Below are 72,089 nucleotides of genomic sequence, written 5' to 3' on the forward strand. Positions count from 1 at the left end.
TCTCATCGCCGCCCTGTTTTGTTCGCGAGCGAGATCGCGAGAGCGTTGTTGTGGTCTAGCTGCTAGATATGCTGTGATATATCGCCTGGCCTGGCCTGCCCATCATCACCGCATGCGATCGCAATCATAGCAGCAGCACTCACACGCTTGTTTGTCCAAGACCCGACTCCCAGTTTACCGGTCAGTCGGCAGCGGTGTCGATATTATAACCACCATTCTATCGTCTCACTGCCCCCGCTGCTTTGATGGGCACATTTTCCAAAATGTTCTGGAGGGATTTTGGTATAGGAGTGCTTGTAGGTGCAAGTACTTCAGTCATTATACAAAGCATATTTGCGCGTTCATCTGCATCAGAACTCAGGCAGCTGAGAGTGGCAGTAGCAGACCTTCAGCGAGAGTGGAAGGCAGTGAGAGGTCTACTTACACCAGATGCAATAGATGGGGACACAGTGCAGACTCTTCGGAATGCCAGGAGGCCTGGCAGTTCAATCAGCAAACGAGAAGGGAATGGTGTAACTGGGTACAATGAGCGTCCCACAGGCAGTTCGTCTGATGAAGAGGATCTTGACTTTGAGGAAGCTAATGAAGGGTAAGTGAATTAGTTTGTGAACTCATCTTGATTTAATAACAAAAACAAGCAGCATTAGCAATAGAATGGAAGATTTTATTTCTTTGCTTGTTTCGATTCCAATCCATCTGAGAAGATCATCTGACATTGAGCTTGATCTTGCTATTGTAAACAAACAGAATGGCATCAGGTGACAGATCAGATAGAAACTAGAACTTGACTTTGCTTGAAAAGGACTTTTGTCTAACTGCTTAATAGAGGTCTATGCAGTATGTGTACATTTTGAATCTGCTCAACATTGATTTGAGGTACAAAAACAGCTACAGATCAGCAGTAATAACCACATTATGAGGGTTTATTCCGTGTTTTATTTATTTGTGTCATGGAATAAGGAAAACAGAAAGATGCAATTAAATTTGATAACAGTTATCTTGTGATCATGCTGCATGATACAGAACTTGTGAGAAATCACATGATCACAGACACTTTAGCTCTTTTTGGTACAGTAAATTAGTAAATTTTATACGTGTAATAATTTCACTGCCTGTTTGATTTGTACCAAACAATGGTACACTACACGTAGTTGTAGTTGTACAACCTGTAGGGTTTTATCTTGATATCTAGACCTCTCTAGAGTAGGCTACTATGGGGGGGGGGGGGGAGGGGAGGAGGAAGGGAGGGAGGATACTGTGATTAGCAGGTTCATGTGACATTCACACCTTTATCTTATGACTTCCTGTTGTCTTTAAAAACTAAACAAGAAGAGCAGACCTGAGGCTGTATCACTACATGAAAGAATGGCTGTAAGCAGCGCCCCTAGTCTCTTGCTTGTATTTCAAACAGATTCACATCACCTTTCCAACAACTGGGGAAAGGTTCTGGGCAGGGGTTTGAGAGCATCTCAGTCAGCCAGGAGGAGTTGATGTCATTTCTGTCGGAGATTGATGAACTGTTCGCTGGCTCCGAGACTCAGCAGGAAGAAGCACTCAGAAGACTACTTGCCAAAGAATCACAGGTAAGATTGGTATTGATAGGTATTGCTATGTTCTTTTCGATTCATGCCAGCAGGATTCGCATTTAAAACATTTACAGAGTAATTATCCCTGTTTGCGACAGGGCTGTGAAGAGAAAAAGGGAATGTGCTCTTTTTCGAATGAGATACGTATGAGCCTTTTTTATGTTCCTCAATTAAAATGCTCTATATGGTTTTTTTTTTGTTTTGTTTTTTTGTTTTTTTTTTTTGTTTTTTTTTTTGTTTTTTATAGAATTCTCTCATGAGATGGTGAAGTTGATGATGGACTGGTGTTGATCTTAACCACAATCATAATAATCATTACAGTCAATTTTGCCACAATTTGTATTGCTTTTGTATGTGCTTTACAAGTGTCAGAAATGCAGAATTTTATTTCTGCTTCTGTAATTGTGATTAGTATTTTCTTAGCACCCATGGTGATCATTATAGACTTCTGAAATAATTTTGTTTTAAAAGAAAAATAATGAACATGTATACAATTCTTTCTTTACACAACAGTTTTCATCAAAAACAGATTTCCTTTGGCGGCTGGCCAGAGCTAAAGTGCTCGTTTCAGAGTTTTGCAGAGTACAAGGGAATGATGAAGAAAGAAGGAGACTTGTATTTGAAGGTAAGGCATATTTGGTAATTTTAGTAAAGATCTATGAGATGTTGTATAAGAGATTCAAGGAGACATCTATACCAATCTCTGTGACTTCTTGTCATAAATTGCAATCATCTAGGTCACATCACAAAATTTTCCTCTTTTTCAGGTGTGATATTGTTCCGGTAGTTTTGAAGCACCAAAAAAAAAAAAAAAAAAAGTAAGATGACATACAGTGACAAATGCTGTAAAATTATTGGATATCTACAGATATCGAGCTTACTTCATTAAAGTGATCTTATTTACTCTAAATCAAAGGATGCATAATAATACAGAAGAAGGTTTTGTGAAATTACCCTCTTAGCTTAAAAGTGATGAATGAATCATCTGATTTATTGTACTTATTTAGAGTTTGGTGTTATTTGTGCCAACACACACACACACACACATATGCAATCAGAACTGACAGAGTGCCATTGCAAAAATATATTTGTCCATCCTTCTTGGAAATTTTGACTCCAAAGGGGTTATTGATGTTCTTCTTTGATGAAGTTTTAAAAAGTCAACAATTCCATGTACTACTCCATGTCTTGTGTCGTGTAAACAAGGGCATTTTCTAACAGAGGTTTTTTTTTTTTTTTTTTTTCAAGAATGAATGGAGAATTGAAATACTGTGATATGTTATATGAATGTATGGCGAATTGGTACTTGAATACAGTCAGTCTCTGTTTCTGTGCAGCCCGAGATGATGCGAAAACTGTCATTGATCTGAACGAGGAGGTAGCCGAGGGACACAAATACTATGCAATCACCCAGGGCATCATCACTGACTGGGTCTCCTTTACAGAGGCAGCCGCTCTGGGCAAGGAGTATAAGGTACCAGCCGCCGACAGCTGTGGCTGCCTGGCACTGATGATATCTGTGTCATCGTACCATTTGGTGCTGCAATGCTAGCATCCCGTGCAGTAATGCATCATGTGCAATTGTGAAGTTGTGCTGTATCTATTGCATCGAGAAAGAGACAGGGAGTTTGCTGTCAAACTCTGTCAGTAATTGAAGGCTCCTGCTATATTTTCCAGGTTTTAAACGGGAACCCTGTGTGCGGTTTGGTACCAGTGCATACCTATTATAGGGATAAGGATCACTGTGCATTTCTTATTTAAGTAAAGGCAAAACTTACTATAGTTTATCCTTAGAAATTCCTGAATGGTACTTCATGAGGAAAAAAAAATATATATATATATTGTTTTGATATAGGCAATTTCTATGAGATCTGCCGTGTTGACACATAGTTTGGTTTATCTGATATTTGTATAATAATTGCTTTATTCATCAATCTTTCCTTTTTCTGTAAAAAGAACAGTGTTATGTAATTTTGTTACATTTCTGAAGATAATACTATATTGCAAGACCTCAGTGTATTCCTGAAAGAGATATCTTTGCTCTCACTTTTTTTTTTCAGACACACATGGAACGGGCTATTGAGCTGAAGCCAAGAGAACCTTATCTGAATCACCTGTATGGCAGATTCCTCTTCAATGTAAGTAATACATTGTAGATAGTCATCAGGGAGCCTCTTTGGCTCAGTGGATTGGACCATAGACTCTCAGGTGTGAGGTCCCTGGTTCAATTTCGCTGGCAGCAGTGGTTGTAGCACTGGCCAAGCCAGTTCATCCTCATTGCCTAGTCCTTTGGATGACTAAGCTGTGAGTTCTGTATGAGCTTGTTCTGATGCATGTACATGCTGTCATAGTGCAACGCTGCACACTGGCACTGGTCCGACGGTCCCTGACAAGTAAAAATCACTGTCGGACCAGTAACTTTTTCAGGAATGGACCAGTAAAAAAGTGGAAAAACTGGGTACCTACTGGTCCGACAGACAGGTCGGACCAGTAGAAAAAATGGGTTAGTGTGCAACCCTCCATAGTGTCCATGTAAAATAAACCTGAATATATTATACACACACATGCATGCACACACACAGGTACTGACAGGTGCCAAGGCAGCCAAGAGCATCTATCCTCCATAGTTGTAAAATAACAATGGAATGAAAATTGCAGAAACTTGAATGTGGCCTACATTGACATCCCTTTAAGGATCCTCAAATGCCTGAGATATACAAGCATGCTTGTGATAGTGTCGACTTTATGACTGCTGTATTTACATGAATGACAGAGTTGGAGTGCCACATTCTACACGATGACTGTCAGCACCATCAATTGTTATATATACATGTATGTCAATTGCGCATGCATGAATCTATTGTTAACTGCAAGCACTTGTGCCTTGCCTGAGCTGATTACCAACTGGGGGAATGTCAGTGCTAGTTGTGAAAGGCTTTCCTCCCAAAATAAGCCTTTCCTCCCAAAATAAGCCTTGCCATCCTGATGATCCTTGTGGCATATTAGTGCATGTATTACTTTATAAGCTGTTATTTTCGCGTACAGATATTTTCACGAACTAGGAGGTCACAGACTTTCTCGCGAGATTTTATTTTCGCGAATTGACACCAACGCTATCTTAAACACATTACCTTAGTGTATGGCGACATTTTCGCGTGTTGTTAGATTCGCGATCCAACTGTGATTCGCAAAAAAATCTGCGAAGATTAAACCCTCTCAAAAATAACAGCCTATACAGTAACATGTCCAACAAATGTCTCACGATCTGTGCAATTCATTTTCATTGCCAAGCTTAAAGACTTTTGATTCAGAATGATTCATGCAATGGAATGTCTTTAAACTGCCTTTGATTGATGACATGTTTACACATTATGAAAGCTTGTCAAGGAGATAACCAAGAATTACAATACTATTGAATACAACCCTGGGAGCTACAGGCACAGTTCTGTTGTCAACATGTGTTGGCACAAATGACACTCTGTATCTCATGTTAAGAGGAACTTTTTTTTTAAATTTTTTTATAAGGAAATGTTGCAGAGCTGCCAAGTGTCACTCTGAGTCTGCAGGAAGTTTACCTCAAAAATAGATAATTTCTTGGCATTTTGACAGAACTTCCCTGTTTTGGGAATCGTTATCGGCTCCTGAGATGCATGATGTGTAGGCTGCCCTGTATGTTAGGAATAGAAACAGTGACAAAATATGATGAGTATTGGACCATTGAAATAAATGTGATGACCATTTGAGAATTTGTGAACCAACTCATATACATTCATGCAAAGGAAGGAAGGCAGAGAAGGAATTCTGTTGGACTTTTACATTATGCCATGCAATGACTTTCCATATGCAGGGAACTGTTGAAGTGTGTAATAATGCATTTGTGAGGTGTTTTTTTTTTTTTGTTTACACTTTCACAGATTCATCTGTTGCTGGTTTAGTTTTTGATGAGAAAGAATATCATTATAGTAAGATGAAATAACAATCAATATCGGTACACTCATAACAGATCAATATTGCTATATTGGATTTTTTTTTTTTTTCATTGGTGTATTCAGATTGCAAACCTGGGATGGATGCAGCGCAAGGCTGCAGTAATGATGTATTCACTGCCACAGAGCCTTAGTGTAGACGATGCCCTCACCTGGTTTAACAAGGCAGAGGAATTACAACCTGGGTTTTCAAACCTGAATCCGTTCTACTCGGCAAAGGTAAATTGATTTCTAGCCATAAGTGATTGTGTGATACCTGTGCGATGCCTGTGTGATACAATGATGCTTGCTTTGTGTAATGTATGTCAGAATCAGTTGTGTGCGTTGTATGCAATACCTGCACCCTTGTTGGTATCAGTAAGTGACACCTGCATGAGAGAAGCGTCATCTGTGAAGTGATGGTGCAATTTTGACCAATTTTGATTCAAGTGTGCCACAAAGGAGACCTGCTTCCATGAATACAGGTGCTGGTAGAACAGTGTCTCGTCAATGTCTCTTCAAATGCTTCCGGGAATGACCACTTCCGATCCTTACGCCGTGTTGATAAGAATGTGAACATCGCTTTCCATTTATTATTCTTATTATATGCTTAACACCTCATCTGCTACATAATATGTAGAATGTTTGGGAATTGTATGCATTATATTCAGACCAATAGTTGGATAGTTTCTACCTTTTTGAAATTTGTGATGAGACTAGAAGTGTGTGATATCCTTGATTTATCTGGGCAGACACAGAAGCGTGCAATCAGAAAATAGCAGGGTTATCAGCATCAGCATCAACTTCAAAATGGATTTTCAGGCACCAGGATGTGCCAGTTCACTTTTCAATATATGGAAAGATATTCTGAGATTTGAAATAGACAATGGGGTGTAGATAAATCCAAATATTACCTTGTAAAGTATTGACATCATTAACATATGTTTTAGTAGTAAAATATTGTCTTCTTGATTATAAACTTATTTCCCAGTGCTGCATTGCAAAAGGAGAGACGGATGCTGCAGTAGAGTATTTGCAACAGACAATTTCCTTTCCGGGCAAGAGCTTTGAGGTAAGAAACCATGTGCATTACGCATACTGCCTATTTACTGCTTGCGTTTTTCTTCTTTAGCAATGATGTATTAAATTGTTTCTCACATAGTGCATTTCTACTGTTGATGTAAGTATTTATAATTTGATCACATGTTTAATTGGGATAGGATTTTTTTTTTTTTTTTTTGTACTAACACAGAACTATTTTACTCAGGTATAGAGCAAGTCTTCATTTTTCTTGTGCATGTTACATTGTGATGTAGTTGTGTTTCCTCATAGTGTGGAGCACTGTATATGAAATTCAGATTCTGCCCAGTGAGAAAACAAACCAAAGATCACAGTCAAACCAACTAGCTGGAATTGTGTGATGGCAAAAAGTATTCTCCATCAGACTCTAAAGTGTGTTATTGCTACCGTAACTCTGGTCATAAATCATGTTTCATGACTGATAGTCATAAAATGAATGCAATGTTGATAAAACATACTCTGATGTGTTGTATAGTAATCTTGCATCTTTAATATCATCATAATCACTTTTTTTGTTGTTACCCTCCCCCCCCCCCCAAACTGGGATATTTATTATACTGTATCAAAGGTATATTCATCAAAACACATAATGCATCAGAACATGTAAGACAACACTTTGAAAAACAGGCAATGAACTTTTGTGACTCAGAACATAATAGCAACATTGTTTGATTTATGGGATGTAATTTGCAACACAGGTTTCAAAAAGAAGTTGCAGCTGATTAATAATGCTGATATTTTGTTCCCCTGAACAGTTAATAATAAAAAAAAAAAATGATTTTCCTTTCCACAAATTGTTATCTTCTTTGCAGGAGAAAGAAGTACGGAGACAGGCAGAGGAGCTTCTACTGCAATATCAGTGACTGAAATAATAATGCACTAAGGTAGCTCTGTGTTGTTGGAGACCCATGTTAGGAATTGGTATATTTTTGTGTTGATGTTTTAGAGAAATCCATGTGTTTTATGTGAACATGGAATCATTACATTCCACCCATAGATGTGTTATGTTCTTGCATATTCTGCTCAGCCAGCTGGTTTAATTTGAATTTTGTTTTGTTTAGGTTTGAATAATCATCTCAAGGATTCCGCAAAAAAGAAGAAGAATAGAAAAGAAAAGATGGTAGATGTAAAGAGCAGAAAGATGTGCAACATACAATCGAGCTGACATATTTCCCCAGATCTCTTATGGAAATTTTGTCTGTGTGATGTCATCACTTCAGAGATGAGGAACTGTCATGAAGCATCAGTGCCAGGTCAAAGGTCACTGCTAGCACCTCTGTCTCCCACTCTTCCCCCCCCCCCCCCCCCCCCAGCTTGTTTGTCAGGAACAAGTAATGTAATTGACACTTTAAGCTTGCAGATGTCTTTAGCAGGTTTATTGTGCTGTATCTAAATACTGAGTTGGAGAAAGGGACATGATTACATCTATATTTTTTGATGCAGTATACAAGTAAGCAGTACTTTGCTTTGCTGGCCTATGTTTTATGTGTTTTGACTGATGCAAATATAACTGATTATATTTTCTCGTCATGCTTTATCACATCTTTACTTGTGTTTAATGCTCTTTGTATTCATGCTACTCTCTGTCTTGTATGTGATGCATGAGGCATAGGGTTATGTTCATGATAGCCAGCAAAATATATACTCACTAATATGTGTTTTGGCTAATTGGACTTTTATTACCATGTAGAATTTCAATCTGTGGATTTACTTTGCATAATAAGAACATTTGTAAGATTAACCATCACATATTCTGAATATCATATGATAATTACACCATATCTGATTACCAGGTATAGATTTACTCAAGCACTGCTTGTTCAATGTTTTGTAATAGGGAGGAATGAATGTGTTAGGCTTTTATGACTTAATGTGAGCCAAGAGCTGATGCTGCTAAGATTTGGTGTAATGGTGCTCTTTACCCATTCACAATTGATAATATTCTGAAATTGATTCTCCTTACAAGCCTGTACCCAATGCAGACTGGGAACTGGCCCTAGACAGATGTACAGTCCAACCTCAGTTGTCTGCTCATGACAGGAAATCGGCACTCATCCAGTTTATCCAAGTGATATGACCGGATAAGAGGGATTTGGTCAAGCATGACACTTTAAGCAAGATGTGTTGGGGATCGTATCCGGGCAATTACCCCCAGAGGGCAATTACCCCCTGGCTAAATACTGGTTAGTGGTAAAGTTAGAGTAAAGATTAGGGTTAGGGTTAGGATTAGGTTCAGGATAAGGATTAGGATTAGGGCCAAGGGAAGGGTACGGGGTAATTGTCCAGGAGGTAATTGCCCTAGACCTGTTGGGGATATTTAAGGCAATGTTAATTTTCTATTTATTGTGATGATTTGCATGATATTTGCATATTATATTATTCAAGTTATGTGGAAATGAAACAGACTTTGAGTGGAGATTCACTTTCCCCTTGGTCTTTGATTCTTCTAGCAACAGTATTTCCAACTGAAAATGCAAAGACAATCGTGTGCCAATCCATGTCTATTGGTATTAGAAAGATCAGGGGAAAGTGATGGCCAGAGTACTGAGGTTGGACTGTATTTAGAGATATTATTTTCAAATTACCAGTCTGGTTTGCAGGATTAAGAGATTGAAAAAGCTGATAGATTACCATCTGTGATCTGTTAAGTGATTTACTTGACTTCCTGCCACCCAAGTACTGACTGGACAATTGTGTGTTTCCAAAATCATTTAAACTTTGGTCTTTAGAAGGCAGTTTTGTGGTTGTTTATTCTCATAATTTTAGTTCTTGTTAAGTTAATAACGGTGCAATATGCTTTTAGAAATACAGTGACACGTAAGAGTGCTATGGTTTTGATATTGCATCCCCGCAAGGTATTTTATGAAGTGAACATTCTGTATTTTCAGTGAAATAATCAGTTGTGCAGTGCAAAGTGTGGAAAAACGTTGGGATTGTCAAAGACTTTTATTTTCATTCCTCTGCAGGGCCAAATTAGTTTATCAAATGCCTGATTTGTTTCTGTGACATTTTAAGGGGGGGGGGGGGGTAATGAAAAGAGAAATGCAGGGGATGGTAAAGGACAAGGTAAGTATGATGAAAAGATTTTTAAATTACTTTTTAATAGTCTATCTTACATTAAATTTTGTTTGTTTTTGCTCTGAAATGTATTCACCATGACATAACCTTGTTACAGCGAAAGCAAAAACCTGCACAAATGAACGAAAGGAAAGAGTATAATTATGATTGATCCTAGAATGCTGGGGATATGTCAGGCATTCATTTGTTTGATTGTCAACTGCTATGAAGATGTGAATGTCATTGCATTATGTATACTGAAATGCTGCAGTCACACCACTACATGTAGCCTAGTGAAAGCAATCAAAACGAGATAATTTTTGTGATGTGAAATGAGTCTGAGCTAGCATGCAGTAGTTCAGACATTTTTGTGGAAATTTTCCACCATTCTTTATATGGGAATACATTGTATAGGAGACAATAATTATGTGAAGTAGACCCTGTCCACTACTACAGGGACCATGTTACGTGTAGGGTTACAGGGTACACTGTACATTGGACTGCCATCACAGCAAACTCTTTTGGATCAGTGAAATTGCTTTGTTGTATTAAATTTTATTATAGCAAGGTTTTAAGCCATTGATGATTGACTAATATTGCTGTAACGCACATTTCCCATAGACACCTGCCCGAGTATTCTCGGGACTCATTTTCAACGGGCAAGAACTAGAACTTAGGGGCAAGAAAAATGTCTTTCTCATGTAACAAGAGTTTGTGATATCAGTGTTCTTTGTAATAAGAATACACTGTGACCACGTGTCCCCTTTCCCCCATATAAGTGTGTTTCTTTTTTATATTAACCAATTATTGGATGTTTATAATTCTTATTAAATGTTGAGGTCATAGGTGATGGGGAATGTTTCGATGAGAATCATCCATTACACTGCAGGACTTCACTCAAAGTATCATATTACAGGACATGGCAAGTGTGCGTCCCATGTTCGACACATGCATCCTATGTTCAAGCTATGTGACGAGTCTGCTGGGATTTATGACTTGATAGAAGGTTCATCTTACAAGGACCAACAATGATGAGTATGAAACTATCCAGTCTTAGTAAGGCAGTTTATGTCCCTCCTGTAAGGCGTGCAGCTTGCGGGATCTGTCATGTTATGAAGATATAAAATCACGTGTCATAGTGACTGTAGCAAGTTTCACCAATCACAGCACTAAATCTGGAGTTGGTAGATGGTATGAAAAAGAAAGATTGCTACATGAAATTGTTAATGTGTTCATGATAGGGTAAATGTATGCACTGACATGTCTGTGTAGAAGGCTAAAAATATTAATTACATCTTGCATATGGTAGGTAAATGCACTGTGTCCTTCAGTAGGATAAACAAGTATAAGGCAATTAACTAATACGTATAGCTCAAATATTTGGACTAGAAAAAGAGCTTTCTTTTGATGACATTTTACACAAACTCTTTCCACATTAAGGTCCACAAAATCCTTTGATGTGGATGGAAACTGAACTTTGTGGTCATTGAATTTGAAGGAAGTAGTAGATATATTTGCCAAGTTGATAAATAAGAATTCTATAATACAATTAATGAGGCTGACAGAAGACATGAAAGTTGTTGGAAACACGGAAAGTATTCATATGTGTAAATAATAATGAAAAAGTTATGTAACTTTCATGAAAAAGGTGTTTATTGTACTCTTTGCACCCAGTACATTTTACACATTTTGCATCAATGGTATAAAAAATGTGACATGTCACATGTAGACAAAACAGTGACAAATAGTTTAGAGATATTGACACAGTGAGATGACACTGTGCCAGGTATTAGCTGAAATTTGCAGTATTTATGTTCCAAGACTACTTTAGACTATTGCAATTCCTACCTACTTGTGAAATCATGCTTTTATATAGTTGTTGACTGTACATTTTTAATTTTACAGTCAGTTTAAAAGTTGCATAATAGAGAACGAGGTATGCAAACAAGTACCAGTCATTGGGTACAATCTTTCCTGGTCTGTCCCTGATAGCATGTAACCTAGGGAATATACAAATATTACTATTTTGAACTAGAGGAAAATAGGTAACATCCAGACATGTCATGAAATGTGTCACCTCAACTACAGGTCTGTCCTTTTAGAAGATGCCAGAAAATGGGTCAGTAATACCATGTACAACATTTGATGATTTGTATGATTTATCAGTGCAAAGCAAGATGTGCTTGTACTCTTCAGTTTGTGCTTAAAAAGATCTTGGATATAAGTGATATAGGACCCACAAACATTATTTCTACATACCCTGGTATTCATTTGATGTTTGCATGTAGTTGTCATATTATAGATGCATGTACATACTGGTATACATATAAAAAAAGACATGCTATTAAAACTTGCCAATGATATCTGTATGAAGTATCGGGTACATTTCAGTATATGCATGTATTTACCAGCTTTTGTTTTTTAGCTACAAATGGTATCGCAATTTATGTCTTGAAATATTTCAAGTGTAATCCATAAGATTTTTTGCTCATTTTTCTTCTGTGACATAAGTGTTGAGCTTTGATTGTTCAAAGAAAAACTGCTTATAATATTATTATATATTATCACTTTCCATATTTGTGAGCATCTAGAGAAATCTTTGGTGATTTGAAGCCAACCAGCAATGCTCAAGTTGTACTTGTCATTATTGTGTTGGTCCCTGCGCTTATGCATATAAGTTACTGATTCGTCTATTCTCAGAAGTCACAGAATTGATAGACATTTAGGGACATAGTGGTCCTTCGGTGTATGCAATGCGCACTCTATATGCATGTTCAAATCTTGCTTTTCTCTGAATCAGCTGTATATGTTTCAAATTTCAAAGTTTGTGTGTAATATTTTGGTAATGCTGCAAAGACCCATGATGCGTTGTGTAGCATCTACAGAAGTAAAGATTTAGATGTCTGTTTTCTCTCATACATCCAGAGAAAGAAAAAGATACTCTCAGCTGCCGCAGTAAAACCAGAAATTTTTGCGTGCATGAAACTTTTGTGAATTTTACGAGGAGCCAAGATTCGCGAAAGTGAAATGCATGTAAAAGTTTATGTGTGCACAATTTATCTGCATGTAGTATATTGGTAATTTTTTCATGGTCAGCAATTCATGAAAATTTTTTTGTACCACAAATCATGTTTCTGGTTTTACAGTATATCTCCTTCCCTCCAAAGTATTTTCTTTTCACTTGTATGATTGGCATAATTTGTGGAGAAAGGAATTACAAGGAACTGGCATTTCAAATTGAAAAGCATATGAAATTGGATGATTTGTGGGGAAACCCCAAAGTCTCCACTGTATACGCTGTTATTTTCGCGTACAGATATTTTCGCGAATAACAAGGTCATAGACGTTTTCGCACGATGTTGTTTTTGCAAATCGACGCCGATGCTTATGTTAATGCTCTATTAACACAGTGCATGGAGACACTTTCGCGTGTTGTTAAATTGGCGATCCAACTGTGATTCGCGAATTTCGCGAAAATTAAACCCTTGCGAAAATAACAACTTATACAGTATGTAGAAAAAATCCAAGAACATTGTGAATACTGTAAAGGTAAATTCCCCGGCATAAAGAGTTACCAAACAGTAAGTGATTGTAATTCAGTGGTTAAAATCCTGAACTCCTGAAATCCCTTCCAAAAATGGAGATTGTCCTTTTTCAAATACATGTATATGCATGCCCCCAAACTTTTTTGTCACTCACTGTCTGCCATAATTTTTTTAATCTTTTTTTTTTTCTTTCTTTCTGGTATGAAATGGAAATTTGCATCGTTTGACAGAAGTGATGAAATCTGGTGAAACTGGAAGTAAAGAGAGACATTTTATAGGACAGCACATTGTGTTTTAAACCAGCCTGGGTTTCATGCTGCCGTGGACAATACATGTATAGGCAAATTCTTTTATATGGCACAAGGAAATCAAAAGCAGATAACAAAAAGATAATGAATTGCCATTACAAAACATGAATGACAGGACTGTACTGTATTGAATGAGGATTTTTCATATGACAAGCTGAAGCACAATTTGTAGGTCCCAGTGACCTTGTTATAGATGGTATTTGCCTTTATACTTACAGATGCACATGTACCTGGGTGTAGATGTCATGATAAACTTGTACAAATGTGAAGATGTAAAATGTCTGAAAAAAAACAAAAAAAAAACGCAATAAATCAACCTCAGATTTCCGAGTATGATTGATAAGAGTCACACTGCAGTAGTTATTTAATGGTACATGAAGTACACGCGTATCTTGCAGGTACTCTGCTTCTGTATAACCAACAACTCAGGAAATTAACTCTTGACATGCCCAACCCAGTCAACAGCATCCTAAGTTTGCATATTCTGCTCAAATGCACAAACCCACCCAAACTGATAGATAAATCGCCAAATGTCACAGTACAATGAAAGCATTTCTCGTGATTCCATTTCTGTCATATGTAGCTTGCATTTCATGTGGTGATTGAATATCAAGTAGTTTTCTCTGCTGGATGGGTGAGTAAATACTAGTAGTATGTTCCTGTCACTGTTTTGTGTGCAAAAGTCATGGCTGTACCATAATGTAGCTACATGTACTGGTCATTTGAAAGAAAAACAATCTCAGATTTGTCATATAATTTACATCAAAGCACAGCTCTGCATTTTCTTCACAACTTCCGTCATTATATGTCCAGAATAAGAACAACCTGTAAAAGTTACACAGATTTGAAAAACAATGTTTTCTGAAAGCATGACTTATGAGGGATTAAAATTAATAGAATATAAAGAGAAGAGGACTTGAAAAGACCATCAACTTAGGCGATTATTTGACTTACGCAATAAGGCACAGAGGGCACATTTGACAGTGGTGTACACTAAAAGACACACATGAATGCCTGGTTGGTCTTTACAGAAAGTTTATTTACGTATATGCCATTACTGACACTGAATAACAGATCAGTCCACATGTATTAATGTGACTGTTAACAGAACAAAAATATCAAATATTTTCCCACTTTATTAAACTCCTTCACACCTCCCCTGGGACCAAATACTGGTACGAAGTGTGGTAACAATGTGATAACACTTGTATTGGACACTTTCCCTCCTTTCCTAGACTACAAACAACTTAGTTTGACCAGCAAGAAGAGCCCGACTGCACATATCTTCCATGGCTACATAATGATGTACAAAATTTGCTAGACTGTAGAGACATATTGTGCAGAAGATTATTAACCTTCTATTCAGTAAGGTACATATTCTTGAATATCTCCTTCATGAGCATATGCATACAACGTACAATGTACCATGCTTCCATCCTTCCTCAAATCAGAGACAAGTGCTTCATGTATCACAATCACTGGATACTCCTTGATTTGCATGAAATACAGTCAACCTTGCATATTCACAAGTCAAATCTATTTAGACTGAAGAAATAGCTTCAACTTGGAAAAAAAAAATTTGACTTACGAGGGATTAAAATCATAAGAATATAAAGAGAAGAGGACTTCAAAAGACCCTTGACTTGGGCGATTATTCAAATTACGTGAGGTTTACTTAAGCATTGTTGACTGTAATGCAAACTGAGATCTTTTACAATGGGGGAAGATGATACTTTAGCATGAGACGGGATGACACATTGCATACATAAAATGTGTCAAGTGCACATTAACTGAATGCAAGGGATGCTGTGTAGTCAATACACGTTAGTTTTTGCCTAAACTTGATCATCTTAACCATGCAACTCTACCATTTAAACACATTTAGGACATCTTTGTTCTGGCTCTCTAAACAGGTTGTGTCACAAGAGCTGAATATCATAACATGTTGAGATGGATGGCTGATCAGGTTAGTCATCTTTGCTCAGGGGTAAATGAAATCATTCCTTTCACACATGAAAATACAAAAAATCTGAATGCTCATCGTTAACACTTTTTAGATATGGCTGGCTTGGAAATTCTAAGAGCACATATGAAATCATACATTGTACATGTTAATTAAAGCTGTTTATCTTCTTTATTTCTGCAAACTGCCATTGTATGACCAAGAGCAGCACAATACACATAGACACATCCTCTCACAAGATGGTGCTTTAGCAAGGATCTTACACTCAACAGGCTCAGACATTCCCCTCTTGATCTAACACTTACCTAGAGAGAATTTTCTCAGTGAGAAAGTAAACTTGATTGAAATATTCACATACGCCGCACATTGATGAAAATTTTAGCAACGTGGGACAACTAGCAAGCTATGACATTCTCTGTCAGCGTCATGTTCAAAAGTAGCTTTACATGGGCTGTTTGACAAACTTGCTTTATAGCATGACCATCTCTCTCTAGTATAGCTCTACTCTCTTTGCTTTGTATTTGCAGTGACCAACATATATTTACTTCCTTGAATTGCTGTAATGTTGACTACCTGTTTCTTAGAAGATGCGCAGAAAAAATGTTCCACATATTTCCTGGACAAAGTCATGATCAAATGTTTCATATGAGAACAGAAAAAAAGCGAAAACAAATCTGTGATGTCTCATACAGGAGAGAATAAAAGAGAGCTACTATACCAGAGAAATTTCAGTCATAAAATTGTGACAATTCTACTGTCAACTGAACCCTGCTGTTTATTGTCACTGACGTCTTCAATTGTTTGTGTGACTTCAATAGAGTGAACACTGAATGAGCTGTAGCTATGTTGTGCTGCTTTCACTCAATTCTATTCCTCCTATCTTATTTCTGAGGTAAATTCCCCATCAGTTGCAATCCATGTCATATCTGAAACTACTGAGCCTTTATTCTTTTCCATGAATGAAAATTGTTTTCTTTTTCTTACAGTCCACAGAGAGATAAAGTTATACAGGTTTGTAGTCCAGCTTTGTTTCTAACTTCTTGTTATCTGAAACTTTCCTGACAGCCTTCATGAAGTCTTCGTCGACCACGTACTCGCGTTCTGCTCGTATCGCAAACATACCTGCAGCACAAATATAAACATTTAAAAAAATTAGTAACTTTATACAGTGCACTCCTGTTAAAACAAATGCTGATATTATGAAATTCTCGATTACAATGAAGTAAAAAAAATGTACTCTTTTGTTCAGTTTATAAGATAATGAAATTTCAATATAAAAAAAAAGAAAGAAAACAGCCAGTCCCGAGGGCTTCGTTATAACAGGAGTGCATTTCACACCCAGAACTTCACACACAGTCTCTTTATAATACATGTACATAATCAAACAAGAAAATGTATCTGGAATGAGAAGAGATAACACACTCTCTATGTGACGAACAAAGAAGCTGTCGGTCTGGCATTCAAGTGGAAGTGTCAGAAAATGTTTACTCAGAGCAAGTTGTTATCATAATCGGTGGTATGTGATGAATGTATTAATATTCAAACCAAACTGCCTAGACATGACACTCCACAACAAACTGCATCGTCATACATTATTTCATGTCATAACAACTAAAAAAATGCTATACAAACATGATAAAATATTTTTGTTTCAATCATACAAAACACACAACACAAATATGAATATGATGAATACATGTAGACTACTGTAGGGCGGTCAATCAGAGTTTTGACCAAGTGATAAGGCAAGTTGGTCAAACGGGCAAAATCTTACCAGCCTCTGTGCAAACATTCCTGAGATCTGCTCCATTGAATCCATCCGAGAGTTTGACAACAGCCTCGAAATCTACAAATTATCAGAGCGACAGAAATACACATATTACAGAATGCCACATTTGTGTATATATTACTGATTTAAGTTTTTCTTCACAAACAAAACAATATCACATAAAACAAAATTCCAACATATTATTTGCATATCTTAAAATGCAAAGTAATTTGATCAGACAGCAATAATTGTGGCCTAAAACGAAATACTGATGTAACATTTGCATCACACACTTAATTTATACCAATGTTATCAAAATGCCATCATGCATATGAGTGGAAATGACTTCTGAAACAGGAAGCTGGAAACTGATCACAGATAGGATCTAAAATGGGTACAAACCCTAAAAACTTAACATTGGCCCCAGCACAGTGCCCAGTTTGTTCAAACAAGGGGTCTCACGACATGGATTAAAGGCAAATTAGGGACTCTATCCATCATACTGGTACAAACTGGGGCTGATTTTTCAAGTTACTGTGATGTTTGTTTGTTTTTTTCTTTTTTTTTCTTTTTTCCTCACACAGCAGCATGTTTCATATGTTTCTGCTTGGAGTATGTGAAGCACTCAAAGCACTGAGCACTAAAATGTGGACTAACACCTGATCATCAGCAACGGTGTGAAAGGGCCTAGGATAAACTATGTAAAAAAGTTCCATGGGGTGGCTACTATACTTTCAGTCCCTGGCATCAATATGTTTTATGCACTGTACAATTTTGAAGTGATCAAGGGTCTATTTCCAGCTCAGGATAAGTGAACTTCATGAAGACCGACAGCATTACTCACCGATGTCGCCATGTTTTGTGATGGGGGCAGCATGAATCTTGAGAATCTCTAATCTGGCCTGCTCATTTGGAAGTGAGATTTCTGTTCAGACATATAAAAACAAATGAACATTATAAGAGAAGTTGAGGAATGCAAGTATTGGTGCACCTAAATCAAGTGGAATCCAAGCTTCTTCAGTTGTGACAATGTAGTATGTAATATCTGGCTTTTAGCAGGAAAAAGGTATATGCTCCATAAACGTAAAAAGTTCATGTATAGAGAAAACACAATTAGCATAAAATAAAGCAAAGATGGAACAAAATTTATACTAATTGTAAGCATTATGGTAAAGACACAATAATTTCAGCTAATTTCTGAGAATTAAGGGAAGTTGATGACAGATATGTGTTCAGCAGAGCTAGATGGCATGCCTGCATTTTACTTTGCAACCATGACACAGTTTCAGCTCAGTTTAGACTGTCAGGACAAATAAATATGCAGGGTATCACTATTGCATCATGAGGTGATCTCATGTGATGATGATGAAGTTTGGCTTCATACCTATCTTTCTGTCGAGCCTTCCCGGTCTGAGGAGGGCGGGATCTAATGTGTCTGGTCGATTGGTGGCCATAATGATCTTGACTTTACCCAAGGTGTCAAACCCATCCATCTGGTTCAAGAGCTGCACAGGAAAAAATAATAGATATGAATGTCAAACTCTTATCATTGACAAATCTTTCGGTCACAGAGCAGTGCTACTACCAAACACAAGCCTTGAAAACAGTGGAGATGCCAAAAGTTCCAGCTTTCTAAAACTATTTTCCTGAGCACTACCTTGGAAAAAAAAAATACCCCCCCCCCCCCCCCCAAATAAAAAGGGGGGAAAAAACACCCAACAACGAACGACCAGCAAACTTCTGGCACCCACAGTCCTGAGAGACAAACAGATATTACATTAAATGATACTAGTCATATCTAACACCACTCATAATGACATCAGATACAATCTAATTCAGTATTGATATTCAATGCTACATTATTACATTCAATACATTCAGAAAAATCCTTTGCTCATCTACTTCGCATTACACTTTCAAAACTTATGCTTTCCACAAGTGGGGGAATGTAAATTTATTGACAGAAGCTGACACTATGCATCAACACATGTCAACAAAACTAAAGTCCTATCCCCTCACCTCCATCAACGTTCTCTGAATCTCTCGATCAGCTGACGTTCCCTCAGAGAAACGCCTACCACCGATGGCGTCGATCTCATCCATGAAGACGACACATGGCTCGTGATCCCTGGCGTATGCAAACATTTCTCGGATCAAACGGGCGCTCTCTCCGATATACTTGTCTACAATGGCGCTGGAAACCACCTGTGGAGCAACAAAATGAAAATTGACTCCAAAGTACTAATGGTAAAATAACGAGAGACCATGGGTCTGTGCCAGGAAGAGATGTTCTCTTCACACAGTATGCTGATGCAGAGTAAAAGTATCAAGGCAAAAAAAAAGATATTTTGGTTGGTTTTTGGTTCTAGTTTTGCACAGTAATTTCAGGCTGACAACTCACAAATTTACCTTTCAAACTTCATGCCTCATGTTAAATCCAATGCACAATAATCTCCACATATTCAATTGGCATTGTGCAGAAACAGATTTTTTTTTTTTTTATTCCATTTTGTCTTAGAAATATTTGCTTAGTTAAAACTTTCATTACATCAGGTACAATTCTATGTTTCTTCAAATAGATAACTATCAAGATGCACAATGCTATCTTTGCATTCTGATTTTTTGTCTGTGCATTGTATTCATGTATTTTGCCCATTCATCATCTTTGACTCTTGCAGTCCGACCCTTCAGCGGAAGTGACGTTGATCAATGGATCTTATATACTAATGAATAAAATAGAAACCCAAACACAAGCTTTATATAATTCAAACACAACCCTGAAGAAACACTCACAAGACACACATTCTTGTCAAACTTACCTTGAGGAAATTTGCATCTAGTTGACTGGCAACAGCCTTTGCAAGCAAAGTCTTTCCAGTTCCTGTACATAGGAAAAGAACAAATAAAAATAAATTGATCCAAGTCACTAATATCTTGTTCTTAAGCATTAATTTAGTTATATAAGGTGAATTGAGGGAAAGCAACTGAGACAGAAGTTGTATGGAATGAATTCCATGAAATAGGACTCGGGGAAAGGTACGTGCAAACTGGACGAGAAAGAAGAAAGCTGGTTGTGTTTGTGCAACTGATAATCATTAAGAATACACATGAAGACCTCACATTTGATGTAGTGGCAACATGTACATCTCATTGCTCATATAGAATTTTGCATTAAAAAAGAAAAAAATCCTTCAATAGTATATGTTATCAACTGCCAATGTCTTAGGGTCTATCTTTATGAAATCTTCAAAATCTTAAGCAGAGCTATAAGAATGATGTCATTTGATGAAGCTTGAATAATATCATTGATACTTTCAAACAAACCAAATGAAGAGTATAATGCATGTGATATCTCATTTTTATGATTTTACCTTGTTTTATTGATGTAAATATCATCTCAGTAGATGAACTTTTCTGAAAGGGATATAGGTGCTGAATTTTGTATGCACTTACATACTATATTGGTCCAATTAATTTATGCCTCCTTTTTGTTTCTGCGATATGTTTTAATGTTTCAAAAAGTTTAGTAGTAGGAGTGAAAAACCACTCTCACAGCTTCCTTGAAACCATATGCAGTTTAGCAATTTATGATTGTTATTTACGATGAAATGAAATGATTTCTCCCATATTGGGGAGGAGGTTGAAGCAGATGATCATAGATAACTTTTCCAAGCATACCTGGTGGTCCATACAAGAGGCACCCTTTGGGTGGAGTGATTCCAACTCGTTGGAACAGCTCTGGGTTCAACAGGGGCAGCTCTATTACCTGTAGTGGAGCAAAAGAACAAAACAGATAAATGGGACGAAAGTCAACATCACGGCATGATAAATCTTATTGAGGCGATGAGTATAGATCAGTCAACTGACATATTCAAAGTTTATGCATAACTTGGTAACACAGACTTTCCTTGCAACCCATTTAAAGCTTTCTCTAGAGACTTGCCCGAGGGTTGCCCTACATGCCAACAACGGACAAATTCAAATTTCCCGCAAGCCTTTGAAACAAAGACTTCCTGACTACAATAAGGCTCCCCCTCCACACCCAAGGTTTGCCTGAGATAGCAACAATTATAAAATGGACTTTAGAATCTCTGCAATCTGATTGGTCAATTGTCTTTGATTGCATTGATTTCTACTGATCCACACTGAGCCATGCGTCCGGTAAAATCTGAACGCATGGCTCAAGTTTTGTATAGTGTTGTAGGTGTACTTATGTACAGGCCTATTTCGTGGATCAGTGAGAATTGGATGCTCTCGTTTAACTTTGGAACAGTCTAAAACCCACTCACTGCACTCGTGGTTTAAGCTGTTCCAAAGTTAAACTCGTGCATCCACTTCTCACCGATCCACTCTGTCCTGTGCATCATTTGTATACTAATGCACATAAAGTCCATTCCAAGAATTGAAATGCTGTGAGAATGGTAAGATGGATGGACTAGCTTGTCATTGAATCCTGAGAGGAAAAACACCCATAATTTCAATTCACCAGTAAACTGGCCAAGACAAGCCTTTGTATTATGCACATCTCTTTCAGCACCTGGCAAACAGCAACAAAAGTGCTAGCACACCCTAAAAACTCACCTCTCTCAGTTCTCTGATCTGTTCTGCTAGACCTCCTATAGCCGAGTATGAGACATTTCCTGGATCTTCGTGCGACATGTTGTACACCAGTGGGTCAACTTCTCTTGGTAGATACCTGCATGTGTGACAACAAACGGCACAGCAAAATCAGATGTGCACATATTTTAGTTCTTTTGAATATCCTGTCAATGGCTGGGTGTACAATGAAAGTTCCAAATGAGTTTTCATATAAACGGCAAAGTCATGGTTAGCTTCATGTAAATGATACATTCTAGTACCGCAATAAAAAAAAAAAAAAAGGTACTTTGAGTGCCACACAAAACAGTCAATGTTGGCATAGTTACTTCAATCAGCAACAATGGAGGGATAATTCAATAATGTACACTTTACAGTAATGAGCAAATTTTAACAAAATCTTACAAAAGATATGACCATAATTCAATCTCAGATTCATATATGTGTATTTACCCATGACAATAAAATAGTGGCAGGGGGATAGTATCAGGTAAATGAATAACAAAACATTTGAAATAAGGTATAAGGGGATTTGAAAATTGAACCTGTTTGCAGAGTTCACTAACCTCATGATAGTCAGAGTGGTCATGTCAAGGGCCACCCGAGTTCCCTGCTTGAGTTTTGTCTTGTCGAGTCCTCTCCGGCAGCCAACCACATATCTGGGACCATTTGTTGCCTTCACGATGACTTCAAACACAAAGGGACATGTATACATTGAGAACATAATGAAGTTGTACTAAGCATACCTTTCTTATATGAAAGTCCTGAAACTTTGAAAGGTACACAAAGGGCTGATTCCATCCATTCAAAAGGTATAAATAATTACGAATTGTCCTTAGGCGAAGGAAAAAAGAAGAAAACATGCTTAGCGTCCCATTCGATTCCCTTTTTTAGTCTCTTTGTGTCTCTTTTACTGGAAAAAACTGTTGTCAAAAAACAAAGAAATAAATGATCTTTTTCGAAATATTTTGATTTTTTTTTTTTAAGGAAAAGATCACATTTTATATTCAGAAAGATTGATAAACTGATCTCATATTCTGAGTTTAAGTGGGGCTCGTCATCCCCCCTCCTACCCCCAAAAAAGTTTGTTTTTTGAAAATGTGGCAGGCAGATATTTTGAAAAAGAAAAAAGGGCCTCTTCCTTCCTTTTCATCGAGATGCAGAATGCTAAACTTTTTCTTTTCCTTTATCAATACTGAGGATCATTTTAACAATTTTAAAAGGAGAGAAAAAAGAATAAATCTTTTGTCATACTTCTACACTCCCTAGCAGTACTGTATAAACTTCCAAATAAACTTCAAGTTTGGTTTTAGGCAATGTGCAGTATCCCCTGGAAGCCAGGACACATCTGTGATCCCAAAGCAACACATAAATGAGGTCCAGAGAATACAAAAAAATCAGGTCAATCTATTTCAAAGTTGAGCCAAGCTGTATGTAAGCCATACAATGACACATTCAACGGCTACTTTCACAGATTTGCAGACTGTTAAGCTGCCTGTGAATGTCACTGACAGAACTACACTGTAATTTGTGCCTAAAATGTCACAAACCTTTCACTTTATAAGAACCCTATTTCATGACTCAACCCATGATATATCAAGGACTATATCTAAACACAGACTTAGTGACAAAGGCTGATTACTCTGACAAACTTGCGAAAAATCCTTTTCTTTTGAATGAAGCTGGATGTTTATGTAAAGATATCATATTTTGGTGATTCAAGCAGCAATATTCATTGATTTCAGTAATGATTACTGGAAGAAAATTAATTAAATAACACAAAACTTACACTTCTCTTCTGTAAGCTGTTTCAGAACCTCACCAACAATCTGTAAGAACAAAATGAATAGTTAAACATTCATGGTGACATTAAACTGCTGTAGGCCTACTTATAAAAACAAATTCGAAAAACATTTGAGAGTATAATGCACTCTTAAGAAATAAAACAGATAAATATATTTTGCAAATACAGTAATGACTGATATAGTACTTACTTAGAAAACAAATGGAAAATAAGACTATCACCTTGTCAACTACTTGGCCATGTTGGGTATCACCTGTTTTCAGCTGATATGATACAAACCTGACACAGTGGGACTGATGTTCAACTTACCTGACCAACACTTTGCAAAGCTTTCAGATCATTTTCCGACTTGTCATATTTCTTGGTAAGCTCCTTTAGATTCTCCCGCACTGTGATAGAAAGATGAATGATGTAAGACATTTTATGATTAGCCAGATTACTGAACATTACAATTTGTTGAATTCAGTGGGTTGAGAACAACATGCCACATATCTGAGGTTCTAAAGTCTGACAAATCTTTGTAAATCAGCTTGGTAAAAATGGACATAATCGACCTCATTTTGTCAGTCTGTCATAGACATGACCATCATACAGAATACATGTGAACTAGAGTAATCATCCGTTTGCGACAGGGTGCCTATTTGCAGCAGGGACAATTTTATTCATCTGTTAATCGATAGTGTTACAGGAAGTGAGGGTTGACTCTAGTAGCTAGTACATTGTATTTTACAGTTTATAGTATTAATATCTCGCAACTGATTGGATCTTTTCATCAACGTATGAAACAACCACTGCCGCAAATATGCACTCCGTCTCAAACAGATATGATTACTCTAGATCTAGTCCAGCCATATAAATAATAATATAATAATTGATATGATTTATATAGCGCCAAATCCACTCTGCAGAGTGCTCTAGGCGCGGAAGGAAGAGAAAGTGAAAGAGATAAAGGACATACAAATATCAAGTACATGTAATAAGTAGTCAAATTGAGGCTTTAAACAAGTGAGTTTTTAGACTGCTTTTAAAGGAGTCTGATGAAGAACAATTTCTTACGGCTGAAGGTAAGTTATTCCATAAGGTGGGAGCAGCATGGCCAAAGGCACGTGTGCCCCATATTGTAGTGAATCTAGGAATTATCAGAGAACCGGAGTTGGATGAGCGTAAAGATCTAACAGGGATGTAATTATGGAGTTAGTCAATGTTATACTGAGGAGCAGCGCCCTAAATGCAATGAAAAGTCAAAAGTAAAATCTTTAAAATAATGCGATCTTTAACTGGTAACCAATGAAGTGATCTCAAAATAGGGGTGATGTGAGTGTGCTTCTTGGATAGTGTGATGATGCGTGCTGCCGCACATATAAAATTCATATAAAATTCAGTTCCATCAAACAACATACAGTAGCCTGACTAGTAACCGCTCACCCCTTAGCGCACGAGTGTAGTTGATGATGACCGCGAATATCTGCCCTACATTCTCGAATGCGCACTGCACGCACTGCAGTACGCGTGTGCGCAATGCTAAGAATTCGATGCTCAAACAAATTGCAATATTCAAAGTATTCACGACTATTTTATGATGTTTAAATGCAATTAGCCACATCTGAGATTCCCGATGGCCGGAAAGGTCTCGTCTACTGGAAGTTAGTGAGTAGGCCGTGATTTTTTAGTTAAAATCCCACAAAGTTGAGATAAGTCGTACGAATAGGCGCTAGTCGTCGACCTGACAACTGTCGGCAAATAACTGAACGATAGTAGTGCACGTATTTACGTGAAATTGCGTACGCGAACAAAAAAAGTTCGAAACTCGTACAGAGATTGCTCTTGACTAGTTACCGCTCACCCCCCCCCCCCACTACAATTACGTGTGTACAGTATGTGGCGCGTGCGCTTTCAGACCACTGATTTATTACCTCCCCCCTCCTCCCCCCCCCCCCCTAACTATCCTCTTGGATTTCCGACGAAGTGGGAGGCCCCCGAAAATTCAGATTTCAAAGCAATTGACATTTAGTGCATTCCTCTATTGTGACATTGCTATGAATAAATATATAATTATATACATACATATACATACGATTACAACTCGATCGTTATTCATAAGGTTCGTTAGTCCCAAAATGAAATACTGGTAAGGTTTCAAATAAAAATGTCCCCGTTTCTCGAACATTATATCGAGTTTTCCGAAGTACACGTTCCAGGAAGTCAAAAAAGGAAATTGCAGCTATCTATACTGAAGCAATATGAGGAGATGATTTCAAAACTCACATGAAATCCAAACAGAAAAGAGAGTTGAAGAAAAGAAAGGAAGAGAAAGAGAGAGAAACAAAGGAAAAAAAGAAGAAGGCACAAAGACATTGAGAAAGAAGAGGGAAGATCTAAAGAAGAAGATAGAAGAGATGAAGTTGGGTACAGGAAAAAGAAAGATCACAGAGATGAGATTGCGATGAGGATAGAAGAAATGAACCATAACAGAAGGAAGAAATGAAGTTGGAAGAATCTGAGTGCAAAAAAAAAAAAAAAAAAGAGAGAGAAGTGAGTTTGGAAGAAGAAATGTAAAACTAGAGAGAAGAAAACAAAGAAGATGACTCTACGAAGAAGAATTGCGTAGAAGAAAAGAAAAAAAAAAGAAGAGGAACAAAAAGGAAGGAATTGAATCAGATGATGTTAGATATGTATGTCCAACATGCAGGAAAGAAGAAGCCGTGAAGATCAATGGGTTTCTTGTGATTTTTGCGACACATGGTTTCACTTGGAATGCAGTGAACTTACAATAAGGTTGAAGAAGACATATCAAAATACATGTATCGGTGTCCTTTCTGCTGAACTGAAAGGGGAGCATTATCGCAGTCTCTCTCTCTTCCCTTCTTCCTTTTGGATAACCTTGCGTACCAGTGAAAAAAAAAATGATCTTGTTCATATTGTATTTAAATGAAATTTTCAAAATGATATTTTGAATAACTGTATATTCAAAATAGTGTTGAGGTGTGTGTAGATTATATTGACCTTTTCTTTTCTCAGACGATGTGCGTCGACATTATAAAACAAATGATACGTATGAGCGAGCGGCTGAAAAATACAGGTATTTACAGGACTCAAAAATGATATTGGGCAATTCCGCAGTTAGGTGGACATGACATGGATAAAAGAAATGTGCCTCTTTATCTTACCCTTTAATCTAGGTATCAACTAATGCCATGGATGTTCACCAATCATTAGGGTCTTTCAAATTCAGTAGATTTTATTTTTCGTATTCATTGATTTTGTGAGATCTAAAACCATCATTTAAAATGTACATATGGGACTGGGGACGCTGAAATTCACTTAAATGCAAATTACAGTGGGTTCCTTTGAAATTTTTTCCTCAAAGTTTTGCTAATGGGTAAAAGATGAATACATTTAAATACTCCAGAAGTCATGTGACATTTTGTCAATTACAAAAGGGGGAAATGACCTGCGGAATTACTCCGGACAAATGTAACGTTACTAACCGTAACGTTACTAACCATGCTTTTGGGGGTCTAGCTAAAAAATTATTGGTCGAACTGCTAAAAAAATTTGCATGAACATTTGTCATGATGCAATAATTGAAATTAATGCAACACTTTGTTTGAAGTAACTTGAATTTTTGCACACTTTTTGTTACAAGACATTGATTTTTTTGTCATGTCCTTTTTTCGTAACGTTACTAACCAGCCCTTTAAGTTGCTATAGCAATTCTAATATTTCTGGGATTGTGTTCATTCTTTTCTGTATCATAAACCTGGGAAGGATGAACATGTTTTTGACATAATTTTGACTTGAAGTGAATAAATGGTAATTTAGTGGTAAAAACAAATATCTAAATTTGTTCAAATGTAACGTTACTAACCGCGGAATTGCCCTATTGCTGTTATGACTATATCCCATATAATATTTTTGCTGTATATGAAAATATATATATATATATATATATATATATATATATAGTTATACCACTGAAGTTTGTTTTTGTGCATCTTTATTTCAGACATATTTAACGAAAATTACTAATATGACTGAAATTTTAAGCACAAACATACTCTTGCATTCGTAAGATTTATTATCATATTAAAAGTATCACATGTTTGAAGGTATACAATGTTTGAAAAGATCGCCAGCCTTGCTGTAGATTTGCCTGTTTATGAAATTTTGCAGATACTTTTTTTTTTTATAATAACATTTTTCGAAGTGCTCATAACTGGTATGTTTTTATTCTTTTTCAGCATTTCCTAAATTCACCAGAATGTCTGGGGGACTTTCCATTCAATATATATATAGAATTAAAAGCTTGTGTGGTGAACTGTATAAATATGTTTACTTCTAGTCCTTTTTCATATACTTATAATTAATTCCATGGAAATTGGGATGCAATGATCAACAAGAGATTATATCAATGTGTGATCACAAAGGTATGAGGCAACCCCCCCCCCCCCACCTCCTCCTCCTCCTCCTCCCGCTGAGCGAGATTGTCGGCGCTAACGAAACAATAATTTTTGCATGCATGAAAAGGCAGTTTTCTTTTCTTAATTACGCACCCCCCCCCTCCCTGCCTCCAAAAAAAAAAAAAAAAAAAAAAGCCTGGTTACGGGCGTGGTTTGACTCCATGACATCCAGGCAATCACACTTTGGTATTTAGAGGTTAATTTAAACATTACGTTTTATCTATGGTGGCCAATTTGAGTGAATCCTGGCGTTATCAACGGTGTTAAGATAATTATGTTTACGCCATGTTGGTGTAAGAATTTTAACACCCTGATTTTGCCAGTTTATAAGTTATGTGACCTTGAAACGGGTGGTATCTAAGTCCACACTTTGGTATAAAGGTTAAATTTATTGTTTTCAGGCTATATGTTTCTGTATTTCGTAGAATGATGTATACCGATAAGCCTTTTGTTTTATGGAAAGTTTTGAGCCTAAAACCAATTTATGCCAGTTCTGAAATCCATACTGTAATAGGCCTACAGACATTGACAGAGCACGCCGTCTATAGGCTTTTAATGGATGGGTGATATAATGATGTTTATAACGAAAGCTTTGTTGAAAAAGTTGTGAGACACTGACATTACATAATCAATTGAATGGATTTCTTTTGGAAAGTTCCTTGTTTGCCATGTTTGTACAACTTGAAATGATCCTAGAAAAAAAATGGAAGAAACAGAAAGCAAGAAAAGAAAAAGAAAAAAAGAAAAGGAATATTAGAATAAAACAGCGGAGGGCACTGGTATAATGCACGTGAATTTATTTGCATTGGATCTATTCTGCGTTTTAGATGTTTTAATAATTGATCGCTATACATCAAAGACCTCACGAATCATTCATTTCAGTACATTATGAATAATGGCTATTTCATAACTTGTGTACAGGGGAATCCTTTTCTAACGAGATCGGATACAGCGAGAATACGCTTATAACGAGATAAATCGTCCGGTCCCAAATATAATTATGTGCATGTTAGCCTAAATGGAGATTTGGAGTTCCGGCTATTGCGAGATAATTTTCGGGCCTAAAAACGGAGAAAAGCAAAGATGAATTTGTGCGGATTTTCATACAACGACAACTTATTCTCTTTTAAGCCGAACTTAACAATGGGCAAAATCACGCTTTATTTCAAAATCAGAAAAGGTTAATTCTCCGTAATTATTTGAACTATCGTTTCGTGCAAACAGACTAACATAATTATGCCAGTGCCAAACAGAAGCAATCAAGGTGATAACACGGCACTACAAGTTCATAAAGTCTCTTTCCGAGGGCCGTGATGGAACAGCATCGGAATATTTAGAAGCTATAGCCTTCGCTATTTATGCCGAAATGTCATCACAAACGCTACAATTCGAATTAACGTTATCTAATGGCTTAAACAAGAAAAAAATATGGTGTATTTGATACAGTATAATGTTTACGTATCCTAAATGTTTCCAAAGATATACGTAACGGGAATATCTTTGAGCGGCGAACACAGCGAATTGTATATTTTTGGGAGCTTTGAACATGTTCAAAAATCCTTTGCGATAGAAAGAACTGCTTGTTAAAATTAAAACTGTTCTTGAGTTTGATCGCAACCGTTACCGAGCCCTGACGAAAGTTAGAATCTGCCATTATTCGCTGCTTTCGCAAACATTGGCCGCTCAGTTAGATACCCATTTACGTAACTTTGATAAGATGAATTGAATTAAATGTCAAAATTAAAATACGATGGGATCGTATGCTAAAATTGTAATTAAGTCAACTATATATAGCCTATCGAAATACATTATATTTCACTCGATTTTGCAATCCACAGTTAGCCGGTATGATATCTATACGTGGTTTTCGTTTTCTTAATAAAACGGCATTGACCCATCAAAGTCGTCGGGTAAAACATTCACGCAAAGCACGCATTCAACCTCATGCATCACAACCGAGAAGCCGTTTCCCTGGAAGAAATAAGAGATGAGAGTGTAAATTGTGGTGTAAACTTTCACCATAGTACACGTGGTTTATATCAGTAATTTGTCATAAAATGAAGGATACATTCGGATTTAACTCACAGCTTTCATCCACGCGAGTTACGCTAAACGCAGCGTTGATAGCGCGATACTTTACCTGTAGTTGCATAAATTTTGCTTCATCTCTCTCTCTCTCTCTCTTCTCAGATGTGCAGATTGATCAGCATAGGGCTAACAAAAGGAAGGCCCCATATACGATATGATTATATGATTTGTCAAATCTGAAATATTTGATAACATGTGTCTAGAACAAAAATAATTGTAATCATCGCGAGAATGCTCTCTCATTTTCCTGTCGCATTTCTTGTTTTTCTGTTCATCAATATGACGTCGTCATAATAAAATGCAGGTAGCCCAATGTTAATAGAGCATTTATATATAAAGTGTAAATTCCACAAGCGTTAGGATACAACGAGAATCCGGATATGACGAGCAAAATCACCCGGAACCGACGATCTCGTTATAACGGGATTCCCATCTATAAAATTTTATTTTCGCAACTATAAATAAGCAGACCCGTCTTCCACATAATAATAATAACGACACATATCCAATGCAGCATACTTACACAATAAAGAAAGTGAACAACAACAAACCGAACATTAATGTGATATTAGATTGTTCGAATTCGGACATGGAAATTGAATACAATTATATAGAATATACACCACACCGTATGCTGCAAAAAAATTATGTTTATCTCAGCCTCTGCACACGTGTTGGCAGACTTGCCCTTTGCTAGTTAGCATCATTCAGAAAGGGACTTATCATCATTCAGAGCCTTGTAATGTGCGGCGCGCGCGCCATGTATTATAGTGAGCGGCTACTAGTCAGGGGTGAGCGGCTACTAGTACAGGATGTAACGACGAAGGTATCGCGCGTGTATTCCGTTATAGGACTTCGTGAGCAGATGATCGTAATACACATATATGAAAGAGCAAATCGCCAACCACATTTCACAGGATTGGATCGGGAAGAAGATAATTTGGTAAAGTTATTTACAATAAAGTATCAAAGTGAGCGGTTACTAGTCAAGCTACTGTACATTTGTACTGTACGAGCTGAAATTTTCGCGTACAGATATTTTCGCGAATTGCTACTTGGAGGACATTTTTGTGTGTTGTTAATTTCGCGGTTGCGAGGGTCTGACTGAACTTAGTTATTCACGCGGTTATTTTCGCGGTTCAAAGGCGATTCGCGAAATTCGCGAAAATAAAACCACCGCGAAAATTTCAGCTCGTACAGTAGATCTACATTGTAGACTAACATGGGTCTAGTGCCATGGCACAACCACTGCACTGCACTGCACTGGCTGGTCCACTGGATAGTTGCACTGATCATTGCTGATTGATCATTTAAAATACTGTAAAAGTTGAAATTTTCCCGGTGTTGAAATTTTCCCGGTGTTGAAATTTTCATGCATTTCGCGCAACCAGCACGCGAATATTTTTGCTTGCCACATGCTCCACAAGTTGATGTCTTGATTCCGCGGGATAAAAAAGCATGAAATTCTTCTTACCCAGCTGAGCGCGAAAAATTAGTCACACGAAAATATCCACTTTTTACTTCAGTAACGTTAATGTTAGGTGGTAGGCCCTCGACCCTCTAACAAACTAGTTTTATTAAATTAATAACTAATGGAGGAATCGATTTATCATAAAAGTCATAAACATTGCTTGGTGATGGCAGGAGAGAAGTGGCTACAGAGCTGTGACGAGTGACAGGCGATTCAGACAAAGCAAAAAATTGAATTGCGCTATGACAACTATATTCAATGGGATCAGTACATGTAGCCAAAACAACAGCGGGTTTGCATTGCCCCACCGCCGCGGCCAAGGCCGGTTGTTCAGTACGAGCAGCCCACTGTATGAGACAGGCGACACAGCAGTGACTCGGCACAATAGAGGGTACCTACCCCCACTAAATACATCAATTAAATTTGCCTCAATGCGATCAAAATATGTTTCATTTGGCAGCCATTATTGTCACTCGATATTCCTACTCACTTTCTTTGAGACGAGCATCGAGTTCCTTATGTTCAAGCAATTTCTTTCTGTAATCTTGGATTGCCTTCTCTCTAGCACTGGGATCCGCCATGATGAAATCTTCGGGACATCTAATACATAGTATACTAGGTGTACATGCAGTACGTACACAGTGTGCATGTGTAAAACGTGTGCACAGTATGTGTACCGTGATCGCAAGTTCGTGTGTAATATAATATCGTCGCAGTAGTCAGGCGGCGCCGCCGATTCGACTTGCACATGGATTCAATGTTAGGCGTACAGAAAGCTAGACACTTGTTAAGACGTTGCCAATTTGGAGCACGCTGTGTGCAGAACCATGATCTCTAAGTAAATTTCATAGAGATACACATCATCATCACCGTCATCACCACCACCACCACCACCACCATCATCATCATCATCTTCATCATCACCATCATCGTCATCATTATTGTCAATAAATATAATAAATCCGGGACAAATAAAAGTTATCATCTAAAAAGAGTAAAAAAAAAAAGAGTATAGGGTAAAATCTTACAACCACACTACTCAGGCCTATTGGAGGAGATGAGGATTGGGCTTTCAACTTTTTTACAAGATACCAAGAAACTACTTATGTATAGTAGTACAGAGCATACAATTCTAAGAGGAATTCAAAGTTTATTTGATGAAAATCGGCTTTGGAGTGGTTGAGACCTAGACAAAGTAAAACAAAGCGATCGTATAAGTGGGTCCCTGTTTGATAGGATCGCTCTGTTTTGGATTTCTCAGCCATTTCAAAACCAATGTTCATGAAATAAACATTGAATTGCTATTGGAATTACATGTTCTTTCAGATTTCATAAGAGGTTTCTCATTATCTCACAAAAAAGAAATGTCAGAAACCTGAAGTTAGATCTCAACCCGTTGAAACTCTAAGATCCCTTTAATCAAAATCGGATGAAAATGAAGGAAGTTATGAAATTTAGGGAAGTGTCGATAATTTTAACAAAACAGTTCTTTAGCAGTCAAAATGAATATGTAAATACTGAATTGATGATGTCATTACCTTACTCTCTGCCATGCACATCATGTAGACCCTACATAAAATCATGATATTGCAGATGTTTTTTTTTACTCAAACAGAATTATCCCCCAGTCTCAAATCCTGATACATCCGACTGATTATATAGTTTGAAGTTATTCAACAAGAAATATAATATTTGTAATTCTATAAAAAAAAAAATTGAATTTTCGCCACTTCTTAGTATAATATGGCTATAACAATTGTGGGGAGATGACATCAGCAGCCCTCTCATATGCGGGTGCTGTTTGTTATTCCGAAAGTTCGTTAATCCGAAACACACAAATTTCCTATACCTAAAGGTTCGTTAATCCGAAAATGAAAAAGGGTTCATTAATCCGAACATTAAGTGGTGTTATTCCGAAGGTTCATTATTCCGAAGGCTCGTTAATCCGAAAATGAAATAGGGTTCGTTATTCCGAAGGTTCGTTGATCCGAAATGAAAATAGCGTCCGTAACGAACCTTCGGAATAACGAACCTTATTTCATTTTCGGTTTGATAAACCTTCGGAATAACGAACTTTATTTCATTTTCGGATTTACGAACCTTCGGAATAACGAACCTTATTTCATTTTCGGTTTGATAAACCTTCGGAATAACAAACCTTATAAAATTTTCGGAGTAACGAACCTTCGGAATAACGAACTGTAACCGTCATTTACATCATTAAACTGTTGAAGAACTGCTGTACAAAAATTAGTGAATATTTGAAGTGGCATAACTTCCTTACTTATAATCCGATTTTGATCAAATTTCCATTGTTGCGCTTTTCATAATATCATTAACGTATCCTTTTTCTTAAAACTAACTTTCAACTGGTATTCTCGTTAGAGGGATGGTTACACTTACGGTTGAGAAACCTCTTATGAAATATTATGAAAGAGAATATAATTTTAAGAGCAATTCAAAGTTTATTTGATGAAAATTGGTCTTGAAATGACTGAGATACCAAAACAAAGCAATCCTAATAAAAAAAATGAGACCCACCTTTTGTTGGGATCGCTTTGTTTTACTTTGTTTTTGGATATCTCAATGATGTCAAAACCGATTTTCATCAAATAAACTTAGAATTCCTCTTTAAATTGTATGCTCTTTAACATTTAATAAAGTGGTATCTATTTTGCAAAAAGTACTCTCTCTAAAAAAAATCGAGTGAAAATATTCACTCTTGAAGGAGTGAATACAAAAAAGAGTGAATATAGAGTGAAATTGGAGTGAATTTTGAGTGAAAATGTTCATTTTCACTCATTTTGGAGTGACCTCAGGAATCACTCTAAGATTTTGGAGTGATCCCCGACGTCACTCTAAAACGAGTGAAAATGAACATTTTCACTCAAAATTCACTCTTTTTTGTATTCACTCCTTCAAGAGTGAATATTTTCCCTCGATTTTTTTTTTTTAGAGAGTAAAAGGCTGAATCCTCCCCTCAACCAATACTATATACTATCCCTTTAGATATCATCTTCATCTATATTCGACATTTCATATAGGCCTAGATATGAAATTTATTTCAAAATTTACGATTAAAGGAGACCTCCGGATGATTTTCAGATTTTTCATTTGAACAACTATAAATCAGTTATACTGAGGACAGAGTTTCAGAATTTGTGATAATTGGGATGAAGAATAAGAATATTTTCAAAAATTAGAACAAATTGCAATGAACAAGGATGATGACATGGCAGAGTCACCATAAGAATGCATGAGTTGGGGCTCAAGGAAGCAGAACAAAAGAAGAAGGCATGCATATATTATACACAGGTGAACTCGCAAGCAAGCGGTATTGTAATGAAATTGCACTGCTACATTTCTGAAATATGTGAACCTCCTATGTCATCATCCTTGTTCAGTGTTATTTGTTTTAAAGGTTTTTCAAAGTATTGTTTCTCTGCTCAAGAACCACACTAAATTCTACAAATCTATACGTGGAGTTGTCGATTTATGTACTACATGATGTGAAATTATGAAAATCGTCTGGAATGTCCCTTTAAAGGAGGACGATATAGAGACGATAAAACGGCAGAGCAAATCTCCATCATGCTCTACATTTCAATTTCAATTTCAATTTCAATTCATTTATTTAATTCTCATTTTCTTTTCAACAAAACATAACACAAGGTAAATCAGAAAATCCATCATAAGCATGTATACAGTACAAAGTGCGAAGGATTAACGATATACAACAAACTAATAGAGATGAATCATGTATACATACGGGAAAATACAAAGTTATATTTTGAGGAGAAAAAAAAAAGAGAACTGAGAGGTCCACTAAAAAGCAGTGCTTGCAGATTGTGGACCACTCAAGAATTTCTTCCAAAAATACTTACAGTACTTCACATACAATTACAAATACATTACACACACACACACACAAAAAAAAAAACACGATTTAGACAAAATGGAATAAACAACAGAGACACAACAACATGACATGACTAAACTAAGGAGATACAATCGAACGGAATGGGACAAAAACAAAATTAATGGAAGAAAGGGAAAGGAAGAAAGAGAGAGAGAGGGGGGGGGGAGGGAGGGAGAGGAAAGAGAGAATGCCTACACGCTGAACAAGAGAAACGGAAGAGAGAATTGATAAGGTGCTTCGAACAGCTGGTGACTGTACGCAGCTGTGTAGAAATTATGCAAATAACATGCCGTATTTCATTGCCTAGTAATGCCGTTTTTCACTGCGTAATAATGAATTAAATAACCGATGATGACCCTCATGTTTGCTGTAACCTGTATAGGTAATGAAAATAAATATCTCAGCTAGAATTTAACAAAAAAGATTAAAAATTACGCTTAAAAATGTATAACGATGAAGAATTTTTTATTTCAGGACCTAATGAATTTCAAAATTTAGGGCCGATGTATATAAATGTGTTCTGAGCTAATAAGGTTCTCAAAAGGGGTAAGTGAAACTCATTAGACCTAGCTCCTAGTACGATAATCATGAAAAGACTGATTTCGTGGAAACATTGAATTAAAAATATTGGGAAGATCATTTGTGTTATAATTGAACATGAAATGGCCCAGTTGAAAAAGAAACAAATCTTTAATTTTTAAAATCTTATATTCAATGAACAATGAATCTGAATGAGAACGTGGCGAAACCCCACAAATAATACGAAGTACTTTCTTTTGTAATAATAATAGTTTATCTAATAAAGTTTGATGGGCGCTACCCTATGCTAAAATTCCGTAATTAAGATAAGGCAATGTTAAAGAAAAATACAACGTTAACAAAGACGACGATGGAATGTGAAACTTAAGTCTGTTGATAATACCAATATTTCGTGAAATTATTTTACTTATGTTGATAATATGAGGCCTCCACGAAAGTTTATCATCCACTGTAATACCAAGGAATTTTATGTGGGATACACGTTCTAATTGAGTACCATCAAAAATAAGATCTGTGCTTAATGTTTCTATGGATTTACTAAAAAGCATATACTTAGTTTTCTGAAGATTAAGTGATAATATATTAGCTCTTATCCATTGTGTCACTTTTTTCAATTCAGAGTTGACGGTGTCAATTAAAGTAACTGGGTCTTGATGGGAAAAGAAAACATTTGAGTCATCAGCAAAAAGTATAAATGAGAGTGTATCAGATGACCTGCAAAAATCATTGATGTAAACAATAAAAAGTAAAGGACCTAATATACTACCCTGAGGGACGCCACATTTAATAAATTTGAAACTTGAGTTATTCTCGTTCAGAGATACATATTGTTTTCGGTTTTGCACGTAACTCCAGAACCACTCCAAGGCCTTCCCCCTTATGCCATAATGTGACAATTTATGAAATAAAATGTCATGATTAATTGTATCGAAGGCCTTGGAGAAATCCAGGAAGATACCAACAAGATGTGAATGATTATCTATTGTATGCGCGGCATTGTCAATAAACTTCAATAGAGCGTGAATAGTGCTGTGTTTCCGACGAAACCCAAACTGAGAGTTTACAAAAACATTATGAGAGTTAAGAAAATTAATTGTTCTTTTTAATATTAATTTTTTCTAAAATTTTAGATAAGGATGAAAGTAAAGAAATGGGTCTATAATTGCTTACATCAAGATCATCTCCTTTTTTAAATAAAGGGACAGCCTTAGCAATTTTCATTTGATCAGGAAAAACACCATAACATAGATTTATTGAAAATATGTACAAGTGGGTCCACAATGAAGATAAAATACCCTTTAAAATGAAATTACTTATGTCATCATAACCCGCACTGCGTTTGTTATTCATTCCAATAACAATATCCATTATTTCATGTTTCGTAGTTGGAACGAAAAAAATAGAACTAGAATTAGATTCACCTAAAAAATTTGTAAAATGTGTATTAGACGGTGGTACTTCTTTCGCCAAATTCTCTCCAATCATTGAAAAATAAGAATTAAAAATATTTGCCATATCACCAGAATCTTCAAAAAATTTATCATCAAATCGAATTTTTGTAATGCTTGATTTCTTTTTTGATACATTCATGGCATGTTTCAATATACCTTCCATGTATTCTTCATATCATGTTTATATTTTTCTAACTTAATCGCATAATATTTCCTCTTTTCAAATCGTATAACTTTAGATAAAACATTTTCATACGATGTATATTTCCTTTTTGACTCTTCAGTTTTTTTCATTTTAAATCTATAATATAACCTATTTTTCCTATTCACAGAACGCAAAAGGGATTTAGAAATCCATGGAAGCTTAGTGGATGTTTTATAATTAACTAACTTATCTTTTATTTTGGGAATATATTCATCTAGATTTCTATCAATTAAATCTCTAAAAAATTATCACATGATACATTAACATCATCATTGTCACAAACACCAGACCAATCAACTCTTTCTAAGCTAGACACCAAGGCTAGCTAAATTTTCTGGTGTGGCTCTTCGTCTAGTTGGAGGAACATGAAACTTATTAACCGCATGCTTAAGATTAAACCAAGCCATAACTGGGAAATGATCAGTCATATCGGATAAAATTATAGAAGAATCTAAAAATTGTAATAAATTACCAAAAATATTATCAAGGAGGGTGGTTGAATGATTTGTAACACGTGTGGGTTTCGAGATTAAAGGCAAAAATGAGGCTGATAAAAGTATTTCAAGAAACTCTTGTGACATGATATCATTTTTTATCAAGTCAATATTAAAATCACCCATTACAAAAATATTTTTATTAACAAAAAGGGGACTCTTTAACACATTTGTAATACAATTCAAAAAATCATTAGGATTAGAACTAGGGGGTCTGTAAACAATACCAATTATAATATTCTTACTTTGTGGAACAGATATTTCCACAAATAAAGATTCTATAATATCATTCATTGAATTTAACTCATCGCAAACGTTGTAATAAAATTCATGAGACAAATAAAACGTTACCCCACCATCCGTCCTATTCAATCTATTATTAACAATTAAATTATAACCATTTATTGCATACGGTAAATTAATATCAGATGATAACCATGTCTCAGTTAAACCTATAACTGAAATTTGTTGTTTGTTTTGATTATCTAATAATATCTGTAATTCATCAAAATGCTTATTGATACTCCTGACGTTTAAATGCAACATAGAAAAAATATTTCCAGAAAATTTTTTCACGATACCTTTAAACTGATCAACTGTAACATACTTTGAAGAAATTTGGGCCGTTACGCTCTATTCTTTCCATTACGCTCTATTCTCTCGCATAATATTCCATTAGTTCTCCAATTTATACACACATTTCTAATGCTTTATAAGATTGATAGTCTTGAATGGCGCGCGTGTGTGCGTGTGTGTATGTATATACATTGTATGTGTGTGTGTGTGTGTGTGTGTGTGTGTGCGTGTGGGGGGGGGGGGGGTGACCACATCGTTGCCATCAAGCCCAAATTGCAAGCTATATTTTCGTGTTGTTGTTGGTTTTTTTTTGTTCATCTATTTATATTGACAGTGCCAGGATTGGACCCCCTCAATATAGTTTGATAAATCTATTTATCTTCAGTGACATTTTCCACTATGATAGAGCATTACAATCTGTATACAGTTCAGCATATATAACTTTACACCTCACCAGCAAGGATAGCGCCCCCTAAAAACCCCAACAACAACCCAAACCGCACATTGAAAGCCAATGCATGTCGTTTTGGGAAATCAACACACACACACATACACAAACGGATTAGATACTCCCTTTAGTGTGCACAGAAAACATATTTGGTTACTTTTAACATTCTGTTTTCTATAGCTCGGACAGCATGAATGGTTTATTTACATCAGGTTGTTATACACCGTGTTAATAAATGATATGTAAACATAAATGTATAATAATGATACTTACAAATTTTGAGAGGACTTATTTCTTATATCTATTGTTGATATATTTAATTTTGGAATGATGTGTAAATTGAAGTTTTCAGTGAACAACATCATTTGATACCTTACAAAGTGAGCGGCATTTTAATTTGTGTACAGAAAATGTTTATCTTTATATTGTATAGTCATGTATTTATCTTCTTTAAATTTTGTTAATAATGAATAATAATTGTAAAATGTCTACATTCGAAGACATTTTGATCAATTATGACCGTTTCCATAAAATCGTTGCTAAAATAAAGACGTAATAAAAAAAATACTTGCATGGCCGGCGAAATGTTGGGTAAATTTAGTTGGGTAATTGTTGGCTAGTAAAAAAAAAAAAAAAAAAATCATCAATCTGGGCAATTATAGTCCAGTTGAGCTTTAAGGTGATTAAACCAACATTGGGCAATTATAAAAATATTTACCAACAGCATTGGTAATGGAGAGTTGGGTACTTTTTGCCCCGCTGTTGTGAAAGTGACGCATTCCCTTTGGGTTAATTTTTCCCTTTGTTGGGTAATTTTTGTTGGGCAACTTTACTAATACTTGGGTAGAAATTCGCCTTATTTATTTACCAACATTATTTTACACATTAAGCCTGGTTATTTCTTACCAGTACTTGAGTAATTTTGCTACGTTCCTTTCTAAGTTGGTAAATTTTCATGGACAAGTAAAAAAAAAGTCTGTGCGTGTACGCGTGTATGTGTGTATGTATGTGACGGTGTGTGTGTGTGTGTGTATGTGTGGTATAGGCCTATATAATTATGGAAGGATGGCCGAACCGTACTATTTTGTATAGGGGGTACCAAAATTACTATAGGGTGTTCTCCGTTTTAGGAATGGGAGGGGGGGGGGGAACAACACACACACACACACTAAATTGCCCTATACAGTATGTCATGTGAATGAAATATCCCTGGTTCTAACTAGGTCGAGGATGTAGGCTAAGCCTAGATGTACTTGTAGGTATAGGCTTTACGACTATGCATAGCTGTAGGATTATGACAGGTTAGATATGGACAATGTTTTGACATACACATGTTCTGGTAAACACTCATACATCAAATAATTCAACACACAATTTTTGATTAACCAAAATTCAACTTACTAAACAGTTAGACAAATGGAAGTTGGGCAATATCTAATTGGATAAAGTTGGTTGGGCAAATGATTACCAACTCAAAATATAACCAACTGTTGGGAAATTGCAAAGTTGGGTAAAGTCTGATTGGTCAACAGCTGTTGGGCATTTTTTTTTTATTTGATTTATTGGTTTTTGTATCATCATTGTACATATACACATTCATGTACAAACATAAATATAATGATATATATAAGTATTTTCTTGTTCATTGCCTGTGTACAATGTACAGCAAAAGTACAACAAAACATACAACAATGAATAAGGGGCTACAGCATAAGCGTAGCTTAATTTGCGTGCAGCCCCCGTAGCATAACATAATATTATAATGTACATCGGAAGGAGAATAGGAGGGAGGGATGACTTGCATAGAGATAGGATCGTTGAAAGGAGAAAGGGAAAGAAGAGGTTTGTCTGCTTTCACTAACAAAGGTTTATACAAAGTAAAGTCACCTGTATCACTGATTAGCAAGACATGACAAAATATTTCCTCACCGAGGTACAGGTGGACAGTTGATACAGGTCATGGTCGGTTACATAATCATTATTACATAATAAATTAATTGCGTCAATATTTCTTCGAAAGAATTTCGTGTATAATACATTAAAGGGATCGTACAGTTTCGGCTGAGACCTAATTTCAGGTTTCTAACATTTTTTGGTGAGATAATGAAAAACCTCTTATGAAATATAAAAGAACATGCAATTCTATGTGGAATTCAACGTTTATTTGATGAAAATTGGTTTTGAAATGGCTGAGATATCAAAAAAAAGAGCGATTCTAATAAAGTGTGGGACCCACACTTTATTGCGGTCGCTTTGTTTTACTTTGTTTTTGGATGTTTCAGTCATTCCAAACCCGATTTTCATCAAATAAACTTTGCATTCCACTTAGAATGGTATGCTCTGTACTATATCATAAGTGTTTTCTTGGTATCTCGCAAGAAGTTAAAAGCCCAATTCTCATCTCCACCAAAACTGTACCATCCCTTTAACAATGACAATGGAATTACTGATATTCAGATAACAACATTGTTTTTACAGCCTTCCTAAAAGAATACATGGACTTTAAACTTCGAATTTCAGAAGGAAGAGAATTCCAAACATCGGGTCCGGTGTGTCTGACAGATTTCAGAGCCATCACTGTTTTGGGATTATGCAAGTGAACTTATCAGATTGTCTTGTTGGATAAGAATGTATTTCCTTGTTTAATTGAAATAGTGAGTAAAAAGAAGATGGCAACTGACCATTATGTAAGCGAAACATAAAGAGTGAGTTTTGCAAAAAATTAATGTCATTTACCTTAAGTGTTCTTAATTCTGCGAATAAAGGATCTGATTTAATTTGCCCAACCAAATAGCAAACTCATTACCCAACATCAGTTGGGCAGATTTTAACCAATAGTTGTGTGGACAGTATGTTGCTCAGTGTTGGTTAAAAGTTGGGCATTTTTTGCTCAACTATTTTAAGAGTGTATCTAGGAATACATAGGGTGTCACCACATTCGGCCCCCACTTTTTTTTTTTTTTTTTTTTTTACCCTGGAAGTGGCAGTAGAAAAAAAAATAGAATGAAACTTTTTTTTTTTTTTTTTTTGCTTGTCAGCTGAAGAAACCCTGAAGTGGAATGAGAAAAATGAGCTGAAGACCTTTATTATTGTTTTTGCTTGTCAGCTGAAGAAACCCGGAAGTGGCACCAGAAGTTGCGCTGAAGGCCTTTATTTATTTATTTATTTATTATTTTTTTTTTTTCGCTTGTGAGCTCATGAAACTCGGAAGTGGCCCCCAACTTTTGAAAAACGTGGCGCCGGCGGTGACTTGTGCATTTCGAATGATGACCTACCAGTTAGGATATCAGGAGCCCGTTATTTTTGAGCGCAGTATAGAGACCTCTATAGTTCACGTCTAACGATGGATGATGATATCGTTAAGTTAGGAGGAGCCGAGTGCGGAGGATTCTGGAACCAACCTCCGATTCTGTTTTACGCTTCATCCACGGTACTTTTCACCGGAAATGACTCGGCGTGTCCTTCCAATCCAATATACAGCGCAGTTGTTTGCACATAGCTGACCTGAGTCGATCACCATTGCTCAAACTTGTATGACTCACTAAATAAACTTTTGTCAAAATGTAAGCAGACGACATAATGGGTGTTTCAATAAAAGAATCTTTGATGCTAGAAACTTGCCCGTGCGATCTGCGGCGTCTTTTTTTAACTCCGGTGTGTGCGTGTGTGTCGTGTGTGTACCGTGTTTTATTGTGGGTAGCGTGTCGAGTACGCGCACACACAGCTCTCTCTGATCACACACGTACATATTGTACCACAAGCCACTAGTGTGTATGTGTGAGATGAATTGAGTAGACTACAAACCACCTGTCTGTGCGTGAAGCAAGCTCTCGGACACCCCACTGTCGAAATTGAAATAAGAGGATTTATTCATTTTCGTTCTAATATAGTATCTTTAAAGCAAGGATCATTTACGGAAAGCATAAAGGTCCCCATTGAGATCGCGGACAAGAGTTGAAGAAGGGTTTTCTTCAAACTATCCACAGAACCAGCATCATTGAGTCAAGGTAGGTTCCGCTCCAAAAGTGAGCGAAAGAGGTGTTCACCATGGTATTGAGGATGCCTTTCCTCCCCGACAGGTACGGGGCAGGGTCATCCCCTTCTCTGGTGTTTATTCACGTGTGCGCGAGCACTGTAACGATGTAAGATGGGATGATGTTCATGAAGTTGGTGCACGCAGGTGGCCATTCTATTTTAGTTGGTATTCACTATGAATGAACAGGATATACCTTCCATGTCATTGATTTGGTCCATTTTGTGGTATGGAAAATGATGCCTAACCTGTTATAAAAATGATGGTGGTTGAATTATTGATGGGTGGGATGATGTTTGGTTTCTTGAGTAATCCAGTCATTAATTTTGTGTGTTTGTGTGTGTGTAAATGTGTGTATGTGTATAAATTAAGACAACAGTGTAGAACCTTGTGCTTTATGTAGTGAGTTTTTAAATCTGATGCTGCCTCAAATAAAATGTTAGCATTGATGAAACCTGTCAATATGTACACAAAGAGCGCTGTTCCTCAAAATCAGAAATATTTTTTTTTTTTTTTATTGGTTTTGAGAAAAGGCAAGATAATATTTGACATTAGCATTAACTTAATGCAAGTTATGAAGCTGTTTGTCAATACTCATTTTGTGCATCAAGGAAAACATTTTGGTACTAAGGCTTTGTAGAGAAAATAGAGGTTAGTTACTAAATTATTTTAAACAATGTTCAGTAATTGCAGTGTATAAAGAGAGTTATATTTCTTGATTTTGAAAGAATTATTTCTCGGGAAAAATTTAGGAAATGATGATAAAAATGAAGGCAACTCTGTGATCTGCATAAATGTGAGCAGAGTCTAGGAAAAAAAAAAGTAAGAATAAAATTTTATGTGAAATATGGACACTCGTTACATCGTCATCTTCAGAGAAATCACTGGTACTGGTAATCATGACATTAAATTGAAAATTAGCCAACTCGTAACTAAGATCTTCCCTTTCCCATATTATCATAGAACTTGATGGCACAGAAGAACAGTGAGCCTGCAATGCAAAAGTTTAACAATAACATCAACTTTCATTTCAGGGTTACAGCTGATCGATGTATGGAAAGTATACTGCATTTTGACTGTATTAAAGATGCGTTTACATACAGGTCATGTACAGACTATATAAAGACTGGATGGTAAAGCAATCATGTTTATTTTCCTCAAAAGCCATGATGCAAAAACATCTTCTAAAAGTTTTTTTTTCTTCCACAAATAATTGTCTCAGCCTAATAAGTGCTGATCTGGGTAGATTTTGTGCGATTACACTTGTCATGACCACCAGCTGAGGGTGCTGTTAACTTGGCATCCTCATTTCCATTGACAGTTCATCATACCCGTGGTTGACCCCTGATTGACCCCTGGTTGACCTCGGGTTGACCTCGGGCTGACCTCGGGCAAAAAAAAAGGTGCTTCGAATGTGAGATCATGAATTGCATTTTAATCTTAAATGAGGCAAAGGTTGGAAAATATGGTTTCTCTTCTTCCAGTCATGAACTCCAACTCTCAAGTTGGTAGAAATTGTGAAAGAGAAGAGGTACATGTATGACTACTAGTAACTGATGATGCTATGCACTGCACTTTGTGGGAGCGTAGATCTACAATAGCTGTAAAGGTGTATACCCATTCCAGTATATACTATTTGCCATATATACATAAATGGCTTCCTTTCTCAGATGCTCAAAAAAAAAAAAAAAAATAGAAGAAATTGTTTGTAAATTGTAACCATGGTAACTATTTCCCATCCATTTCAGGATAGGTTTATATCTTATTAGACACTTTGATAATTCCTTTTACTTTCATATTTAACTATTTTCTTTGTAGTAAGCTAATTAGGGTGCATTTTATATTACTCTGAAGATATCACATGATGTTATTATTGGCTATACAGGTATAAAACAAAAACAACAACAACAAAGAAATGTATTTGACCTCTGTTTTAAATAGATTATCTGTAAAACTTTGCTGTATTTTAGAATATAAACAATAAAATTCTGTTATGTGTTCATAGTTTTGTTACTGGGTCAATCACAATAAACATGAAATATCAATATCATGTGTATTTTCAAAACTGAGTCCTTGTCCCAATGACTATAAAGTGAGAATCAGCATGCTGGAATGGTAAACTTCATAAAATATACATTTGTATCTACAGAGTTGAATGAGTAGGATGAACCAAAATTAGCAGTAAACCACTCTTTATCTTTGAATAGACAAGGAAGTAAATAACTCATAATTGCTTTTAGCATATGATTATATTGTGCTTCGATGCTTCTTCAAAATGAAGCCCTAGTTCAGAACAATCGCCTCAAAATGATGTGGGGAATGTTTACAGCTCTAGAAAATATAGCTAGTGGTGATCGTAGACTTAACATAGAGTATGCAAATGATAAGACACACTCCTCTTTCATGGAAACAGTCCCACTATAGGAAGTGTGCACCCACACATGTGGGTGCAGATCGTTATACTGTCAGAAGTGACAAGCATTCTATTCCATCATATTCTTGGCACCAGCTGTGTTAATGCACCGCGCGTATATCGCTTGACACAATGGTAGCACTATCTGGTAATTGAACTTGGATTGACAGTCTTGTGCAGGCCTACTTCATATTGTGTGTTTTCTGGAATACTTGTATCAAAGGTCACTGATACCATCCAAATGTGTGAACCCATCCTATCTGTGCAGAACAATCAGAGGGATTTGATATCGGCCATAATTTCATGCAAACATATGATCAGTACATCACACTATTTTTCTTTACAGATCAGTACTACTTATGTATAAATGTGTATCTGTTATAAGTAATGCATTCTAAAAGCAAGTTGATTTTGCTAAGTGAATGCTCTAATTTGTTTTTTTACCATTGACTGAGTTGCCAATGGAGAGGCAATTTCTGCACATTTCTGCACTTATTTGTAACATCTCATCGAACATTTCATATAGAATTTAGATGTTGGACTATAAAAAGAAACACTGCATTGTAATGAACATGAAAGGCTCCCCATCAGTCATTGAGAAATTTTACAAATTCCTTTTCAATGTAAACATTAGGAAAAATGAAATGTTCAATGTAAATATTAGGAAAAATGAAATGTTCACACCATGTGCTTTTGTGATCTTCAGCTGTAGCTATACCAAAGCATAATAGGCCAGGAAGGCATGATCATAGCTCTAAATTTACAAATAGCACTCTAGCAATTTTGTTGATAATTGAAACAATTTCTCGTACATTGTAGCTTATTTTACACCTTTTAGAAGAAGGAAAAACTACATTATCATCTACTCATGATGTAATAGCAGACCTGTGTATTTTCCTTGGACATCACTAAGACAATGACACCAACTTGTCTATTTGAATATTTAATTATCTTGTGAATGTTACTTTACATTCTATACAAGCTTTAAGAAGTTTGTACCTGTACATGTTTTTGCAGCTGCATCTTCATCCAAAAAGAAATTGGTCATGTTGTAGTTTGAGGAGCTGTTGTTGCCCAGTGGTTTGTAAAGACCATAGATGCAGTCACAAGGTCCCTCCTGGTTGGAGTCCTCTGGGTGCAGCGGTTGTGCCCCAAGGCAAGTCACTTTATCTTGATTGGCCAGTCCATTTGAGGGGACTTAAAAAGTCATTTTTTGTCCTGTGGTTGTTCACTTTAAGCACTCAATACTTTGTCAGTGGTTACATAAAACAAATGAATTGAAAATCGAATGAAATATATTTATACCCATGTGGCAGTTTTAGATGTGCAGTGGTGGATTTTAGTAAGAACATTGCTGCTGGTTCACCCGAATCTGAATGCACAAGAATCGTCAGGAATTACCAGTCAGAACATATTCTAGAGAGTTCAGCTCAAAGATTTGTGGATATATTCATCATGGGAACAGATGGGCCTGAATTGTGCTGTACAACCAAATTATTTGTTTTAAGAATTCTGTGTGTTTCAGATTGAGAGAACTGCTAAGGTGAACTTGTATGCATCAGCCGAAAGTGGTATCGGTACTTGAAGTTTCTGACTAGATTAAAGTTTGTACCCGCATTACCCAGCACCAAATACCATTTACACATTTTCACCCAAGGCAATCACAAACATATCATAGCTTTGAGCACAGGTTTGAAAATGGTGCTTTGTGATTCTCTGATGTACAACTGGTAGAAGACAGACAGACAGCACTCCCATTGTGTGTGTGTGCTACATGCATATGACATGTGGTACTGTTGAAAGACCGTCAGACCACCTCTACAGCACTAACCACAGTGCCCTCAAAATATTGGACAAAGAGAACAATGCCTACAGCATGCCATTGTGTTCCCAGCTGGGTACAGAAGCCATTCATTCTGAGACCATACAAGCTGCCATGCTATCCCTTTCCTACTCAGTAAACTGCAACATGCCAGTACACTGTTCTTTCCAAGGGCTGTTTTCAGAACTCTTCCCAGATTTGGGCCTATACTATAGTTTGTCCTTCTACAAGACCCAATACACTGCAGATATGCAGCAGTAATTTCTGTAACATCTTAAATCTTAACAAGTGTCTGATAACTTGCTGTCAACTAATGAACAGACTGATACTATGAGTGCTGTCTTATCTGAATGTCTAACTTTACGTTGTTGGTGATGTAAAGTGTTAAAAGGACTCCTGTTTGATGACATTACCGCGGTACACACTTACTGACATGTAAGATATATAAGCTTTTCTGCCATTGTCAAAATTCTTCATGCATGTATACAGTTTGTATTTATTACTTCTTGTTTATTAATCAGAAAGCTTATGGCACGCTACATTGTCTGCAGCACTGTAAACAACTTTAACACTCATGTCATTGTCTATAGGATGGACTTTGGAATTCATCAGTGATGTTTGTTCAATCATCGTGGAACTGCGGTCAAACCAATTCTTTGCTTTGTCAGGATTTCTCGTGAAAGATTACCACAAGTAGAGCTATAGATGAGTGGGTTTCAGTCTGGTTCCAATAGATTAGTAGTTCTAAGTTTTGCTCATTGGCAAATGATCAGTATATAGGTGTGGTAGACCATGTGGAAGAATGAATGAAGTCTTTCCAAAAGATATGAATTTAATAGGATGATGTGACCTTATCGAAGATCACCATATAGTGCAACTCAACTCCTGCCAAATATTGATTTGATAAGCTTTCATATAAATTCAATTTTGCTTGTGATTGAAGATGCGAGTGCTAAAGTCCAGAAACTGGCAAATCTTTGATGAGGCTAGTTTTTAGATGAAATGTGCTGCAGTGCGGAGTACCAGAGTAACGTAGTTAATTTGTAATAACCCAAACAAACAAATGCTGCATCATAAAGGAGATTACTTCATAATGAATTTTGACATCTAATTTTTGTCCATACGTGTTTTCAAGTGAGATACTGCATTGAACACTTTGAAACATTTTTTTTTTTTTTTTATACCAGCAAGTAGCTTGTCCTGAATGTCTTTTTGTCTCTACTCATTTTGTGAAGTATTGAACACTTTGAAACATTTTTTTTTGATACCAGCTAGTAAGCCTGTCCATGATGCCCTTTCCACAAAGAATTCAACATTCCTGTAATGGAATTCATTCTGATAAATATCATTTAAACACATTTTGTAAGGAAATCATCAGTTTCAAAATGCACAGAGAAAGCTTACCCGAGATAAGCATTGAACAGTGTTGAATCTAGTCTACTTTTCAAACTCTCCCACACTTGATGGACAGAATTCACAAAAGTAGTTTTGAAAATCTCAAAATCTCAACATTTCTTAATATTTTGAAAAGCAACTTTTGATTATGTAAATTTATGCACATGACACACTTACTATATACATGTACAAAACATACATCCAAATGAAAAAAACAAAAACAAAACAAAACAAACATACTGAGACACAATGTGCACAAGCTATTTTACACTTGTTTTAGTACATGGACTAAATTTAAACCTTGAATGTGACTGAAACTACCTTTTAGGATTTGGGCTGTTTGAATGTTTTGCAGCCCAGAGATGCAGTTTAGTGCAAAAAGGTAGTTTATGGCTGTTGGCAAATATGACCCCAGTTTAGGTTGGATACAGTGTTTAAAAAGGAACAGATTATTTTAGTTCTGTACCCTTTTTTCATTGAATGGCATTAGGGCTCTATTCTCATGCCTAAAATGCAAATTCTTTGAACATCGTATTCAAAATTATACTGAGATCATGAAGTGAATCAAAGGAATTTTTTTTTTTTTTGGTAAAGATATTCAGTTAACCTACAATTGTCAGATTTCTGGCAGAAATACCCTTTGTTGTGTGTGTTTAATATGCACATTATACTATTGAGAGCCCTTTATGAATTGTACAAAATGTACTCATCTTTGATATGAACATACAAATTGTAAGGAGTTGCTATGTATTCTATGCACACACATTGATGAACCTGTTTCAAAGCGATCATGCATAAATTCTTTTCTATATGTGATCAGGTCATTTCTCTGTTAAAATGGGGAGAAAAATTTGACAGAAATAGAAGTTTTTTAAGTATGGAACAGTAGTGTATCACGGGTCACAGACCGTGGGTGAGTACCTGTACACTGTGCAGCGGCTATTGAATTCTTCGGAAGTGGTTATCCACTGGGCATATTTGGGTTGATTAAGGTGATATTCACTGATCCACATGGGTGCACTGTTTGAAAGAATTCTCAGTCAGGGGTGGCGGGGGTATAGTTATTCAAATACTATGCACCTGGGTTGAACCCTTGTTGGAGCACCACTGTGTGAAGAAAGCTAACACTGCTGGCATATTCACCAAACCGAGAATGTAAAGTAGCCCCTATTTTTGCATGGAATGGGGCTCGGGAACCACGTAGAATTCTGTTCATTGTACCATACCAGTGACTCACCATCTTGCAAACATGGTAGAACCCTTAGGATATGATCCTGAAGACCAGAGAAAATTTAATTTGAGAAAACTGCATGCATCACTCCTGGAATGAGAGGCAGCATACCAGTAGTCACATATTTTGCACTTGATTAACACAACGTGAATGTACATACAGTTGTAGTATTCCTACTCGCTTATCACCAGAGAAACTGGGTATTTTTTGGCCCCAAATGGATGATCAACAGTATGTTTACACATTCACTGGATCGTGTAGATAAACGACATTTGGATAGAATCATGCACAGACACACATATAAGAAAAATGGTGAGAAACCTGTGTATTCTAACATTACATAAACAATATAAACAATGAATATTATGGATGATTAAGTACACTTACTATGTGATTTATACTTTCAAAAGTCTTTTTTAAAGGGAAATTGATGGTCTTCACCTGCCTGATATGCAAATTCCTTTTTTAAACTTGTCAAAGATTCTCGTGGTCTTTTCCTTTACAGACTTGTGAAGGAGAGCTGACATTTACAGTATGATGTATTTCATGGGTTGGGCAAATACCAGTTGCTGATTTGATGAACATCATCATGTGATCGTGGGGCATTTGATGTGTTTGCTCATGGGCAGAAAATTTGGTGATAGGCTAGCATCAGGAAAAAATTTTGTGTAAACAAATGGCAAATGATACCAATAGATAGAATAATGGTATTTTTAGTGTAGTCAATTTAATAAATGTCCACACTCTATACCAGACATAAAAGTGAGAAACTGATTCAGACCTGTATGGAAATGTGATTTAGGGAAGCAGCGAGTAATAAAAATTGGTTATGCACTGTGTGCTTGAGGCACAGGAGATGCATTGTGCATGCTGTGAGTTTGGTGGTGGTACTGTCAAAATGGCTAACTACATTTGGAAATTAAATGCATATTGAAGGTATAAGTTCACACTGTTTATAACTTTCAAACTCTGTAAAGTGTTACAGATAACAACATTTGGTGTCAGTATCAGAATGGTTTAACTTCAGGATTTGAGTTGCTATTTCGGGGAGGTTTTTAGTCTCTCATTTTATTTTAAACCCTTCAGATGAAACATTGTGTGTGTTCCCTTCCCCACCATCATCAATTCCTAATTTTCAAAAATATACTGTGTCATTGAAGAAAGTATTTATAGTAACCAACTTCCATGTATCCAATTCTTGAAATAAATCCTATTTCTAGTGTAAAGTTGATTTTACAGTTTGGCTCAAAGACACCCAATATGCAAGTACTTTGCTTATAAATATTCATATCCACAAGAATGTATTTGTACACACAACATTAAATGCAAACAGGAAGTAAATACATTCAATCATAGGTTTTGGTATTTTGTTACCCTGTAATTGTCTTCTTATACAGCACAATCTGAAGACTCAAGCATTACTTTTTATTATGTGATATCTTATTTTTCTATGTATTTATCTTTAAGGACTGGATGTTCATCATATATCCAAGCACTTGCTGTTTTATGAAGTACTATATAACATAGTAATGCAGGCTTCCAAGATCATATGTATGTATACATATGATCTTTCTCTTCACTTTCTCTTCCTTCCGCGCCTAGAGCACTCTGCAGAGTGGATTTGGCGCTATATAAATCATATCAATTATTATTATTATTATACATTCTAAAAATGAAAAGGTAAATCAACATTTGAATATCACTCCAACCTTTTTGTGAATGTTAAATTTAACACTCATAATGTTGGACTTTCCACTTGTAAGATGGTAACTTAATATTTTGAGTGTAAAATGTAACATTTTGAGTATTACATTTTGAAGGAGTGACGGGAGTGACAACATTTAAAATTTTGATTTGCCACTTCATTTTTAGAGCATGTGTATATGATGTACACACTTGTACAATGTACCCAGTAGACCAAGTATCTTGATAAATGATATCTTTGTCATATAGTGTTTGAATTTATTTGCATTTCATTTTATCTGTTCATGGTGACCAAATTGGTCAAAATCAACAGTTTTGAAGCACTATGTGGAAAGCTAGTTACAGAATAGGCACTTGAGTTTTGAACTATAATCAATGCTCAAAAGTTGCAGTCATGTAAGTCATTATTTAAGTGACAGTAACTTCTCAGACAGAAATATAATTGTACAGTATAATTATATGCAAGTTGTATGTTATTGGAATCTTGTGAGTTAAAGATGGCTTAAATGGAAGCTTTCTCACTGATTGTGCTATTTGTACAGGGTTGATTCTATGACTCCTAACATAATGAGGGAGGTGTTCTAACATGCTACTTCTTATCATCCACAAATTGAAGTCATGCTTGCAGAATTAGAAAAAATGTCTTAGACATCTCAGTATGACATTATTTCGCATGATCTTTCCTGCAGTATTAAATAAAACATTCATAAACATCTTTCGACAAATGAAACCAAAAAAATAATATTGACCCTGACTTAAAACAAAGTTTGAGTTTAGAGTGTATGGTAGCAGTTTATAGTAGCACTTGCATTCATTCTTGCAAATGTGCAGCCTAAGGATCAAATTTTGTCTATTGGCATTTACACCATCAGAAAGATAACAAGACAAAAGAGCTGAAAACAGGGTATTTGTACTCTGCTTCCTTATTTCATATTGAATCCTTCAATAAGATTATGTTTCTGTATGTGGATTCAAGTACCCTCACTGGATAATGAGATTAAATCCCATCTTGAAAATATCCTTGAGTGCATTTGAGGCCATTTTCTTGGCCTTTTCATTACTTTGATCTGTATGGTTAATCTCATTTTTGTCATCGTCTCTTCCAGGCGAAATGTTTGGCTGTCCCCCATCAATTTTAAGATTCTTTTCTCATATTTTATTCATTTTCTTTTTTTCCCTCTTGTGCCATGCTGAGTCAGTGAAATGGAAGGTAGACTGAAATGTAGATGCCCTGTGCTTATTGAAAGAACTGTGTCACTGAAAATTTACTCTGTGTCTGGAAACTTTCTGAAGGACATATATCTATATCTGTACAGTTTATAAAAAGACCCTGGCAGGAACACTGTTATTGACCTTGTAATGTAATATACATGTACAGGCAATTCCTTTTACGAAGTCCTCAGGACTGGCAGTTTTCTTTCATAATATCAACATTTATAGTCAAATTAAAGATGTATGTATATGTAAATAATGATTTTGAGACCTAAATCTTTACTTCAATGTAACAGAATTTAATTATAACTATGTTTAATTATAAACAGAAGTGCACTGTATCATGAAATTCTACAGTTTATTGACATGGCTATACACGTATGTTGCTTGCTTTGTAATTTTGGTAGGTATTGTCTATGCACTGTGAGAGATCACAATCCAGTCAATTTTGTTTTTTTAAATCAATTTGTTGCCTAGTGAAGAATATGTGTACAGTACTTCATTTATTGCTGCAAAGATATCATAATGCTGGTATACTGGTGAACCAGAAGAAAATACAATCTGTTGCCTTTCTGTGTATTGGAAGGATATAAAAAATAGTCACATTTAAAGTTGAAATGAAAGTGTGTATCTTTGATCCCAAACGCTCGGTGGATTTTGAGGGTATATACTGTACATGTAATGAAGATAATGAATATTTAATGCTTTATTTGCATACATGCTTGTGAATAATAAATGGCAAGGGTGATAACAAGCAATAGATAATGGAATATGATTGTAAACACGCATAGAGGGCATGTTAAGGTAGGAGAATAGAATTATTGCTCTGTGGTAGGAGAGAGAGAGAAAGAAGGGAGGGGCAGAGAAGTTATAGGGTGGGTCTGTGGTGAGGAGACTAGGTTGGGCAGGGGCTGGTTGCCTGGCGCTGTTTTATCATCAGGCAGGAGTGTGATCAGGTTGCTCGGCGGATGAACCCATGAAAGCCCAATGGCAGGCTGATGGCAGCTAAGTGACGGATACTTTCCCCTGAATTTTCCCTGTCCCAATAAGAGCACAACCTCTCCCCACCCCCTTCCATTTTATAAGACAAGACGGTGCGACAAATGTGCCCAGCATCATGAAAAAAAAGGGCGGGAAATAATTGGCCTCATTTCGTGCAGGTAGTGTTGAAGAATTGCAGCAATATCTTAGTGAATATAAAAAGTTATCCCATCTCAGGTTCCATACACTTTTGATTCCATCTCATGCTGATAAAGATGAAAATAATTAGTATTGACAGCATCTGAAAATAAAACCGTATGGTCTGATAATAAGCAATGTAAAGGTTATCATGATAATGTGTTTGTTTAAGAGTATTGTTTTTAGCACTAAAATAATTGCACTGACAGTGGATTACATAGATTTGTCCACTAAGTTCATTTGTTTGTGCACATTGGCCTATTCCAATTAAGCTAGTAATTGCAATAAAAATATCCTTTAATTCATTGTGATACTGTAAAAGTGGAAATTTTTAGCGATGTGGAAATTTTGGCGCTTTTCGCATGCCCAAAAACTAGTGTGGAAATAAAAGCATGCAAATAATTTTTGCTTGCGATATGTACCACTGTGTCACATCTTTATTCAGCGGAATTAAAAACATGCAAAGTTCATCTTCAGTGGCTGAGCATGAAAAATTACTTGTGTGAAAATATGCACTTTTACAGTATGGCTTCATGCCCTCAACCAATGGAATATTTTTCAGAGAAATGCATTCAATTTAGTGATGAAAACCACGATAAAATGGATATTCATTGTGTAGTCTATACAGACTTGTGGAGAAACAATGAATTGTATTTAGCATGCATTAAATACAGAAAGTGCATCAATGCTGTTTTAGAGCAAAATATTTGGTGGTGTATATTTGTTTGATTACATGATTTTCTGTGGCACAAAAGTAAAAAAAAAAAATAGATAAAAAACAGTGGCCTAAGAACTAGCCCTGAATCTCAAACTTGCTTTACTTGAACTGTAGTAAAAATAACAGAATATGTGTTCATAATCATCTCTGTGTCTGTTTTTGTCAAGTATTTGTCTACCGTGCAAATCTTTCTCTTCACCGTTTATTCCTCATCCGTCTCCTCGGGAAAACCTTCATATTTACGGCGTGTTTTCTCTAGATATATTCAAATTAGATTTAGCGTAAGCCCCTGGAGAAAACTCCGAAAGCAGCTTGTGTTCATAGGTTCACACCAAGTGCAGGTTATGTAAAATGCAGGCTTTGCGCAGAGAAAGCGGCGAGCATGAATAATGTGCCTCACGAGGGACCCCACCCGGCAACGAGCTCCGGTGTAGCGTTACAAATGAAGATGGTTGATCTCAAAGTCAAAGTCTGTGATATATCCGACATTACCCATCACCGGTCATGGCTGTGAAAGCTAGCAAGGATATTACGTGCCCTTGCTCTCTCTCCTCACAGTTTGGCTCGCTAATGCCTCGCCGATGCTGTTGTGCAAGATAAGGCAGATTATGCACCACCTGATGTGGGGATTATTGAAAGGGGAGAGAATTCTGACGTTGCCCAGATCATCAGTGATTGATGGATGACAGTGGTGTTGTTTTAAAAAGGCCTGCATCCAGTATGATAAATGACATTACAGGGAGGAAGTTGCGCAGTGCTGATGGAGCAATCTAGATTTTCATAAACAAAGAGAGACAAAAATGCTGCATGATAACATCTTCTCTTCTTGATACTGGATAAAGAGTTTCCTCATCCATCTTTTGTGAGAGTCCAATTAACCCATCACCAGTACATCCATCAAATCTGAGGAGAAATTTTCCTGCAGAAATTATCATCTTGTCACTTAAATTAGCATTTCTTGCTCCTACTGCATGTATAAGAAAATATTATAGAGATCATATGGAACTAGCTGAACATAGTTTATATGCACAAAATCAGAAAGAACATACAAATTTCCTAGTTTAAGAAAAAATTAAGAACTACAATCTTTTAGCATATGTTTTAATTTGTAAGATTAATTAGATTTAGTGATTTAGAGGCTTTTGGTAATTTTACAATAGAAACAAACAATTGTTTATTAAATGATCGAAATAGAGCTTGTATGAAAGAGATGTTTCTATTCCAACTAATGAAATACCAGCAATGAATGAAATGATAAAATATAATGCAGCACAACCCGACAGAAATGTGGTTTATGGGATTGAGTTTATATATATGTATGATATGTATGTATATATATATATATATATATATATATATATATATATATATATATATATATATATATACATATATATATATATATATATATATATATATATATATATATATATATATATATATATCATGCTTCTTTTAATTCATTTTACAATTTTTTCCATGACTCTGTTAAGGGCATATTATATTGATGTCATAATAGAGCACATTCTCTGAAAATAAATGAATTAGGTTAAGCAGTAGATTTCCTCACAAACATTCCACCTTTGCAGATACTTCCCCAGGGTCCTTATAATACCTGCCTTATGATAAGAGCAATACTGTTCATATTGAGTGCATGGCAATCTAGTTTTAACCAAATTGCATGCTGATGTTGTTGCTATATCAGGTAAGTGTTTTGTAAGGGTCTGGTTCTGAGGAATGACTGTTGGGTATGCATTCATGAAGTTTTGATACATTTTTAAACCAGTCCTTTCCTACATATCCTACCATGCATTTCCTACCATACATAATGGTTGCTTTGATTTTACTTTATCGATTAACCCGTTGAGGACGGTTTGATTTTGCTACAACACACATTTCCCATAGACACCTGCCCGAGTATATTCGGGACTCGTCCTCAATGAGTTTAATAAAAAGCCTCAAAAGTGCAGGTAAAGTTTGTTTCTGTGGATGATGTGATACATTATCAGGTGCATGATTTCCTTTTTCTCTCTCAGTGATTGGAATATGACAACAGTGACTAAATACAAGTAAGTCAGAGCTAGCTACATGTAAGCACAGTCATAACCCCAGCCAACTACAATGCATATGACTTCAGTGACAGTATTTTATAAAACAGGTTGTACGTTGAGGGTTAAACATTCCATTAAGGGTAAATTCATCTGATTTTACTGTAGTCTAAACAAGATTTTTTTTTTTTTGGGGGGGGACTTATTGTTTAAGAGCTGAACATTTGAATGGCCTTAAATTTTCTGCTAGGAGGAAGAAGCATACCCTCTCCCCCTACAGTATGCTAAGCTTTGAGAAATATTCTGCGTGCTGTGTGTAGGGCTGGATCAAATGCCAGAATTTATTTCATCATCCAGAATTGGCCTTGAAAATCACTTTAGGAGGAGCGCTGTGTGCATCCCTGTACACTGCCACCGGAGCAGTTTGTATTTGTTGATTTGATGATTCTATTCATCGGATTTGCACCCTAACTTCTTTCCAATGCCATTCTTGCTGGCATTTGCCAGCGCATTAAGTAAGGCTGAAGTGAAATTAATGTTTTGCATTGGCTTGTGGCCTTTAGATACTAAGTGGGTAATTCAGAGTTAGAGCTGCACCTGAAACTGTGTGTGATCACAGAGAAACTGGATTTATACACTGATCTTTTTGTACTTTGTTCAGCATATGAAATGTTAACTTTGCTTTGAAATGACACACACAGACACACACACATGCACACAGACACACACAGACACACAAGTACACAGCAATTATTGTAATTACCCATTGGTATAGATTGTTAATTCAGCTTCTCTACACATATTTTGTATTTGTTTATTTTTAAGGAAAAAAACCCCCATGTGAATATGATGTATTACAGCATGCATGTATGAATAAATTTATGTAGATTATTACTCCATCAGTTAAATTTGTATTGTTTGACAGGTATTTTTCCAGCGTTGCCCAAGATAAAATGCCACATCAACTTTGATGAGAATAATCAATTTGTGATTGGCAATCAATCAAAATGTGAACATTAGTGTATGTTTTGTGTTTTCTTTTTTCATGTGTGAAATGCATGAATTGCGCTTTGTTCATCTAATGTACAAAGAACAGCGCTTGCCTTTTGATAGGTCAGTTGCATAAACGGGGACCCGGGTCATAAAAAGACCGTAAATTCGTACCTGAACTGCAGTTCCATGCATCAATTTTAGGAATAATAGTGTGGATGCATCAGGCACTACACAATCATGAATTGCTATGCCTTCCAGCAGCTCCTGATGTACATACAGTACCTGTACATGCGATGTGGATGATCAGTGCAGATGTAGATGCGGCTCCGCACACTATGCAGGCACACTGCCACACACTCTCTCCATGGGGATGACTTCACATCCACTGTGGATGACTCATCATCCAACACCGATCCTATGAGATACAGGTGGTAAAATGCTAAGCATCCATCCCTACCCGGAGCTGGAAAACCTATCCAGAGCAATGTGAATCCTCTTTCCAACATTTAGTCCAATTCAGAGTAGGATGATTGCATCTTCGAAGATGTAGTGAAAAATTCCATCTTTTTGATGTCTTTCCTGTCTTTTAATTGTGATGCCAGAGGCATTTTTGATGAGTTATTTTCATTTTTGTGCATTCCCATCTCCACGACTGTGACTTCATCCAGACGGGATGATCTGGTCGTTAAGTTTGCCATCAGTGCCTTCGGCATTGCGAGGGAAGTGCCATGATTCTTCTGCTGATTAGATTTGAATTCTAGGTCTTTGTGCCAATTGATGAGATAAGTGGTCGATATCTGGAGAATGCCATTCCCATTTTCAAGATCAACAACAAGCTGTAGTCCCACATAATACAGTCTTATGTGGGAAGAAAGAAGGAGTGTTTGTTTACTTTGTCTGCATGACTGCCTGTGTTACCACCAAGTATTTGTCACCCTGTTCTCAAATTATCTGATGCAGTAGTTGGTTTTGATCTTGCTTTCTTATACATCTTCATTTCTGTCATGATGTTGAAGTCCATATCATTTGCAGGGCAATGGCTCTCAAAGAATTTGCTAGCTTCTGAAATTTGCAAGAGTTGCCATAGTTAGCATATAAACTACTAAAACTGCCCTGGTAACCATGATGACTTTAGGTTATAACTGAAGTGAAGTGCTTGTGTGAAGAGGGCCCCCAAATATATGATGTATTGTTCATGAACTGCAGTATATTTCAGATAAATTTGAGTGCTGTAGGTATAAGGTAACAACTTTTAGAATATGAAAATAGATAATAATGTTCCTGCACTTGTAAATATCTTTAAAGGAAGTGTGTACTTTGCAAGGATTCACAGCTCATTCATGGGGAGGCCATGGTCGAGGAATATATTTTACAGAAATTGCAAGGAGAAATTCTTCCAGGCAGTCACTTTTGTTGACAGGACATGTAGGTCCTACAAAATGAAATTCGTAAATTCAAGATTGTGACTTCTGGGGCTTGTTTCCTGTCGAGTTTCTTTAGAACATTATAATACAATTTATTTTGCTGTAAGTTACAGATTGTTTAAATTTTGTTTACAAGTAGCAGGGGAAATGAGCACTACAAGTAAGAATGCCAAACAATCATCAGTAAAGCCCACAATTACCTCTGCTTCCCAAATTTAGACTAGTCGAATGAGGGTGAATTGAGCAGGAATACATCTGCCCATGCTATGAAATGGCCGTGTCATTACGCCAGGCCTAGTGATCTTGCCGACCCCTATCATATTCATTTCTATCTGCCGTGGAATCATAGAGGTGTCTTCAGTACTGCTGGTTGTGAAAGCCTCCATTTTTGTGAGGTGAGTGCTGCCTTGGCGTCAGATGAAGGTGAAGATTTGATGCACGGTCCCACTTTTCTCCAAAGGAGTTGTCAAACCGTGCTGTAATGTAATTCACGAGCCAAACCTGTATTGATTTTTCTCCTGTTTTTTTTCTTCTTCTCCTGGAGCTCGTTTTTATTGTGGTTTGACTCAAATTTGGAGAGCTATTGGATTTTGTTTGCCTGATGTTATTTTTAACATTGCTTGGTTGTGGGAAGTAAAACTGTTTTTTTAAGAGTATTGATCATTTAAAAGGCTTCATGCCAGTGCATAAAAAGGTCATTTAAACTAGGTATATTCAAGAAGAAAAACATGTTATTTCTTTTTATGCTTTTCACTTAAAATCACATAATCACTAAAACATGTAATTAGATTTGATAGAGAGACATTTTCAGAGTGTGCCAGACATACATTATGACATAAATCTGTTTCTGATAATTTTTCAGAGATACATTATTTGGAAAGTAGTCTCCATTTAGAAAGATAGTAATTCTTATCAGAGCAAGGTGGCCAAATGTTTGAGCAAATCTAAATAAAGAATTTAAATAGTTTTGGTATACATTAAAAAAACTGCTGCTATATAGAAAGTTACTAAAGATTACTGAAATTGATGGTGTTCACTTAAATACAATTTTCCCCCAAATGTATAAGAATGTATTAAATAATTATTACACTTAAAACGTTCGGATGTATCAGTAGTTTAACCATTATATCTACACACTATTCTGATTCAAATGTACCATATTCAGATGCAACTTTGTACTATAAAAATTGCCTGGAAATCAGGACTATTTCTCTGAAGGAGAAACACTAATCATGTGGTAAATGCAAGCAAAAAATGATCACACTTTTGTAAAAATATTATCCTACATATATGCTAATATTTGCTGGCTTTCATGTTCTGCCTACATGTACATGTGTGATAATGGAAAGACAAGCAAGAACAAGCACATAATCTTATATACAGTGTATGCTCTTGAAGGCTAGGTTACCCACATCCTACTGCAGTGTGAGAATGACATTTCATTATATTGAAGCTGTAGAAAGTTACAATAAGATATCAAAGATCTGTTGTTCTTGTTTTTCTAGAGGTAGGTCTTTTCTGATTGCCTAGCTGCCAGAAAATCAGCTGAAATTTGATAGGTAGCTAATGCCCCTCAGTGGCTACCATCCCAGCCCCTCTGTGCTCCTCAAACCACAAAACCACTCATACACTTGTACCTCTTTGTCACTGGCAATCTTGTGTTCTTGGAGGAGATGAGAGTGCCCTAATGGGGGCTGACTGCCACCTCCTACAATGTGGGTTCCTCACACCAGGATTAAGATGGCATGGAGAGACCCCCTTTTCTCCAAGGCACTATGGGGAGGTGAGAAACCTGAACCCTGATAGGGCCAGTAGGAGCAGTGCTAACAAGCTCTAATTGTACTCCCATGTTTGATGAGGGGAAGTAAGGAGCTTTTTAGTAGTGCTGTAAGCACATTTTCCAGTGTGTGATTTCAGCGCAGGATCGAGGTAGGATTTCTGCAATGCAGTCGTGCACATCAGATTTCAGCTTCTCAGTGCCAAAACGCTTTACATGATAATAGGTCTGTTGTTTATTCATGTGCGGAAACATTGATGTTGACTGTGTGCAGATTAGAAGAAAATTAGACAAATAAGATTTGAAAGGAAATCATCGAGTGTGACGCTTCATTGTCATAGAAACAGGAAGTGATGGTGTAATGATTGTGTCACATGTGTTCACCGTACCATGTGTTGTGAGTGAGACCAAAGGCCTCTTGTGATGTTATTTGCACATGTATGAGAGGTCATCCCCTTGAGCTGAACTATGCGTGTACAAATGCAATGAGTGCATTATGAATGTATACCACAACATACTTCATGAGCATATATGCCATTAAGTGCTGTCGTGAGAAACTCATCTTCATCACCCCCGCCCCTAATGCAAGGTATTAGTTATCGATCAGTGGGATGATGGCGTCGTGACGAGTCTGCGTGCGGAGTTCGTCCATCACACGGCAACAGACTCTTCACTCGAGTTCTAGCAGTGGCGCCCTGCGTATATGTCCGACCTGTTTTCCATTCATGATCCGTGGCTGACTGATTAGGTACACGTATGACCTCAGATCGCAGGGAGTGCGCACGTGGTAAAATTGGCCTGTGCGCAGCTGAGCGGGAGTGCCCAAAATTCAATTAGAGATTCCAAATGCAGCCCACTGCCTGTTAACAACGATCAACAATTTCATTTCTAGTGACTTTAGATCTCCATCGACTGTGTACTGGAGTAATACAACGTAACAATACAAGCTTTTGCCTTCATCTACCGTGGCTTCTTTGGTCTATGTGACAATGTACTGTTATACTTTGTGTGGATAGGGTGGCTTGTTCACAACAGCTTTAGTTTTTGATCGTAAAGGAAATGTGAGTATGTTTGACAGTGATTCTGTGGCAGTGGTTATTTTTCTCTCATTTTGTTAGTGAGGAACTCTTGTTTTAATGATTCATGAAGCCCGTACATGTGGAGGTTTCTTTTTTGAATGAGAGAAAAGTCTATAAGTTAGATACTTTAGTTAGGCCATTTTTATGTTTTTTTTTTTTTGGTTGAAGTAACAATAATATTCATTCTGCTCAGCTGTTTTGTAGCCATGAAATGCGGCACAGCTTGATGCATTTTTTTGTTGTTGATATGCATACAATAGAATTACAATTCTCTGAAAAAACAAAAGCTCATGTGAATGGTGCTCTTGAGAATTGTGATTGTAGTGTGGTAGTTGTTTGAAGTATGTGTTGTGTGTTGCTTTGTAGGCTCTATATTGAGTTTAAACAAAATGATGTTCAAAGTATGTTTGTGATGTATAATTTATGATGTTACAGCTGAAGTCGGTTGTTGATGTATATATGCTGGGATGCAATCTTATACATTTTGTACGTGGAGTCTCTTGTAAATTAGATTTCAACATGCATGATGATCTTTCCCCTATTCCACACAATGCTCTAGGTTATGCATCACATCATATAGGTCCCTGTACATTGCTTGCTGCCGAAATGAAATAGCTCACAGCCCTGTCCAAGCGGGGTGCCTATCACTCACAGACATATTTTGCAATTTGTGCCGTTCCCAGGGAGGCACAGTTTCGAGAAATCTAAGAAATTCTCCCTCAAGATGTTTGAGCTGTCATCCGATCACCCCACCCAGCGGAGAGAGCAGTAGAGGTGAATTAAACCCACCGAGCGTCACACTGAAGCTGCAAAAGATATTTTCAGATATTTTTTTTTTGGCCACAGTTTAACCATGTTTTTTTCAATTTGAGGTGAACATTTAAAGGCAAACTGGTGGGTGTAATCCATTATTGTATGAAGAAGGCAGGTATTTTGTTTATCATAATACTCTTTAGCAAATATTAATAGTTTGATATCGATTGGTATGATTTTCCTCTCAGATTTGCAGATCAAATGTGTGAAATATTCCTACCTAAAATAGTGCTAATTCAGGTATATAACTTCATCTCTTAAGGTGCATGTATTTCTGATTTGTTAACATCACAGGTCAGAGGAAACCAGTTGCATCATGGGAGATAGCGGAGGAGCACCAGATCGAGACAAGTGTCATGTAAGTTATTACCGTGTGTAATGTACAACATGATTTCAGTTTAAGATATATGTCTCATTCCATACAGTTTCTCTGTGATTGGTTAAAGGTATCATAAGCTCAGGGCACTGTCTGAGGCATTACTGTAAACGTGGACATTTTCATGTGTGTGATATTTCATGCTTGACTGGGTAAGATGATTCTTTTTAAATTCCATGGAATCAAAATACATTTTATAAAGAACAGTATTTTGATATAACAAGCAGCAAATTTGCATGAATATTATTTTCACACTATTTTTCATGCAAAATGCACAAAAAAAAATCACACTGCAAAAATTTCAACTTTTACAGTACCCTCAACCCATATAGTTCTCGGTTAATTTTTCTGTATAAGTCATCATCCTCATTAAATTTTTAAACTCTGAATTATGTTGTGTGTCCTATATTGGGGGACAACAGGGAACAGGTTGAGTTCATTACATCTACACAAAATCAGAAAAAAAAATACAGAAATGTGCCAATTTGAGGAAGGAAAATTAGCTCTATAATCTTCTGACAATGTTGCCCATGCATGGATAAGATATGATGTTAGCAATTTTGTAAAGGCTTTTGATAATTCTGCAACCAAAATAAACGTTATTCTCCAAATGTATTGTAATTTTTCATATGAAATATTATACAATGAATATCAAAATTGTAATTTCATTAAATTTCATTTCATTTATTGGTTTCTGCAACTTTTTCATGAATGAAATTTTACAAAGAAATTACATATCAAATATGAAACTAAGGGCACATTTTCAATTTGTAATACAAATTAGCATGATATAGCACAGGGTCATGATAATATTGTTGAGCAGTATAAACTGTATTTTCTGCTACAAAATGTCTGATGGGGTTGCAGGGGTAGACAAAAAAGAAAGAAAGAAAAGAAGCAAAGCTTGAAAGCTTGACAACTGTGGAAGAAATAGATATTGTGTTTTTAACACAATAGGTTCTGGTTCAAATACAAGACAGGTTGGGGAAAAATTTAAACCAAAAATGCAGCATGAAACAGTGGAAGTGGGGATTCTGCTTTGAGACTTGATGGGTTAAACTGTCCAAAATGATAATGCTGAGGATGTAATTTTATCCCATGCCTTTCCTTGAGCACTTCATAGAATCTTTTTGTGCAGCAGAGGTATACTACTGTAACTTTCACAAGCTGGGTATAATTACTTACTGCTTGCTTATACATTTAAGGACAAGTTTATCTTTATAATATATATGTGGATTGAGAGAATGCAGCGGTATCAGTACAATACATCAAAAGAAAGTTTTAGGAAAATGAGACAAACTGTGAAAAACTATGAATTTTTGAAGTTTCAGTGCTGTCATTGCTGGATGAGAAGACTACTACAGGTTGTGTTGTCATATATGCATAGAACGATACTAAGAAAATATAAAGAAATTCAACATATTTTCACTTTCCTCACTTATCAAAAGAGCACATGACTTGCCTCTTCAGAAGGCAAGGGGATACCATTAACATACCTCAGTAACAAGTCAAGGAATATGTACTTTTTAAAAAAAAAAACACAATTTTGTACAAATGTAGAATTTCCTTTACATTTTTCATGTATCACTTTACGCATGTAACATCATAATTGGTAGCGGTCTTTAAAAGTGTAAAACTTAGTAACTTTTGAACGGATGTCCGATTGTCCTTAAACTTTAACTGATGTATTCTACTAATATTGCTGCATTTATTCAATACACATATTCCGGTGATCTTATCCTTTACCAGCAGTAGTCATGAATATTTTTCATCATCATAATATTCTATAATCTGTTAGTTTGATCATAATTGTTGTTGATAAAGTTTTGGGATTCTTTTGTTTTCCTGCAGATCAACTTTTCATTGAACCATTGATATCAAACAAAACAGGCCATTGTCTTACTTTCTTTTGCAGTCAATTTTGTGAAACATCCTCTGCGCATTGCTTTTTTCTCTCAGTCTTCATTTGGCTATAATAGAAATATACAGTCTGTAGATCTATAAGGCGGAGAATATTATTACACTGTGATAAAACTCCCCTTTCCCTCGTCCCCCCAAATTTGCGATAACCACTGTCAACATCAAATGCAAAAATGATTAGTCAATATTTGTGGCCTGCAGAGCACGTACAAAGAAATTTTGTTGACCTAGTTGGGCCAAAATGTACCGACTGGGTGCATTATTCAAGGGACTGAGAACAAATACAGGTTTTGAGGGACACGCAGTGCTAATACCACTTTTCGCTGTCGTCGGCCGAAGTGCAGTGCAAACCTATCCTTCAAGATCTCAATGATAAACTAGTCCTGGCATCTTGAGTGACCAAGCCAGAGAAAAATCTGTAGTGGGGAATAGCTATCTGCCCATTGCAGTCTCGTTCACATCAGTCTCATGTCAGCTACGTACAATCCAAGAAACGTGAGACCTGGTTCACTTGTGATTGACAATTATTTTTAATATCCTTCCAATGTTGTCGTCGTTTATGAGTTCATGACCTCAGCAGAACTTAGACCATGATGTACACCACATTTTCATGATTACAATTATGGCAGTGATCTATAGCACTAATGATGACAATAATGATGATGTTAACAATGATAATGATAATAATTATAATAATTATGATAAAGATGATAATTATGTTAATAAGAGTGATAATGACAATATAGTAATAATAATAATAATAACAACAACAACAATAATAATGATAATAATAATACTAATAATGATAATAATCATCATCATCATCATCATCATCATTTTAGTAATTAACCAGAATAGTAGAAATTATGACAAAATTCATATGGCAACTTTCCCCAAGAAGATGCTCAAGGTGCATATACCGCAAGTAATCTTATGCTATAATATCACACAAATCAACAATCATGAGGGCTTGATACACACACATCTACATGACTGCATGATGCTGTATGAATGTATTTAAACATCTAATTGCTTCATGTTCTCCATAGATTTGGTGGCATGGAGAACACTGATTTCTCACCTAAAAGTATTTTTACTGAGTGAAACTACATTCCAATAGACATAAAACAGACAGGCTAATATCCTACAAGACTCTCAAAATGTACAGTCCCGCTCGCGGTAACCTGTGGGGGTCCGTGTCACTCCCGCGATTACCGCGTATGCCCGCGTCCTCCCGCGTACTCCCGCGCTCTGTCATGCAGAATTTTCGCAAGTCCGTGGACGATGTGTGCGGCGCCAAAAATCGCGACAATACCGCACACAGTACAGGGAACTCCCGCCCACACGAGCGAGACTCCAGTTCAGTGCGAGTTGTACGATCGCTATTGCAGCATGCATGCACACTGTGCACAGCACAGCTAGCAGCGCGCGATTCAACGTTGTGCTTGTAGCAGTGTAGTGCTGTTCCTGACGACGCAATGTGCACTCACTGTATGTGTTACGAGTGGCGTAATCACAGTACAAAACTTGTACATTAAAAAAACAAATGTGGAATTAATCCCAGCAAAACCCCAAGTAAAATTTATGCTACATATCATTAAAGACTAGAAGACATTCGCATTGGACCACGAACGCAACGGTACAATATCGTTACCTTCTCATTTCGAGCGAGTCCCGAGGAGGCATCGAACGGCAAGAATCAATGCAACATGACAAACAAATGCAAAACGTCGAATTGATTTCCAGTCCCATGAAAACAGCACGATGTGTTTTGCGCGATAGTAGTGCAGTATTCCTGTACGTAAAGTACAGTTTGTAGGCCCACTGGTAACTGACGCACCTGTGTCTCACATCTAGTTCTCCGACCGTGCTGTATGACCGCCGAGTCGATTGGTTGGCAGTACCAAAAAAAAAAAAATAATAATAATAATAATGATAATAGTGATAATAAATAAATAAAATAATATTACCTTCCATGTGTTTCTGGTACCGCATGAGCTAATAAGCCTGCGCTAGTTCGTATCAGCTGTTCCCTGTCACAGCGTTTATAAGGCAACGTACGAGAAAGATTTTTTTTTTTTTTATTTCCATTTGTTTGCTACTTAGGGCCTATGTATTTGCCGTAACTTTATGCCACGAACGTCAGAGAATAAAGTTTAGCAGAGAACCATGAAAACACGTGTAGCCCCTAAAGAACGTGTATTCCCCGAAATGTCATTGATACTCACAACCTGTCGAGAAATATGCGATCACAACAGCTGGCACTCGCGATCGACAATTTGTTGAGCGCCCCGCGGCCCTCTGTTTATTAAATTTGCTTATATGAAAAGGGAACCATACCGTCCTCATACGAAAAATAGAGCTAGAAAACAATTATCGTATCGCTTAGAAATATCCGTAAGGAAATTATAGAGCTAAAAGAAAATTATGAAGTCATGATAATAATGACATAAATGATTATTGGAATTAGCTTTTGTGAAGTGAGTAAATGGACGGCACAGACCCCTTGCAAAATGAGAGGAGACAATAAAAAATATGATTACAAGAGGAGGCAAAGAGTGATAGACACAGACGATGTAATACGATTCGAAAAATAAACGCATTTGTGAATATATTAAATATCTTCATAATGATTTGACAAGTTTTGATTTTACCTCCTGACTATAGTGTATTCGCTCAGAACTTCCCGTGAACACGCAGGGGAGTTGAAATTTGTAGCTCCCGCGATTCCCGCGTTCGCCCCAATGAACACGGAAGGCATGCAAGCTTTTGTACCTCCCGCGTATTCCCTCAACTTCCTCTGAACATCACGAAGGGGTGAGAGATTAGTGCTCCCGCGTTTACCGCAGAAGCGCTTTCCACTGAAAAGAGAGCGCGAACTTAATTACCCCGTAATCCCTCCTCTATAGAGTAAGGGAAGGATGGGAGATTATTGTAACTCAATAAATAATAGAAAATAGGCCTACTTTGATGCTGATATGCATGTCTAGTACAGTCGTTGCTATCGTACTTCAGTTTCTCAAATATAACCGTACCCATAGATTATATAGTGCGTTAATTCAAGCAATTCCGCCTCCCTGCTTCAAGTCTAAGATCTCTAGCTGGTGCGGATTTGAAGAAAATGGTTCAAAGTTCATTACTACCTAGTGATGGCCCTGAGCAAAATTGGCCATAACAAATACTTTGTCAAGAAAGTAGAGGGCAACGCTTGTGACTTTGATATTTTTTCTTTAAATAATGAAAACACTTGGTGCTCATGTAGAGGACAGATAGATAAAGACAGTTACCAGTTTGTTGCTTGTCTAAAAGAAAATTATAGAGGTTAAAGTAACATAGTTATTATGATAGTAGTAAGAATGACAGTAATAAGTAGAAGACGAAGGACAGAAAAAGATTGATAAGATGATTGGTGTATTTATATGTGAGTACAGTACAAAAGGTGAACGCATTTGTTTGTTTTTAAGGTGAATGCTGAATACTCTAATGATTTGATAAATTTCCCTCTTACCATGGATTTTTGTTACTGCTGTTATCAAAATGAATAATACAAGGACTTGTAATGTTTTTAGGGATTTATTTGCCATCTGATATTACTAGAAGAAAAAACGTGTACGGAAAACAAAATTGCATAATATTTTATTATGAACCAGAGCTGGTGCATTTGAAGAAGTACAGTATAAAATTTCCGGTACGACAATCCTGAAATTTGTGGCCAAGCAGGACCAGCGTTAAAAATAAAAAATAAAAATAAAAAATATTCTGGAATGGATTTGTGTAAGGTTGTATTCACGCTGAACCTGCTGTGAACACGGGAGGAGTCGAGATTTGTAGCTCCCGCGATTCCCGCGTACGCTCCAGTGAACACGGAAGGCATGCAAGCTTTTGTACCTCCCGCGTATTCCCTCAACTTCCTCTGAGCATCACGAGAGGGATGAGAGATTAGTGCTCCCGCGTTTACCGCAGAAGCGCACTCCACTGAATATAGAGAGTGCGAACTTTGAAATTACCCCGTAAACCCTTCTCTGGTATAGAGTTAACAAGTGAAGGATGCGAGACTATTGTAACTCAACTAAAGAAAATAGGCCTACTTTGATGCTGATATGCATTTCTATAGTATGCAGTCGTTGCTATAGTATACGTATATAAGTTTCTCAAATACGTACCCATAGATTGATAGTGCGTTAATTCAAGCAATTCCGCCTCCCTGATTCAAGTCTAAGATCTCTAGCTGGTGCGGGTTTGAAGAAAATGGTTCCAAGTTCATTACTTACCTAGTGATGGCCCTGAGCAAAATTGGCCATAACAAATACTTTGTCAAGAAAGTAGAGGGCAACGCTTGTGATTTTGATATTTTTTTCTTTAAATAATGAAAACACTTGGTGCTCATGCAGAGGACAGATACCAGTTTGTTGCTTGTCTAAAAGAGAATTATAGAGGTTATAGTAACAAAGTTATTATGATAGTAGTAATAATGACAGTAATAAGTAGAAGACGAAGAACAGAAAAAGATTGGTAAGATGATGGGTGTATTTATATGTGAGTACAGTACGAAAGGTGAACGCATTTGTTTGTTTTTAAGGTGAATGCTGAATACTCTAATGATTTGATAAATTTCCCTCTTACCATGGATTTTTGTTACTGCTGTTATCAAAATGAATAATACAAGGACTTGTAATGTTTTTAGGGATCTATTTGCCATCTGATATTACTAGAAGAAAAACGTGTACGGAAAAAAAAGTATAATATTTGATTATGAACCAGAGCTGGTGGATTTGAAGAAGTACAGTATAAAATTTCCGGTACGACAATCCTGAAAATTGTGGCCAAGCAGGACCAGTGTTAGAAAAAAAAAAAAATAATAATATTCTGGAATGGATTTGTGTAAGGTTGTATTCACGTTGAACCTGCTGTGAACGCGGGAGGAGTCGAGATTTGTAGCTCCCGCGATTCCCGCGTACGCTCCAATGAACACAGAAGGGATGCAATCTTTGTACCTCCCGTACGTGCATTCCTTCAACTTCCTTTGAGCGTCACGAGAGGGGTGAGAGATTAGTGCTCCCGCGTTTACCGCAGAAGCGCTTTCCACTGAATAGAGAGCGCGAACTTTGAAATTACCCCGTAATCCCTCCTCTTCTGTATAATAGTCTTCACAAGTAAAAGATGCGAGATTATTAAGTTTAACTGCAGAAATAAAAGAAAATAGGCCTATACTAGCTATACTTTGCTGCTGATTATGCAAGACTGGTACAGTCGTTGCTATAAATAACATACTGAAGTTTCTCAAATAAATATGCGTTAATTCTAATTGTTCCGCCTCCCAATACTTCATGTCTGTAAGATCTCAAGCAGGTGAGTTTGAAGAAAATGGTTCCCATGTTCATTACACTGATGACCCGGTCCAAAATCGGCCATAACAAATCTCTGTCAAGAAAGACTAGTATTGGTTAAGTGCAACGCTTGTGATTATTTTTCTCTTGAATAATTAAAGCACGTGGTGCTCATGCAGAGGAAAGATAGAGAAAGACAGTTAGTTTGTTGCTTGTCCAAAAGAAAATTACAGAGGTTAATAGTAACAAAGTTGTTATGATAATACTAATAATGACAGTAACAAGTAGAAGAAGAGAACAGAGAAAGATTTGATGAGATAACGGGTGTAAATATGTGAGTATATACAGTTCAAAAGGTTAACGCATACTATTTTGTTCGTTTGTTTATTGGGTGAACTCTGAATAATAGTGCTGAGTGATTTGATAAGTTTCCCTCTAACCATGGATTTTTGTTACTCCTGTTATCAAACTAAAAGATAAAAACAAAGACTTGTGATGTTTCGAGGATTTAATTTGCCATCTTTTATTACTATATACAACGTTTCCGAAAATGTATATATACATTGTATAAAATTTCATATATGATTATTTATTATTTTATGAAGAACCGGAGCTTGTGGATTTGAAGAAGTACAGTATAACATTTCTGGTACGACAATCCCGAAAAATGTGGCCATGCAGGACCAATGTAACAAAAAAAAAGTATGTTCTGGAATGGATTTGTGTAAGCTTGCATTCACGCTGAACCTTCTGTGAACACGGGAGGAGTCGAGATTAAACTTTGTAGCTCCCGCGATTCCCGCGTACGCTCCAGTGAACACGGAAGGCATGCAAGCTTTTGTACCTCCCGCGTATTCCCTCAACTTCCTCTGAGCATCACGAGAGGGATAAGAGATTAGTGCTCCCGCGTTTACCGCAGAAGCGCACTCCACTGAATAGAGAGTACGAACTTTGAAATTACCCCGTAATCCCTCCTCTTCTGTATAATATAATAGTCTTAACAAGTACAAGATGCGAGATTATTTAACTCCAGAAATAATAGAAAATAGTATACTTTGATGCTGATATGCATGTCTACAGTCGTTGCTATATACTAAAGTTTCTCAAGTAAATATAACCGTGTATACCCATAGTTTATAGTGCATTAATTCAAGCAGTTCCACCTCTCTGCTTCATGTCTATAGATAAGTTGGTGAGTTTGAAAAATGGTTCCCATGTTCATTATACTGGTGACCCGGACCAAAATCGGCCATAACAAATAATCTGTCAAGAAAGTATTGATTAAGAGTGCAACGCTTGTG

General features: G+C 36.5%; 2 protein-coding genes across 2 annotated transcripts; one reads left to right on the forward strand and one right to left on the reverse strand.

Moving 5' to 3' along the window:
• Positions 1-219: 219 nt before the first annotated feature.
• Positions 220-7,565, forward strand: LOC140231468 (regulator of microtubule dynamics protein 3-like). The gene is made up of 8 exons (XM_072311602.1): positions 220-589; positions 1,412-1,583; positions 2,100-2,211; positions 2,924-3,060; positions 3,647-3,724; positions 5,639-5,791; positions 6,543-6,623; positions 7,444-7,565. Exons 1-8 carry the CDS (start codon positions 246-248, stop codon positions 7,492-7,494), a joined length of 1,128 nt encoding a protein of 375 aa, XP_072167703.1. The 5' UTR covers positions 220-245; the 3' UTR covers positions 7,495-7,565.
• A 6,994-nt stretch (positions 7,566-14,559) lies between these two features.
• On the reverse strand, positions 14,560-32,316 carry LOC140231478 (26S proteasome regulatory subunit 10B). The gene is made up of 12 exons (XM_072311613.1): positions 32,182-32,316; positions 23,982-24,061; positions 23,658-23,697; positions 22,435-22,555; positions 21,854-21,968; positions 20,951-21,038; positions 20,092-20,153; positions 19,292-19,477; positions 18,657-18,777; positions 18,117-18,197; positions 17,279-17,350; positions 14,560-16,626 (listed from the first exon to the last, which is right to left on the reverse strand). The coding sequence occupies exons 1-12, from the start codon at positions 32,270-32,272 to the stop codon at positions 16,508-16,510; spliced, it is 1,176 nt and encodes a 391-aa protein (XP_072167714.1). The 5' UTR covers positions 32,273-32,316; the 3' UTR covers positions 14,560-16,507.
• Positions 32,317-72,089: the final 39,773 nt, after the last annotated feature.

The sequence above is a fragment of the Diadema setosum genome, chromosome 1 (genome assembly GCF_964275005.1).
Source record: "Diadema setosum chromosome 1, eeDiaSeto1, whole genome shotgun sequence".
NCBI lineage: Eukaryota > Metazoa > Echinodermata > Echinoidea > Diadematoida > Diadematidae > Diadema > Diadema setosum.

What these genes read in the sequence shown, in the direction of transcription:
- LOC140231468 (XM_072311602.1), top strand. Translation starts at nt 246, where the DNA reads ATGGGCACATTTTCCAAAATGTTCTGGAGGGATTTTGGTATAGGAGTG. An exon ending in TTTGAGGAAGCTAATGAAGG is followed by an intron (nt 590 to 1,411) that starts GTAAGTGAATTA and finishes TATTTCAAACAG; the next exon opens with ATTCACATCACCTTTCCAAC. An exon ending in AAGGAGACTTGTATTTGAAG is followed by an intron (nt 2,212 to 2,923) that starts GTAAGGCATATT and finishes GTTTCTGTGCAG; the next exon opens with CCCGAGATGATGCGAAAACT.
- LOC140231478 (XM_072311613.1), bottom strand. Translation starts at nt 32,272, where the DNA reads ATGGCGGATCCCAGTGCTAGAGAGAAGGCAATCCAAGATTACAGAAAG. An exon ending in AGATCAGAGAACTGAGAGAG is followed by an intron (nt 21,039 to 21,853) that starts GTGAGTTTTTAG and finishes GCTCCACTACAG; the next exon opens with GTAATAGAGCTGCCCCTGTT. An exon ending in TTCAGAGAACGTTGATGGAG is followed by an intron (nt 18,778 to 19,291) that starts GTGAGGGGATAG and finishes TTTCCTGTGCAG; the next exon opens with CTCTTGAACCAGATGGATGG.